Consider the following 60,948-nt stretch of genomic DNA (forward strand, 5'->3'; position numbering starts at 1 on the left):
TTATGCACTTTGGCAGGAAAAATCAGAGAGCAAGTTATTTTCTTAATGGCGAGAGACTGGAAAGTACTGCAGTACAAAGGGATCTGGGGGTCCTAGTGCAAGAAAATCAAAAAGTTGGTATGCAGGTGCAGCAGGTGATCAAGAAAGCCAACGGAATGTTGGCTTTTATTGCTAGGGGGATAGAATATAAAAACAAGGAGGTATTGCTGCAGTTATATAAGGTATTGGTGAGACCGCACCTGGAATACTGCATACAGTTTTGGTCTCCATACTTAAGAAAAGACATACTTGCTCTCGAGGCAGTACAAAGAAGGTTCACTCGGTTAATCCCGGGGATGAGGGGGCGGACATATGAGGAGAGGTTGAGTAGATTGGGACTCTACTCATTGGAGTTTAGAAGAATGAGAGGCGATCTTATTGAAACATATAAGATTGTGAAGGGTCTTGATCGGGTGGATGCAGTAAGGATGTTCCCAAAGATGGGTGAAACTAGAACTAGGGGGCATAATCTTAGAATAAGGGGCTGCTCTTTCAAAACTGAGATGAGGAGAAACTTCTTCACTCAGAGGGTGGTAGGTCTGTGGAATTTGCTGCCCCAGGAAGCTGTGGAAGCTACATCATTAGATAAATTTAAAACAGAAATAGACAGTTTCCTAGAAGTAAAGGGAATTAGGGGTTATGGGGAGCGGGCAGGAAATTGGACATGAAGCTGAGTTCGGATCGGTCAATGCCCTGTGGGTGGCGGAGAGGGCCCAGGGGCTGTGTGGCCGGGTCCTGCTCTGACTTCTTGTGTTCTTTAGATTTGTGGTTGGGATCAGATCAGCCATGATCTTATTGGATGGCGGAGCAGGCTCGAGGGGCCGATTGGCCTACTCCTGCTCCAATTTCTTATGTTCTTATGTTCTAACACCCAAAGTATAGGGCGAGATCAAAACCCAAAATACAGGCCTAGATCAACACCCAAAGTATAGGGCGAGATCAAAACCCAAAATACAGGCCTAGATCAACACCCAAAGTATAGGGCGAGATCAACACCCAAAGTATCGGGCGAGATCAAAACCCAAAGTATAGGGCGAGATCAACACCCAAAGTATAGGGCGAGATCAAAACCCGAAGTATAGGGCGAGATCAACACCCAAAATACAGGCCTAGATCAACACCCAAAGTATAGGGCGAGATCAACACCCAAAGTATCGGGCGAGATCAACACCCAAAATACAGGCCTAAATCAAAACCCAAATTACAGGCCTAGATCAACACCAAAAGTAGAGGCCTGGGTCAACAAACAAAATACAGGCTGAGATCAAAACCCAAATTACAGGCATAGATCAACACCCAAAGTACCGGCCTAGATCAACACCCAAAGCACAGGTTTAGATCAACACCCAAAATACAGGCCGAGATCATCACCCAAAATACAGGCCGAGATCAACAAACAAAGTACAGGCTCAGATCAACACCCAAAATACAGGCTTAGATCATCATTCAAAGTTCATGCCTAGAATCACATCCAAAGGGCAGGCTTAGATCAACAAACAAAGTACAGGCCTAGATCCACACCCAAAATACATCCCTGGGTCCACACCCAAAATGCAGTATGCTGCGTACTGTGTATCGTGGCACTGTGTATAGTGATGCAGTGTGCTGCGTACTGTGTATCGTGGCACTGTGTATAGTGGTGCAGTTTGGTGTGAACAGTGTATAGTTGTGCAGTGTGCTGCGTACTGTGTATAGTGGTACAGTGTATAGTGGTGCAGTTTGGTGGGAACAGTGTATAGTTGTGCAGTGTGCTGCGTACTGTGTATAGTGGTACTGTGTATAGTGGTGCAGTTTGGTGGGAACAGTGTATAGTTGTGCAGTGTGCTGCGTACTGTGTGTAATGGTACTGTGTATAGTGGTGCAGTGTATAGTGGTGCAGTTTGGTGGGAACAATGTATAGTTGTGCAGTGTGCTGCGTACTGTGTATAGTGGTACTGTGTGTAGTGGTACTGTGTGTAGTGGTGCAGTGTGCTGCGTACTGTGTATAGTGGTACTGTGTGTAGTGGTGCAGTGTGCTGCGTACTGTGTATAGTGGTACTGTGTATAGTGGTGCAGTGTATAGTGGTGCAGTTTGGTGGGAACAATGTATAGTTGTGCAGTGTGCTGCGTACTGTGTATAGTGGTACTGTGTGTAGTGGTGCAGTGTGCTGCGTACTGTGTATAGTGGTACTGTGTGTAGTGGTGCAGTGTGCTGCGTACTGTGTATAGTGGTACTGTGTGTAGTGGTGCAGTGTGCTGCGTACTGTGTATAGTGGTACTGTGTGTAGTGGTGCAGTGTGCTGCGTACTGTGTATAGTGGTACTGTGTGCAGTGGTGCAGTGTGCTGCGTACTGTGTATAGTGGTACTGTGTGTAGTGGTGCAGTGTGCTGCGTACTGTGTATAGTGGTACTGTGTGTAGTGGTGCAGTGTGCTGCGTACTGTGTATAGTGGTACTGTGTGTAGTGGTGCAGTGTGCTGCGTACTGTGTATAGTGGTACTGTGTGTAGTGGTGCAGTGTGCTGCGTACTGTGTATAGTGGTACTGTGTATAGTGGTACTGTGTATAGTGGTACTGTGTATGGTGGTGCTGTGTATTGTTTTGCAGAATGATTTGAGAATACATTTCTCGGAAAGGCTGAAGTTGTCCTTTAGTTGATGATCTCGGTTATTTCAGTAAGAACGGAATCAGGAAACCAGAAAACCTTTTCTCTGACCTTTACCTGTGGGTGAAGATGATTATCAGATTTACATTTAAAATGTAATTTTGCTGTAATTTTTTCTGTCTTTCTGTCTTTCTAGTTTGCATCTGCTGCGCGCTGTTGGTTTTATTGTGTCAGATTCTGTCTATATTAATACTGAGACTAAAAGGGTGACTTTTAACCTTTTCCATCAGCAGAAGAGTTTGTCTTTGATATTGGGGGAAGCTACTCGTCTGCTTTCAAATACAAACCACCACTTTTGGGGATTTAATGTTTGGTCATTTCTAAAACATGGGCAGAATTCACACGATCGACGCTTTTTAAAAATAAAAGTTCATTTTCTTTCCTACAACTGCCTGAGTTGGAACCAAGGCGGGTAAATGGGGTCGAGGTACAGATCAGCCATGATCTAATTGAATGGTGGAACAGGTTCAAGGGGCTGAATGGCCTCCTGTTGTTGCTGATATCACTGTGCTGCTTGTTGTGGTGGTGCTAATCACTGAGGTTGCTAAGGTTTTTGATGAAATTTCATCATTTAACAGGCCGTATGTCAGAACTTAATCCATGGCCACCCTCCTCTGCAAATGACTCCCCTCCCTTATCGAGGGTGGAACTTGCAATTTGTGGCACCTGCTTTAATTGCATGTTCAGTGATGATCATCAAGGAGAGGTGTTATAGATGAGAACATTGGAGATAAACACTGACATTATACAATGTATTTGATGCTATTTAAATGCACAATTCTGAATCAGATAAAATTGAGTGGGTGAGTCCTTGAAGTAATAAACCCTGGGTATGCCTTTCTATACCTAGAATATCCCAGATTGATCAGCGAGGTGAGTATACAAGGGCAGGAAACCAGTTCCCTGGCGCCTAATTCTATTCTTTGGGTAGAACCCCACATATAGCACCTGCTACCTTTCCCATCAAATGTTCCTGTTCAATTCACACAAAGCAATCAATGACAATGAAACAACAGACTCCTCAGGACATTAAAAGGGCCAGCACCTCTTCCAGTGTCAAGGACAGGTCACAGGACAAGAGAATTGCTGAGCACAGTCATGGTGAGATTGGTGATGCTAAAAATTGTAATCACTGCTCAATAATCACAGGATAAACAGCACTGATTAATGAATAATCACAGGATAAACAACACTGATTAATGAATAATCACAGGATAAACATCACTGATTAATGAATAATCACAGGATAAACATCACTGATTAATGAATAATCACAGGATAAACATCACTGATTAATGAATAATCACAGGATAAACATCACTGATTAATGAATAATCACAGGATAAACAACACTGATTAATGAATAATCACAGGATAAACATCACTGATTAATGAATAATCACAGGACAAACATCACTGATTAATGAATAATCACAGGATAAACATCACTGATTAATGAATAATCACAGGATAAACATCAGTGATTGATGAATAATCACAGGATAAACATCACTGATTAATGAATAATCACAGGATAAACATCAGTGATTGATGAATAATCACAGGATAAACATCACTGATTAATGAATAATCACAGGATAAACAGCACTGATTAATGAATAATCACAGGATAAACATCACTGATTAATGAATAATCACAGGATAAACATCACTGATTGATGAATAATCACAGGATAAACATCACTGATTAATGAATAATCACAGGATAAACATCACTGATTGATGAATAATCACAGGATAAACAGCACTGATTAATGAATAATCACAGGATAAACATCACTGATTAATGAATAATCACAGGATAAACAGCACTGATTAATGAATAATCACAGGATAAACATCACTGATTAATGAATAATCACAGGATAAACATCACTGATTGATGAATAATCACAGGATAAACATCACTGATTGATGAATAATCACAGGATAAACAGCACTGATTAATGAATAATCACAGGATAAACATCACTGATTAATGAATAATCACAGGATAAACATCACTGATTAATGAATAATCACAGGATAAACATCACTGATTAATGAATAATCACAGGATAAACATCACTGATTGATGAATAATCACAGGATAAACATCACTGATTAATGAATAATCACAGGATAAACATCACTGATTAATGAATAATCACAGGATAAACATCACTGATTAATGAATAATCACAGGATAAACAGCACTGATTGATGAATAATCACAGGATAAACAGCACTGATTAATGAATAATCACAGGATAAACATCACTGATTAATGAATAATCACAGGATAAACATCACTGATTGATGAATAATCACAGGATAAACAGCACTGATTAATGAATAATCACAGGATAAACATCACTGATTAATGAATAATCACAGGATAAACAGCACTGATTAATGAATAATCACAGGATAAACATCAGTGATTGATGAATAATCACAGGACAAACATCACTGATTAATGAATAATCACAGGATAAACATCACTGATTAATGAATAATCACAGGACAAACATCACTGATTAATGAATAATCACAGGATAAACATCACTGATTAATGAATAATCACAGGATAAACATCAGTGATTGATGAATAATCACAGGATAAACATCACTGATTAATGAATAATCACAGGACAAACATCACTGATTAATGAATAATCACAGGATAAACATCACTGATTAATGAATAATCACAGGATAAACATCAGTGATTGATGAATAATCACAGGATAAACAGCACTGATTAATGAATAATCACAGGATAAACATCACTGATTAATGAATAATCACAGGATAAACATCAGTGATTGATGAATAATCACAGGATAAACATCACTGATTGATGAATAATCACAGGATAAACATCACTGATTAATGAATAATCACAGGATAAACATCACTGATTGATGAATAATCACAGGATAAACAGCACTGATTAATGAATAATCACAGGATAAACATCACTGATTAATGAATAATCACAGGATAAACAGCACTGATTAATGAATAATCACAGGATAAACATCACTGATTAATGAATAATCACAGGATAAACATCACTGATTGATGAATAATCACAGGATAAACATCACTGATTGATGAATAATCACAGGATAAACAGCACTGATTAATGAATAATCACAGGATAAACATCACTGATTAATGAATAATCACAGGATAAACATCACTGATTAATGAATAATCACAGGATAAACATCACTGATTAATGAATAATCACAGGATAAACATCACTGATTGATGAATAATCACAGGATAAACATCACTGATTAATGAATAATCACAGGACAAACATCACTGATTAATGAATAATCACAGGATAAACATCACTGATTAATGAATAATCACAGGATAAACAGCACTGATTAATGAATAATCACAGGATAAACATCACTGATTAATGAATAATCACAGGATAAACATCACTGATTGATGAATAATCACAGGATAAACATCACTGATTAATGAATAATCACAGGATAAACATCACTGATTAATGAATAATCACAGGATAAACATCACTGATTGATGAATAATCACAGGATAAACAGCACTGATTAATGAATAATCACAGGATAAACATCACTGATTAATGAATAATCACAGGATAAACATCACTGATTAATGAATAATCACAGGATAAACAGCACTGATTAATGAATAATCACAGGATAATCAACACTTATTAATGAATAATCACAGGATAAACATCACTGATTAATGAATAATCACAGGATAAACAGCACCGATTAATGAATAATCACAGGATAAACATCACTGATTGATGAATAATCACAGGATAAACATCACTGATTAATGAATAATCACAGGATAATCAACACTTATTAATGAATAATCACAGGAAAAACATCACTGATTAATGAATAATCACAGGATAAACAGCACTGATTAATGAATAATCACAGGATAAACAGCACTGATTAATGATTAATCACAGGATAATCAACACTTATTAATGAATAATCACAGGATAAACAGCACTGATTAATGAATAATCACAGGTTAAACATCACTGATTAATGAATAATCACAGGATAAACATCACTGATTAATGAATAATCACAGGATAAACATCACTGATTAATGAATAATCACAGGATAATCATCACTGATTAATGAATAATCACAGGATAAACATCACTGATTAATGAATAATCACAGGATAAACATCACTGATTAATGAATAATCACAGGATAAACAGCACTGATTAATGAATAATCACAGGATAAACAGCAATGATTAATGAATAATCACAGGATAAACAGCACTGATTAATGAATAATCACAGGATAAACATCACTGATTGATGAATAATCACAGGATAAACATCACTGATTAATGAATAATCACAGGATAAACAGCACTGATTAATGATTAATCACAGGATAATCAACACTTATTAATGAATAATCACAGGATAAACAGCACTGATTAATGAATAATCACAGGATAAACATCACTGATTGATGAATAATCACAGGATAAACATCACTGATTAATGAATAATCACAGGATAAACAGCACTGATTAATGATTAATCACAGGATAATCAACACTTATTAATGAATAATCACAGGATAAACAGCACTGATTAATGAATAATCACAGGATAAACAGCAATGATTAATGAATAATCACAGGATAAACATCACTGATTAATGAATAATCACAGGATAAACAGCACTGATTAATGAATAATCACAGGATAAACAGCACTGATTAATGAATAATCACAGGATAAACATCACTGATTAATGAATAATCACAGGATAAACATCACTGATTAATGAATAATCACAGGATAAACATCACTGATTAATGAATAATCACAGGATAATCATCACTGATTAATGAATAATCACAGGATAAACATCACTGATTAATGAATAATCACAGGATTAACATCACTGATTAATGAATAATCACAGGATAAACAGCACTGATTAATGAATAATCACAGGATAAACAGCAATGATTAATGAATAATCACAGGATAAACAGCACTGATTAATGAATAATCACAGGATAAACATCACTGATTAATGAATAATCACAGGATAAACATCACTGATTGATGAATAATCACAGGATAAACAGCACTGATTAATGAATAATCACAGGATAAACATCACTGATTAATGAATAATCACAGGATAAACATCACTGATTAATGAATAATCACAGGATAAACAGCACTGATTGATGAATAATCACAGGATAAACATCACTGATTAATGAATAATCACAGGATAAACAGCACTGATTAATGAATAATCACAGGATAAACATCACTGATTGATGAATAATCACAGGATAAACAGCACTGATTGATGAATAATCACAGGATAAACATCACTGATTAATGAATAATCACAGGATAATCATCACTGATTAATGAATAATCACAGGATAAACAGCACTGATTGATGAATAATCACAGGATAAACATCACTGATTAATGAATAATCACAGGATAAACATCACTGATTAATGAATAATCACAGGATAAACATCACTGATTAATGAATAATCACAGGATAAACAGCACTGATTAATGAATAATCACAGGATAAACAGCACTGATTAATGAATAATCACAGGATAATCAACACTTATTAATGAATAATCACAGGATAAACAGCACTGATTAATGAATAATCACAGGATAAACATCACTGATTAATGAATAATCACAGGATAAACAGCACTGATTAATGAATAATCACAGGATAAACATCACTGATTAATGAATAATCACAGGATAAACAGCACTGATTAATGAATAATCACAGGATAAACAGCACTGATTAATGAATAATCACAGGATAAACAGCACTGATTAATGAATAATCACAGGATAAACATCACTGATTAATGAATAATCACAGGATAAACAGCACTGATTAATGAATAATCACAGGATAAACAACACTGATTAATGAATAATCACAGGATAAACATCACTGATTAATGAATAATCACAGGATAAACATCACTGATTAATGAATAATCACAGGATAAACAGCACTGATTAATGAATAATCACAGGATAAACATCACTGATTGATGAATAATCACAGGATAAACATCACTGATTGATGAATAATCACAGGATAAACAACACTGATTGATGAATAATCACAGGATAAACATCACTGATTGATGAATAATCACAGGATAAACATCACTGATTGATGAATAATCACAGGATAAACATCACTGATTAATGAATAATCACAGGATAAACATCACTGATTAATGAATAATCACAGGATAAACATCACTGATTAATGAATAATCACAGGATAAACATCACTGATTGATGAATAATCACAGGATAAACATCACTGATTAATGAATATTCACAGGATAAACATCACTGATTAATGAATATTCACAGGATAAACAGCACTGATTAATGAATAATCACAGGATAAACAACACTGATTAATGAATAATCACAGGATAAACAGCACTGATTAATGAATAATCACAGGATAAACAGCACTGATTCATGAATAATCACAGGATAAACAGCACTGATTGATGAATAATCACAGGATAATCAACACTTATTAATGAATAATCACAGGATAAACAGAACTGATTAATGAATGATCACAGGATAAACATCACTGATTAATGAATATTCACAGGATAAACATCACTGATTAATGAATATTCACAGGATAAACAGCACTGATTAATGAATAATCACAGGATAAACAACACTGATTAATGAATAATCACAGGATAAACAGCACTGATTAATGAATAATCACAGGATAAACAGCACTGATTCATGAATAATCACAGGATAAACAGCACTGATTGATGAATAATCACAGGATAATCAACACTTATTAATGAATAATCACAGGATAAACAGCACTGATTAATGAATAATCACAGGATAAACATCACTGATTAATGAATAATCACAGGATAAACAGCACTGATTAATGAATAATCACAGGATAAACATCACTGATTAATGAATAATCACAGGATAAACATCACTGATTAATGAATAATCACAGGATAAACAGCACTGATTAATGAATAATCACAGGATAAACATCACTGATTAATGAATAATCACAGGATAAACATCACTGATTAATGAATAATCACAGGATGAACATCACTGATTAATGAATAATCACAGGATAAACATCACTGATTAATGAATAATCACAGGATAAACATCACTGATTGATGAATAATCACAGGATAAACAGCACTGATTGATGAATAATCACAGGATAAACAGCACTGATTAATGAATAATCACAGGATAAACATCACTGATTAATGAATAATCACAGGATGAACATCACTGATTAATGAATAATCACAGGATAAACATCACTGATTAATGAATAATCACAGGATAAACATCACTGATTGATGAATAATCACAGGATAAACAGCACTGATTAATGAATAATCACAGGATAAACATCACTGATTAATGAATAATCACAGGATAAACATCACTGATTAATGAATAATCACAGGATAATCAACACTTATTAATGAATAATCACAGGATAAACAGCACTGATTAATGAATAATCACAGGATAAACAGCACTGATTAATGAATAATCACAGGATAAACAGCACTGATTAATGAATAATCACAGGATAAACATCACTGATTAATGAATAATCACAGGATAATCATCACTTATTAATGAATAATCACAGGATAAACATCACTGATTGATGAATAATCACAGGATAAACAGCACTGATTAATGAATAATCACAGGATAAACATCACTGATTGATGAATAATCCCAGGATAAACAGCACTGATTAATGAATAATCACAGGATAAACATCACTGATTAATGAATAATCACAGGATAAACATCACTGATTAATGAATATTCACAGGATAAACATCACTGATTAATGAATAATCACAGGATAAACATCACTGATTAATGAATAATCACAGGATAAACATCATTATTAATGAATAATCACAGGATAAACAGCACTGATTAATGAATAATCACAGGATAAACATCACTGATTAATGAATAATCACAGGATAAACATCACTGATTAATGAATAATCACAGGATAAACATCACTGATTAATGAATAATCACAGGATAAACATCACTGATTAATGAATAATCACAGGACAAACATCACTGATTAATGAATAATCACAGGATAAACATCACTGATTAATGAATATTCACAGGATAAACAGCACTGATTGATGAATAATCACAGGATAAACATCACTGATTAATGAATATTCACAGGATAAACAGCACTGATTGATGAATAATCACAGGACAAACATCACTGATTAATGAATAATCACAGGATAAACATCACTGATTAATGAATATTCACAGGATAAACATCACTGATTAATGAATAATCACAGGATAAACATCACTGATTAATGAATAATCACAGGACAAACATCACTGATTAATGAATAATCACAGGATAAACATCACTGATTAATGAATAATCACAGGATAAACATCACTGATTGATGAATAATCACAGGATAAACATCACTGATTAATGAATAATCACAGGATAAACAGCACTGATTAATGAATAATCACAGGATAAACATCACTGATTAATGAATAATCACAGGATAATCATCACTTATTAATGAATAATCACAGGATAAACAGCACTGATTAATGAATAATCACAGGATAAACATCACTGATTGATGAATAATCACAGGATAAACATCACTGATTAATGAATAATCACAGGATAAACATCACTGATTGATGAATAATCACAGGATAAACAGCACTGATTAATGAATAATCACAGGATAAACATCACTGATTGATGAATAATCACAGGATAAACATCACTGATTAATGAATATTCACAGGATAAACATCACTGATTAATGAATAATCACAGGATAAACATCACTGATTAATGAATAATCACAGGATAAACATCAGTGATTGATGAATAATCACAGGATAAACATCACTGATTAATGAATAATCACAGGATAAACAACACTGATTAATGAATAATCTCAGGATAAACATCACTGATTAATGAATAATCACAGGATAAACATCACTGATTAATGAATAATCACAGGATAAACAGCACTGATTAATGAATAATCACAGGATAAACATCACTGATTAATGAATAATCACAGGATAAACATCACTGATTGATGAATAATCACAGGATAAACATCACTGATTGATGAATAATCACAGGATAAACATCACTGATTAATGAATAATCACAGGATAAACATCACTGATTAATGAATAATCACAGGATAAACAGCACTGATTGATGAATAATCACAGGATAAACATCACTGATTAATGAATAATCACAGGATAAACATCACTGATTAATGAATATTCACAGGATAAACATCACTGATTAATGAATAATCTCAGGATAAACAGCACTGATTAATGAATAATCACAGGATAAACAACACTGATTAATGAATAATCACAGGATAAACATCACTGATTAATGAATAATCACAGGATAAACAGCACTGATTGATGAATAATCACAGGATAAACATCACTGATTAATGAATAATCACAGGATAAACAGCACTGATTAATGAATAATCACAGGATAAACAGCACTGATTGATGAATAATCACAGGATAAACATCACTGATTAATGAATATTCACAGGATAAACAGCACTGATTAATGAATAATCACAGGATAAACATCACTGATTAATGAATAATCACAGGATAATCATCACTGATTAATGAATAATCACAGGATAAACAGCACTGATTAATGAATAATCACAGGATAAACATCACTGATTAATGAATAATCACAGGATAAACATCACTGATTAATGAATAATCACAGGATAAACAGCACTGATTAATGAATAATCACAGGATAAACAGCACTGATTGATGAATAATCACAGGATAAACATCACTGATTAATGAATAATCACAGGATAAACAGCACTGATTAATGAATAATCACAGGATAAACAGCACTGATTGATGAATAATCACAGGATAAACATCACTGATTAATGAATATTCACAGGATAAACAGCACTGATTAATGAATAATCACAGGATAAACATCACTGATTGATGAATAATCACAGGATAAACATCACTGATTAATGAATGATCACAGGATAAACATCACTGATTAATGAATAATCACAGGATAAACATCACTGATTAATGAATAATCACAGGATAAACATCACTGATTAATGAATAATCACAGGATAAACATCACTGATTAATGAATGATCACAGGATAAACATCACTGATTAATGAATAATCACAGGATAAACATCACTGATTAATGAATAATCACAGGATAAACATCACTGATTAATGAATATTCACAGGATAATCATCACTGATTGATGAATAATCACAGGATAAACATCACTGATTAATGAATAATCACAGGATAAACAGCACTGATTAATGAATAATCACAGGATAAACAGCACTGATTAATGAATAATCACAGGATAAACAGCACTGATTAATGAATAATCACAGGATAAACATCACTGATTAATGAATAATCACAGGATAAACATCACTGATTAATGAATAATCACAGGATAAACATCACTGATTAATGAATAATCACAGGATAAACAGCACTGATTAATGAATAATCACAGGATAAACAGCACTGATTAATGAATAATCACAGGATAAACATCACTGATTAATGAATAATCACAGGATAAACAGCACTGATTAATGAATAATCACAGGATAAACATCACTGATTGATGAATAATCACAGGATAAACAGCACTGATTGATGAATAATCACAGGATAAACATCACTGATTAATGAATAATCACAGGATAAACATCACTGATTGATGAATAATCACAGGATAAACAGCACTGATTAATGAATAATCACAGGATAATCATCACTGATTAATGAATAATCACAGGATAAACAGCACTGATTGATGAATAATCACAGGATAAACATCACTGATTGATGAATAATCACAGGATAAACATCACTGATTGATGAATAATCACAGGATAAACAGCACTGATTGATGAATAATCACAGGATAAACATCACTGATTAATGAATAATCACAGGATAAACATCACTGATTGATGAATAATCACAGGATAAACAGCACTGATTAATGAATAATCACAAGATAAACATCACTGATTAATGAATAATCACAGGATAAACATCACTGATTAATGAATAATCACAGGATAAACATCACTGATTAATGAATAATCACAGGATAAACATCACTGATTAATGAATAATCACAGGATAAACATCACTGATTAATGAATAATCACAGGATAATCAACACTGATTAATGAATAATCACAGGATAAACATCACTGATTAATGAATGATCACAGGATAAACAGCACTGATTGATGAATAATCACAGGATAAACATCACTGATTAATGAATAATCACAGGATAAACAGCACTGATTGATGAATAATCACAGGATAAACATCACTGATTAATGAATAATCACAGGATAAACATCACTGATTAATGAATAATCACAGGATAAACATCACTGATTAATGAATAATCGCAGGATAATCAACACTGATTAATGAATAATCACAGGATAAACATCACTGATTAATGAATAATCACAGGATAAACAGCACTGATTAATGAATAATCACAGGATAAACAGCACTGATTGATGAATAATCACAGGATAAACATCACTGATTAATGAATAATCACAGGATAAACAGCACTGATTGATGATTAATCACAGGATAAACATCACTGATTAATGAATATTCACAGGATAAACAGCACTGATTAATGAATAATCACAGGATAAACAGCACTGATTGATGATTAATCACAGGATAAACATCACTGATTAATGAATATTCACAGGATAAACAGCACTGATTAATGAATAATCACAGGATAAACATCACTGATTAATGAATAATCACAGGATAAACATCACTGATTGATGAATAATCACAGGATAATCATCACTTATTAATGAATAATCACAGGATAAACATCACTGATTGATGAATAATCACAGGATAAACAGCACTGATTAATGAATAATCACAGGATAAACATCACTGATTAATGAATAATCACAGGATAAACATCACTGATTGATGAATAATCACAGGATAATCATCACTGATTAATGAATAATCACAGGATAAACATCACTGATTAATGAATAATCACAGGATAAACATCACTGATTGATGAATAATCACAGGATAAACAGCACTGATTAATGAATAATCACAGGATAAACATCACTGATTAATGAATAATCACAGGATAAACATCACTGATTAATGAATAATCACAGGATAAACATCACTGATTAATGAATAATCACAGGATAAACATCACTGATTAATGATTAATCACAGGATAAACATCACTGATTAATGAATATTCACAGGATAAACAGCACTGATTAATGAATAATCACAGGATAAACATCACTGATTAATGAATAATCACAGGATAAACATCACTGATTAATGAATAATCACAGGATAAACATCACTGATTAATGAATAATCACAGGATAATCATCACTGATTAATGAATAATCACAGGATAAACATCACTGATTAATGAATAATCACAGGATAAACATCACTGATTAATGAATAATCACAGGATAAACATCACTGATTAATGAATAATCACAGGATAAACAGCACTGATTAATGAATAATCACAGGATAAACAGCACTGATTGATGAATAATCACAGGATAAACATCACTGATTAATGAATAATCACAGGATAAACATCACTGATTAATGAATAATCACAGGATAATCATCACTGATTGATGAATAATCACAGGATAAACAGCACTGATTAATGAATAATCACAGGATAAACAGCACTGATTAATGAATAATCACAGGATAAACATCACTGATTAATGAATAATCACAGGATAAACATCACTGATTAATGAATAATCACAGGATAATCATCACTGATTGATGAATAATCACAGGATAAACAGCACTGATTAATGAATAATCACAGGATAATCATCACTGATTAATGAATAATCACAGGATAAACATCACTGATTAATGAATAATCACAGGATAAACATCACTGATTGATGAATATTCACAGGATAAACATCACTGATTGATGAATATTCACAGGATAAACATCACTGATTAATGAATATTCACAGGATAAACATCACTGATTGATGAATATTCACAGGATAAACATCACTGATTGATGAATATTCACAGGATAAACAGCACTGATGAATGAATAATCACAGGATAATCATCACTGATTAATGAATATTCACAGGATAAACATCACTGATTGATGAATATTCACAGGATAAACATCACTGATTGATGAATATTCACAGGATAAACAGCACTGATTAATGAATAATCACAGGATAATCATCACTGATTAATGAATATTCACAGGATAAACATCACTGATTGATGAATATTCACAGGATAAACAGCACTGATTAATGAATAATCACAGGATAAACATCACTGATTGATGAATAATCACAGGATAAACATCACTGATTAATGAATAATCACAGGATAATCATCACTGATTAATGAATAATCACAGGATAACCAGCACTGATTAATGAATATTCACAGGATAACCAGCACTGATTAATGAATAATCACAGGATAATCATCACTGATTAATGAATAATCACAGGATAAACAGCACTGATTAATGAATAATCACAGGATAAACATCACTGATTGATGAATAATCACAGGATAAACATCACTGATTAATGAATAATCACAGGATAAACAACACTGATTAATGAATAATCACAGGATATACAGCACTGATTGATGAATAATGTGTGAGTGACTATCTTTTTGTGAGTGTGACTGTATGTCTATATGTCAGTTTGTGTGTTTCTGTATGTAAGTGTGTGTCTATATGTGAGTGTTTGTTTGTCTGTGTGTGTGTCTGCATGTCAGCGTGTGTCTGTATGAGTGTGTGTGTGTGAGTGTGTGTGTATGTGAGTGTGTGTGTGTGTGTGTATGTGAGTGTGTGTGTGAGTGTGTGTGTATGTGAGTGTGTGTGTGAGTGTGTGTGTATGTGAGTGTGTATGTAAGTGTGTGTGTGAGTGTGTGTTTGAGTGTGTGTGTATGTGAGTGTGTGTGTGAGTGTGTATGTGTATGTGAGTGTATGTGAGTGTGTGTGTGTATGTGAGTGTGTGTTTGAGTGTGTATGTGAGTGTGTATGTGAGTGTGTATGTGCATGTGAGTGTGTGTGTGTGAGTGTGTGTGTTTGAGTGTGTGTGAGTGTGTGTATGTGAGTGTGTGTGTGAGTGTGTATGTGAGTGTGTGTTTGAGTGTGTGTGAGTGTGTGTATGTGAGTGTGTGTGTGAGTGTGAGTGTGTGTGTGTGAGTGTGTATGTGAGTGTGTGTGTGTATGTGAGTGTGTGTGTGTATGTGAGTTTGTATGTGAGTGTGTGTGTGTATGTGAGTGTGTGTGTATGTGAGTGTGTATGTGAGTGTGTATGTGAGTGTGTGTGTGTATGTGAGTGTGTGTGTATGTGAGTGTGTGTGTGAGTGTGTATGAGTGTGTGTGTGAGTGTGTGTGTGTATGTGAGTGTGTCTGCGTGTGTGTGTATGTGAGTGTGCATGTGTCTGTGTGTGTGTATCTGCGTGTATGTGCCTGCATGTGTGTGTGTCTGCGTGTGTGTGTCTGCGTGTGTCTGTATGTCTGTGTGTCTGTATGTGTGTGTGTCTGCATGTGTGTGTCTGCGGTGTGTGTCTGCGTGTGTGTGTGTATCTGAGTGTGTAGTGTATGTGAGTGTGTGTGTGTCTGCATGTGTGTGTCTGCATGTTTGTGTCTGTGTGTGCGTGTCTGCGTCTGTGTGTGTCTGTGTATGTGTGTGTGCATGTTTGTGTCTGTGTGTGTGTCTGCGTGTGTGTCTGTGTGTGTCTGCGTGTGTGTATCTGCGTGTGTGTGTGTCTGCATGTGTGTGTGTGACTGTGTGTGTGTCTGTGTGTGTGTCTGTGTGTCAGTGCGTGTGTGTCTGCGTGTGAGTGTATCTGAGTGTGTGTGCCTATGTGTGTGTCTATGTGTATATTCCCAAGAATATACTGTCACACATATCTATGTGTTTGCGTGTGTGCATGTCTGCTTGTGTGTGTGTCTGTGTGTGTGTTTGCATCTGTGTGTCTGTGTGTGTGTGTCTGCGTGTGTGTGTGTCTGTGGTGTGTGTGTCTGCGTGTGTGTGTCTGCGTGTGTGTGTCTGCGTGTGTGTGTGTCTGCGTGTGTGTGTGTCTGCGTGTGTGCGTCTGCGTGTGTGTGTCTGCGTGTGTGTGTGTCTGCGTGTGTGTGTGTCTGTGGTGTGTGTGTCTGCGTGTGTGTGTCTGTGTGTGTGTCTGTGTGTCTGTGTGTGTGTGTCTGCATGTGTGTGTATCTGAGTGTGTGTGTCTATGTGTATGTCTACGTGTATATTCCCAAGAATATACTGTCACACATATCTACGTGTCTGCGTGTGTGTGTGTGTGTGTCTGCGTGTGTGCGTCTGCGTGTGTGTGTCTGCGTGTGTGTGTGTCTGCGTGTGTGTGTGTCTGTGGTGTGTGTGTCTGCGTGTGTGTGTCTGTGTGTGTGTCTGTGTGTCTGTGTCTATGTGTATGTCTACGTGTATATTCCCAAGAATATACTGTCACACATATCTACGTGTCTGCGTGTGTGTGTGTGTGTGTCTGTGTGTGTGTGTCTGTGTGTGTGTGTATCTGAGTGTGTGTGTCTATGTGTATGTCTACGTGTATATTCCCAAGAATATACTGTCACACATATCTACGTGTCTGCGTGTGTGTGTGTGTGTCTGTGTGTGTGTGTCTGTGTGTGTGTGTCTGAGTGTGTGTCTGCGTGTGTGTCTGAGTGTGTGTGTCTGTGTGTGTGTGCCTGTGTGTGTGTGTCTGAGTGTGTGTCTGCGTGTGTATCTGAGTGTGTGTGCATGTGAGTGTGTGTGTGTCTTCATGTGTGTGTCTGCGTGTGTATTCCCAAGAATATACTGTCACACGTATCTACACGTCTGCGTGTGTGTGTCTGCGTCTGCATGTCTGCGTGTGTGTCTGTGTGTGTGTCTGTGTGTGTGTCTGTGTGTCTGCACGTGTATGTGTCTGTGTATGTGTGTGTGCGTGTTTGTGTCTGTGTGTGTGTATTTGAGTGTGTGTGTCTATGTGTGTGTCTACGTGTATATTCCCAAGAATATACTATCACACATATCTACGTGTCCACGTTTGTGTCTGCGTGTCTGTGTCTGCGTCTGTGTGTCTGCAGTGTGTGTCTCCGTGTGTGTGTCTACATGTGTGTGTCTACGTGTGTGTGTCTGCATGTCTGTGTCTGTGTCTGCGTCTGTGTGTCTGCGTCAGTGTGTCTGCATGTGTGTGTATCTGAGTGTGTGTGCATGTGAGTGTGTGTGTATGTGTGTGTATCTGCGTGTGTCTATCTGCGTGTGTGTGTCTGCGTGTGTCTGTATGTGTGTGTGTGTCTGCGGTGTGTGTCTGAGTGCGTGTATGTCTGCATGTGTATCTGCGTGTGTGTATCTGCGGTGTGTGTCTGCGTGTGTGTGTGTTTGCATGTGTGTGTCAGAGTGTGTGTTTACGTATGTGTGTGTGTCTGTATGTGTGTCTGTGTGTGTGTCTGTGTGTGTGTGTGTCTGTGTGTGTGTGTGTGAGTGTCTGTGTGTGTGTGAGTGTGTGTGTGTCTGTGTGTGTGTGAGTGTATGTGTGTCTGTGTGTGTGTGAGTGTGTGTGTGTCTGTGTGTGTGTGAGTGTGTGTGTGTCTGTGTGTGTGTGAGTGTGTGTGTGTGTGTCTGTATATGTGTGTGTCTGTGTGTGTGTGTGTCTGTGTGTGTGTGTGTCTGTGTGTGTGTGTCTGTGTGTGTGTGTGTCTGTGTGTGTGTGTGTCTGTGTGTGTGTGAGTGTGTGTGTGTCTGTGTGTGTGTGAGTGTCTGTGTGTGTGTGTGTGTCTGTGTGTGTGTGTCTGTGTGTGTGTGAGTGTCTGTGTGTGTCTGTGTCTGTGTGTGTGTGTGAGTGTGTGTGTGTCAGTGTGTGTGTGTGTGAGTGTCTGTATGAGTGTGTGTGTGAGTGTGTGTGTGTCTGTGTGTGTGTGTGTGTGTGTGTCTGTGTGTGTCTGTGTGTGTGAGTGTCTGTGTGTGAGTGTCTGTGTGTGTGTGAGTGTGTGTGTGTCTGTGTGTGTGTGTCTGTGTGTGTGTGTCTGTGTGTGTCTGTGTGTATGTGTGTGTGTGAGTGTCTGTGTGAGTGTGTGTGTGAGTGTGTGTGTCTGTGTGTGTGTGTCTGTGTGTGTGTGTGTCAGTGTGTGTGTTTGTGTGTGTGTGTGTCTGTGTGTGTGTGTCTGTGTGTGTCTGTGTGTATGTGTGTGTGTGAGTGTCTGTGTGAGTGTGTGTGTGAGTGTGTGTGTCTGTGTGTGTGTGTCTGTGTGTGTGTGTGTCAGTGTGTGTGTTTGTGTGTGTGTGTGTCTGTGTGTGTGTGTCAGTGTGTGTGTTTGTGTCTGTGTGTGTGTTTGTTTGTGTGTGTGTCTGTGTGTGAGTGTCTGTGTGTGTGTGAGTGTGTGTGTGTCTGTGTGTGTGAGTGTCTGTGTGTGTGTGTCTGTGTGTGTGTGTGTCTGTGTGTGTGTGTGTCTGTGTGTGTGTGAGTGTCTGTGTGTGTGTCTGTGTGTGTGTCAGTGTGTGTGTGTGTGAGTGTCTGTGTGTGTCTGTGTGTGTGTGTGTGTGTCTGTGTGTGTGTGTGTCTGTGCGTGTGTGTGTGTCAGTGTGTGTGTTTGTGTGTGTTTGCGTGTGTGTGTGTCAGTGTGTGTGTTTGTGTGTGTGTTTGTGTGTGTGTGTGTCAGTGTGTGTGTTTGTGTGTGTGTGTGTGTGTGTCTGTGTGTGTGTGTGTGTCTGTGCGTGTGTGTGTGTCAGTGTGTGTGTTTGTGTGTGTGTGTGTGTGTGTTTGTGTGTGTTTGCGTGTGTGTGTACACGATATCCGAAGTGTTATTCACAGAGTTAGATTTTCTAAACCCAATGGTTGAAAACCCCCAGTTCTTTTTAAGATAACCTCAAAGGGCATTGACACACAGATATTATGTTTCCGCTTCCAATTCAGTCTCAAAACCATGACTGATTTTGTTTATCACATAAAGATATCAGTATGAAAGGTTATCACAGTCTCTGTGGTTTCGTTCCGTTAGTTTCTGTCTATAAATCCGGCTTGTTTTTAATAAAATTCTGGTAATATTGAAGTGAAAAGTGTTATGTTGCAGAGGTTAGTGATTTTACAGGTCCTTATGTATTTATGGTGGACAGAGTTGGGAATAGTTTGAAATATGTTTTAAGTGCAGGAATAAACAGAGTCAGGAACAAGAGAGAGTCTCGAGTGTCAGAAAGCGTTTGGGGTAATTGAATTTAGGAGAAGGATGTTGATAAATTGAGTTGGAACAGAGCAATTGATTGAATTCTGTGACCCAACTCACTGAAGGATAACGTGCAGTGAATAGGAATTAAAATAACGGGAGATATTTCAGTCTGAGCCTAATGCCGGTGAGGTGACCAGAGTCCACGGTGAGGATATACCTGGCATACCCTCCTGGTAACTCATTTATGGATCTTTGCTCATATTCAGAACCTAATATAGAAATAACTAACGGAGAGGGTCGAGGGAGTAACAGAGAGGGTCGAGGGAGTAATGGAGGGTCGAGGGAGTAATGGAGAGGGTCGAGGGAGTAACAGAGAGGGTCGAGGGAGTAATGGAGGGTCGAGGGAGTAATGGAGAGGGTCGAGGGAGTAACGGAGAGTGTTGAAGGAGTAACGGAGGGTTGAGGGAGTAACGGAGAGGGTGGAGGGAGTAACGGAGAGGGTCGAGGGAGTAACGGAGAGGGTCGAGGGAGTAACGGAGGGTGGAGGGAGTAACGGAGAGGGTCGCTGAGGGGAGTGCGGTTGATGTTGTGTATATGGACTTTGAAAAGGCATTTGATAAAGTGCCACATAATAGACTAGCAAAATTAAAGGCCATGGGATTAAAGGGACAGTGCAGATACAAAATTGGTTAAAGGACAGAAAGCAGAGAGTAGTGGTGAACGGTTGTTTTTCAGACTGGGGGAAGTTTACAGTGGTGTTCCCCAGGGGTCAGTATTAGGACCACTGCTCTTTTTGATATATATTAATGACCTGGACTTGGGTATAGAGGGTATAATTTCAAAGTTTGCAGATGACACGAAACTCTGAAATGTAGTAAACAGTGAGGAGGATAGGAACAGACTTCAGGAGGACACAGACAGACTGGTGAAATGGGCAGACACATGGCAGATGGAATTTAATGCAGAGAAGTGTGAAGTGATTCATTTTGGTAGGAAGAATGAGGAGAGGCAACACAAACTAAAGGGTACAATTTTACAGGGGGTGCAGGAACAGAGAGACCTGGGGGTGTATGTACACAAATCATTGAAGGTGGCAGGACAGGTTGAGAAGACTGTTAAAAAAGCATATGGGATCCTGGGCTTTATTAATAGAGGCATAGAGTACAAAAGTAAGGAAGTCATGATGAACCTTTATAAAACAGCTGGTTCGGCCACAACTGGAGTATTGTGTCCAGTTCTGGGCACCGCACTTTAGGAAAGATGTGAAGACCATAGAGAGGATGCAGAAGAGATTTACTAGAATGATTCCAGGGATGAGGGACTTCAGTCACATGGATAGACTGGAGAAGCTGGGGTTGTTCTCCAGAGAAGGTTAAGGGGAGATTTAATCGAGGGGTTCAAAATCAGGAAGGGTTTTGATCGAGTAAATAAGGAGAAACTGTTTCCAGTGGCAGGAGGGTCGGGAACCAGAGGACACAGATTTAAGGTGATTGGTAAAAGAACCAGAGGGGGAGATGAGGAGAATGTTTTTTACGCAGCGAGTTGTTCTGATCTGGAATTCACTGCCTGAAAGGGCGGTGGAAGCAGATTCAGTAATAAATTTCAAAAGGGAATTGGAGAAATAGTCGAAGGGGAAAAATTTCAGGGTTTTGGAGAAAGAGCAGGGGAATGGGATTAATTGGATAGTTCATTCAAAAAGCCTCCTTCTGGGCTGTGTGATTTTGTGATGAAATCACTGGGTCACCTTTACATGTTCAGTGTGTGTGTATCTGTGTATAATTGTGTAAAGTTACATTTTCTGTTCAGAATAGACATCCTGCAAGAAAAGCCATGAAATTTAATATTGTAAACCTTTATATATAGGGTCGCGACTCGTATACCCGTTACCGACCCAGTCAGGAACGGGTCTGTAACAGGACGGACTGTCCCGTTACCGACCCAGTCAGGAACGGGTCTGTAACAGGACGGACTGTCCCGTTACCGACCCAGTCAGGAACGGGTCTGTAACAGGACGGACTCTCCCGTTACCGACCCAGTCAGGAACGGGTCTGTAACAGGACGGACTCTCCCGTTACCGACCCAGTCAGGAACGGGTCTGTAACAGGACGGACTGTCCCGTTACCGACCCAGTCAGGAACGGGTCTGTAACAGGACGGACTGTCCCGTTACCGACCCAGTCAGGAACGGGTCTGTAACAGGACGGACTGTCCCGTTACCAACCCAGTCAGGAACGGGTCTGTAACAGGACGGACTGTCCCGTTACCGACCCAGTCAGGAACGGGTCTGTAACAGGACGGACTGTCCCGTTACCGACCCAGTCAGGAACGGGTCTGTAACAGGACGGACTGTCCCGTTACCGACCCAGTCAGGAACGGGTCTGTAACAGGACGGACTGTCCCGTTACCGACCCAGTCAGGAACGGGTCTGTAACAGGACGGACTGTCCCGTTACCGACCCAGTCAGGAACGGGTCTGTAACAGGACGGACTGTCCCGTTACCGACCCAGTCAGGAACGGGCCTATAACAGGACGGACTGTCCCGTTACCGACCCAGTCAGGAACGGGCCTGTAACAGGACAGACTGTGTAATTCTTTGTGATCTTGATATGAACTGTGATAAGCTGTAGATATTTGCTGATTGCTTGTCCGGAGATGTACATTGAGTGGATACGTACATAGACATAGTTTCTGTATATATTGGGCAGATTGATGGCCCCTGCAGGTAAGAATTGACTGAGCAGCTCAGAAACGCTCAATAGTTGGAGTGGTGATTGAGAGCGTTTCCAGATTAGCGTTTGCAGAAATGTTGTTTTTGATTCTGAGCCTAATACCGATGGCAGTTTTACGAATCGTACTGAGTGGCAGTTTTACTGTTGTTTGTCGAAAGACTGACAGATTTCAGTGTGCGAAGAGGCTAATTGGCCTCAGAGATTTATTTCTTCAGATATTTGCAGGTAGTTTAAAGTCCTGCCATTGGTTCACATTCTGCATTATAAACTCTCTGGCCTGTTCTGAATTTGGTTGGTGCGTTCACTAAATCCTCTACAGAATATATTAAACCAAACAGGAGGCTGCAAAGTTCTCTTGGGGTAAGGGAATTTTCATTTGAAAAGATTGTTTCAAAGTGGAGTACAACTTTCTGCTTTTTCCATGTTTGTTTCTGAAAACCCAGCCTGAGAATTTGTGTCTCTCCAAGCTGCTTCATTGGTTTAATCTCAACCACAAGCTGAAAGCCGGTTTTATAATTGATATTAGACTTTGAATTGATATTTCCAATTAAGAACGAGGCAGTCTCACCCTTTGATGTGGGATATTGTTTCGAGGTACACGCAGTATTGTGTGACGTACGATTATTGTTGACGCAGGAGCTGGACGGAAGACGGTAACAGGAGCTGAGGTGTCGGGGAGTTTTTACAGAACATTCTAGGTCCGAGCGAAACTCGCTCCATTAATCTACGTATATATACAGAGTGTCAATTCGGAAAAACGCCCAGACATCGCAACCATCGGAAGGCTGAAATTCGCTTCTACGTTTTGTCGTTGGAGATTTTCCAGCTACTGTTTAAACTGACTGTAAACAGTGAGTTCGAAAGGACTTGCCGCTGATTGTAAGTTTATAATTCGATGTCGCATCGCGTACAATATCCAAACTGTGCAATAATATACACTGGGTCAGGGAGTGCTTTGTGTGGACTGTGGACAATGAGAGATGGAAGGGAAGGATGGTCAGGGCAGAAAAGTGACATCGGCTCAAATACATGGCTCAGGGTCAGTGGGTCAGTCTAAAGGATGGGATTGGTCAGTGGGTCAGTCTAAAGGATATGATTGGTCAGTGGGTCAGTCTAAAGGATGGGATTGGTCAGTGGGTCAGTCTAAAGGATGGGATTGGTCAGTGGGTCAGTCTAAAGGATATGATTGGTCGGTGGGTCAGTCTAAAGGATGTGATTGGTCAGTGGGTCAGTCTAAAGGATGGGATTGGTCAGTGGGTCAGTCTAAAGGATATGATTGGTCAGTGGGTCAGTCTAAAGGATGGGATTGGTCAGTGGGTCAGTCTAAAGGATATGATTGGTCGGTGGGTCAGTCTAAAGGATGTGATTGGTCAGTGGGTCAGTCTAAAGGATGGGATTGGTCAGTGGGTCAGTCTAAAGGATATGATTGGTCAGTGGGTCAGTCTAAAGGATGTGATTGGTCAGTGGGTCAGTCTAAAGGATGGGATTGGTCAGTGGGTCAGTCTAAAGGATATGATTGGTCAGTGGGTCAGTTTAAAGGATGTGATTGGTCAGTGGGTCAGTCTAAAGGATATGATTGGTCAGTGGGTCAGTCTAAAGGCTGTGATTGGTCAGTGGGTCAGTCTAAAGGATGTGATTGGTCAGTGGGTCAGTCTAAAGGATGGGATTGGTCAGTGGGTCAGTCTAAAGGATGGGATTGGTCAGTGGGTCAGTTTAAAGGATGTGATTGGTCAGTGGGTCAGTTTAAAGGATGTGATTGGTCAGTGGGTCAGTCTAAAGGATGGGATTGGTCAGTGGGTCAGTCTAAAGGATGGGATTGGTCAGTGGGTCAGTTTAAAGGATGTGATTGGTGAGTGGTTCAGTTTAAAGGATGTGATTGGTCAGTGGGTCAGTTTAAAGGATGGGATTGGTCAGTGGGTCAGTTGAAAGGATGTGATTGGTCAGTGGGTCAGTGTAAAGGATGGGATTGGTCAGTGGGTCAGTGTAAAGGATGTGATTGGTCAGTGGGTCAGTTTAAAGGATGGGATTGGTCAGTGGGTCAGTTTAAAGGATGGGATTGGTCAGTGGGTCAGTTTAAAGGATGTGATTGGTCAGTGGGTCAGTTTAAAGGATGTGATTGGTCAGTGGGTCAGTTTAAAGGATGTGATTGGTGAATGGGTCAGTTTAAAGGATGTGATTGGTCCGTGGGTCAGTTTAAAGGATGTGATTGGTCAGTGGGTCAGTTTAAAGGATGTGATTGGTGAGTGGGTCAGTTTAAAGGATGTGATTGGTCCGTGGGTCAGTTTAAAGGATGTGATTGGTCAGTGGGTCAGTTTAAAGGATGTGATTGGTCAGTGGGTCAGTTTAAAGGATGTGATTGGTCAGTGGGTCAGTTTAAAGGATGTGATTGGTGAGTGGGTCAGTTTAAAGGATGTGATTGGTGAGTGGGTCAGTTTAAAGGATGTGATTGGTCAGTGGGTCAGTTTAAAGGATGTGATTGGTCAGTGGGTCAGTTTAAAGGATGTGATTGGTGAGTGGGTCAGTTTAAAGGATGTGATTGGTCAGTGGGTCAGTTTAAAGGATGTGATTGGTCAGTGGGTCAGTTTAAAGGATGTGATTGGTCAGTGGGTCAGTTTAAAGGATGTGATTGGTCAGTGGGTCAGTGTAAAGGATGTGATTGGTCAGTGGGTCAGTTTAAAGGATGTGATTGGTGAGTGGGTCAGTGTAAAGGATGGGATTGGTCAGTGGGTCAGTTTAAAGGATGTGATTGGTCCGTGGGTCAGTTTAAAGGATGTGATTGGTCAGTGGGTCAGTTTAAAGGATGTGATTGGTGAGTGGGTCAGTTTAAAGGATGTGATTGGTCCGTGGGTCAGTTTAAAGGATGTGATTGGTGAGTGGGTCAGTTTAAAGGATGTAATTGGTCAGTGGGTCAGTTTAAAGGATGTGATTGGTCAGTGGGTCAGTTTAAAGGATGTGATTGGTCAGTGGGTCAGTTTAAAGGATGTGATTGGTCAGTGGGTCAGTTTAAAGGATATGATTGGTGAGTGGGTCAGTTTAAAGGATGTGATTGGTGAGTGGGTCAGTTTAAAGGATGTGATTGGTCAGTGGGTCAGTTTAATGGCCGGTGTTTGTGTATTGGTCAGTTTAAAGGCTGATGGATTTGATAAATTTAATGGTGTGTTTTATAAATTGATTTGTTTTATAAAGTTTACATGGAATTACGTGGGTTGTTCAGCCAAGAAACAGGCCATTCGGCCCCACAGGTCTGTGCTGGTGTTTATTCTCCACACGAGCCTCCTCTCTCCCGACTCCATCTCACCCTATCAGCCTGTCCTTCTATTCCTTTCTCCCTCATGTATTTATCCAGCTTCCCCTTAAATCCATCTCTGTTATTCCCCTCAACCACTCCCTGTGGGAGCGAGTTCCACATTCTCACCACTCTCTGGGTGAAGAAGTTTCTCCTGAATTCCCGATTGGATTTATTACTGACTATCTTATATTTATGGCCCCGAGTTCTGGTCTCCCCCACAAGTGGAAACATCTTCTCTACGTCTTCTCTACATCTTAAAGACCTCTATCAGGTCACCCCTCAGTCTTTTCTTTTCTAGGGAAGAGAGCCCCAGCCTGCTCAGTCTTTCCTGATAGTTATAACATCTCAGTTCTGGTATCATCCTAGGAAATCTGTGTTTGCAACTTCTCCTGTGCCTCTAAATCCTTTTTTTAAACTGTGCACAGGACTCCAGGTGTGGTCTAACCAAGGTTCTATCCAAGTTTAACATAACTTCTCTGCTTTTCAATTCTATCCCTCTAGAAATGAACCCCAGTGCTTGGTTTGCTTTTTTTATAGCCTTATTAACCTGTTTTTTTTTGGTTGTTCATGGGATGTGGGCGTCTCTGGCGAGGCCGGCATTTATTGCCCATCCCTAATTGCCCTTGAGAAGGTGGTGGTGAGCCGCCTTCTTGAACCGCTGCAGTCCGTGTGGTGAAGGTTCTCCCACAGTGCTGTTAGGAAGGGAGTTCCAGGATTTTGACCCATTTATTTAGATTTATAAAACACACAAATGGATTGATAAAAGACAGCAAACGTAACTAAAGGATTGATTAAGAAAGGGAAGATAGATTATGAAAATAAATTAGCAAAAAATATAAAAACAGATAGCAAGAGTTTCTATAGTTATATAAAAAGAAAAAGGGTGGCTAAGGCAAACATAGGTCCCTTAGAGGATGAGACCGGGAAATTAATGGTGGGAAACATGGAGATGGCAAAAATGCTGAACAAATATTTTGTTTCAGTCTTTACGGTAGAGGACACTAAGAATATCCCAACACTGGACAAACAGGGGGCTCTATGGGGGGAGGAGCTAAATACGATTAAAATCACTAAGGAATTGGTACTCAGTAAATTAATGGGACTCAAGGCGGATAAATCCCCTGGACCTGATGGCTTACATCCTAGGGTCTTGAGGGAAGTGGCAGTAGGGATTGTGGATGCTTTGGTAATAATTTTCCAAAATTCTCTGGACTCGGCAAAGGTCCCGGCAGATTGGAAAACTGCTAATGTAACACCCTTATTTAAAAAGGGTAGTAGGCAGAAGGCTGGAAATTATAGACCAGTTAGCCTAACATCTGTGGTGGGTAAAATTTTGGAGTCTATTATTAAGGAGACAGTAGCGGAACATTTGGATAAACATAATTTAATAGGACAAAGTCAGCATGGCTTTACGAAGGGGAAGTCATGTCTGACAAATTTGCTTGCGTTCTTTGAGGACATAACGTACAGGGTGGATAAAGGGGAACCAGTGGACATAGTGTATTTGGACTTCCAGAAGGCATTCGACAAGGTGCCACATAAAAGATTATTGCTCAAGATAAAGAATCACTGGATTGGGGGTAATATTCTGGCATGGGTGGAGGATTGGTTATCTAACAGGAAGCAGGGAGTTGGGATAAACGGTTCATTCTCGGACTGGCAACCAGTAGCCAGTGGTGTTCCACAGGGGTCGGTGCTGGGTCCCCAACTCTTTACAATCTATATTAACGATTTGGAGAAGGGGACCGAGTGTAACATATCAAAGTTTGCAGATGATACAAAGATGGGAGGGAAAGTAGAGAGTGAGGAGGACATAAAAAACCTACAAGGGAATATAGACAGGCTGGGCGAGTGGGCGGAGATTTGGCAGATGCAATACAATATTGGAAAATGTGAGGTTATGCACTTTGGCAGGAAAAATCAGAGAGCAAGTTATTATCTTAATGGCGATAAACTGGAAAGTACTGCAGTACAAAGGGATCTGGGGGTCCTAGTGCAAGAAAATCAAAAAGTTGGTATGCAGGTGCAGCAGGTGATCAAGAAGGCCAACGGAATGTTGGTTTTTATTGCTAGGGGGACAGAATATAAAAACAGGGAGGTATTGCTGCAGTTATATAAGGTATTGGTGAGACCGCACCTGGAATACTGCATACAGTTTTGGTCTCCATACTTAAGAAAAGACATACTTGCTCTCGAGGCAGTACAAAGAAGGTTCACTCGGTTAATCCCGGGGATGAGGGGGCGGACATATGAGGAGAGGTTGAGTAGATTGGGACTCTACTCATTGGAGTTCAGAAGAATGAGAGGCGATCTTATTGAAACATATAAGATTGTGAAGGGGCTTGATCGGGTGGATGCGGTAAGGATGTTCCCAAGGATGGGTGAAACTAGAACTAGGGGGCATAATCTTAGAATAAGGGGCTGCTCTTTCAAAACTGAGATGAGGAGAAACTTCTTCACTCAGAGGGTGGTAGGTCTGTGGAATTTGCTGCCCCAGGAAGCTGTGGAAGCTACATCATTAAATAAATTTAAAACAGAAATAGACAGTTTCCTAGAAGTAAAGGGAATTCGGGGTTATGGGGAGCGGGCAGGAAATTGGACATGAATTTAGATTTGAGGTTAGGATCAGATCAGCCATGATCTTATTGAATGGCGGAGCAGGCTCGAGGGGCCGATTGGCCTACTCCTGCTCCTATTTCTTATGTTCTGAAATAGATTTATAAAACACACAAATAGATTTATAAAACACACAAATAGATTTATAAAACACACAAATAGATTTATAAAACACACAAATAGATTTATAAAACACACAAATAGATTTATAAAACACACAAATAGATTTATAAAACACACAAATAGATTTATAAAATGCAAAATAGATTTATAAAACACACAAATAGATTTATAAAACACACAAATAGATTTATAAAATGCAAAATAGATTTATAAAACACACAAATAGATTTATAAAACAAATAGATTTATAAAACACACAAATAGATTTATAAAACAAATAGATTTATAAAACGCACAAATAGATTTATAAAACAAATAGATTTATAAAACGAAAAATAGATTTATAAAACACACAAATAGATTTATAAAACACGCAAAATAGATTTATAAAACACACAAATAGATTTATAAAACAAATAGATTTATAAAACGCACAAATAGATTTATAAAACACGCAAAATAGATGAATAAAACACACAAATAGATTTATAAAACGCACAAATAGATTTATAAAACACACAAATAGATTTATAAAACACACAAATAGATTTATAAAACACACAAATAGATTTATAAAATACACAAATAGATTTATAAAACAAATAGATTTATAAAACACACAAATAGATTTATAAAACACACAAATAGATTTATAAAACAAATAGATTTATAAAACGCACAAATAGATTTATAAAACACACAAATAGATTTATAAAACAAATAGATTTATAAAACGCACAAATAGATTTATAAAACACACAAACAGATTTATAAAACACACAAATAGATTTATAAAACAAATAGATTTATAAAACACACAAATAGATTTATAAAACAAATAGATTTATAAAACACACAAATAGATTTATAAAACACACAAATCGATTTATAAAACACACAAATAGATTTATAAAACACACAAATAGATTTATAAAACAAATAGATTTATAAAACACACAAATAGATTTATAAAACACACAAATAGATTTATAAAACAAATAGATTTATAAAACACACAAATAGATTTATAAAACGCACAAATAGATTTATAAAACACACAAATAGATTTATAAAACACACAAATAGATTTATAAAACACACAAATAGATTTATAAAACACACAAATAGATTTATAAAACACACAAATAGATTTATAAAACACACAAATAGATTTATAAAACACACAAATAGATTTATAAAACAAATAGATTTATAAAACGCACAAATAGATTTATAAAACACGCAAAATAGATTTATAAAACAAATAGATTTATAAAACACACAAATAGATTTATAAAACACACAAATAGATTTATAAAACAAATAGATTTATAAAACGCACAAATAGATTTATAAAACACACAAATAGATTTATAAAACAAATAGATTTATAAAACACACAAATAGATTTATAAAATGCAAAATAGATTTATAAAACACACAAATAGATTTATAAAACACACAAACAGATTTATAAAACACACAAATAGATTTATAAAACAAATAGATTTATAAAACACACAAATAGATTTATAAAACACACAAATAGATTTATAAAACAAATAGATTTATAAAACGCACAAATAGATTTATAAAACACACAAATAGATTTATAAAACAAATAGATTTATAAAACTCTCAAATAGATTTATAAAACACACAAATAGATTTATAAAACACACAAATAGATTTATAAAACACACAAATAGATTTATAAAACACACAAATAGATTTATAAAACAAATAGATTTATAAAACACACAAATAGATTTATAAAACACACAAATAGGTTTATAAAACACACAAATAGATTTATAAAACACACAAATAGATTTATAAAACACACAAATAGGTTTATAAAACACACAAATAGATTTATAAAACACACAAATAGATTTATAAAACACACAAATAGATTTATAAAACACACAAATAGATTTATAAAACACACAAATAGATTTATAAAACAAATAGATTTATAAAACGCACAAATAGATTTATAAAACACACAAATAGATTTATAAAACAAATAGATTTATAAAACGCACAAATAGATTTATAAAACGCACAAATAGATTTATAAAACAAATAGATTTATAAAACGCACAAATAGATTTATAAAACAAATAGATTTATAAAACGCACAAATAGATTTATAAAACAAATAGATTTATAAAACGCACAAATAGATTTATAAAACAAATAGATTTATAAAACGCACAAATAGATTTATAAAACAAATAGATTTATAAAACGCACAAATAGATTTATAAAACAAATAGATTTATAAAACGCACAAATAGATTTATAAAACGCACAAATAGATTTATAAAACACACAAACAGATTTATAAAACACACAAACAAATTTATAAAACAAATTGGTTTGTAAAACACACAAATAGATTTATAAAACAAACAGATTTATAAAACACACAAATAGATTTATAAAACACACAAACAAATTTATAAAACACAGAAAAAGATTTATAAAAAAATAGATTTATAAAACAAATAGATTTATAAAACACACAAATAGATTTATAAAACACACAAATAGATTTATAAAACACACAAATAGATTTATAAAACACACAAATAGGTTTATAAAACAAATAGATTTATAAAACACACAAATAGATTTATAAAACAAATAGATTTATAAAACACACAAATAGATTTATAAAACACGCAAATAGATTTATAAAACAAATAGATTTATAAAACACACAAATAGATTTATAAAACAAATAGATTTATAAAACACACAAATAGATTTATAAAACAAATAGATTTATAAAACACACAAATAGATTTATAAAACAAATAGATTTATAAAACACACAAATAGGTTTATAAAACAAATAGATTTATAAAACACACAAATAGGTTTATAAAACAAATAGATTTATAAAACACACAAATAGGTTTATAAAACAAATAGATTTATAAAACACACAAATAGATTTATAAAACACACAAATAGATTTATAAAACACACAAATAGGTTTATAAAACACACAAATAGATTTATAAAACACACAAATAGATTTATAAAACACACAAATAGGTTTATAAAACACACAAATAGATTTATAAAACACACAAATAGATTTATAAAACACACAAATAGATTTATAAAACACACAAATAGATTTATAAAACGCACAAATAGATTTATAAAACACACAAATAGATTTATAAAACAAATAGATTTATAAAACGCACAAATAGATTTATAAAACGCACAAATAGATTTATAAAACAAATAGATTTATAAAACACACAAATAGATTTATAAAACAAATAGATTTATAAAACGCACAAATAGATTTATAAAACGCACAAATAGATTTATAAAACAAATAGATTTATAAAACGCACAAATAGATTTATAAAACGCACAAATGGATTTATAAAACACACAAATAGATTTATAAAACACACAAACAAATTTATAAAACAAATTGGTTTGTAAAACACACAAATAGATTTATAAAACAAACAGATTTATAAAACACACAAATAGATTTATAAAACACACAAATAGATTTATAAAACGCACAAATAGATTTATAAAACGCACAAATAGATTTATAAAACGCACAAATAGATTTATAAAACGCACAAATAGATTTATAAAACACACAAACAGATTTATAAAACACACAAACAAATTTATAAAACAAATTGGTTTGTAAAACACACAAATAGATTTATAAAACAAACAGATTTATAAAACACACAAATAGATTTATAAAACACACAAATAGATTTATAAAACACACAAACAGATTTATAAAACACACAAACAAATTTATAAAACAAATTGGTTTGTAAAACACACAAATAGATTTATAAAACGCACAAATAGATTTATAAAACACACAAACAAATTTATAAAACACAGAAAAAGATTTATAAAAAAATAGATTTATAAAACACACAAATAGATTTATAAAACAAATAGATTTATAAAACACACAAATAGATTTATAAAACAAATAGATTTATAAAACACACAAATAGATTTATAAAACAAATAGATTTATAAAACACACAAATAGATTTATAAAACAAATAGATTTATAAAACACACAAATAGATTTATAAAACAAATAGATTTATAAAACGCACAAATAGATTTATAAAACACACAAATAGATTTATAAAACACACAAATAGATTTATAAAACAAATAGGTTTATAAAACACACAAATAGATTTATAAAACAAATAGGTTTATAAAACACACAAATAGATTTATAAAACAAATAGGTTTATAAAACACACAAATAGATTTATAAAACACACAAATAGATTTATAAAACACACAAATAGATTTATAAAACAAATAGGTTTATAAAACACACAAATAGATTTATAAAACAAATAGGTTTATAAAACACACAAATAGATTTATAAAACAAATAGGTTTATAAAACACACAAATAGATTTATAAAACACACAAATAGATTTATAAAACACACAAATAGATTTATAAAACACACAAATAGATTTATAAAACACACAAATAGATTTATAAAACACACAAATAGATTTATAAAACAAATAGGTTTATAAAACACACAAATAGATTTATAAAACAAATAGGTTTATAAAACACACAAATAGATTTATAAAACACACAAATAGATTTGTAAAACACACAAATAGATTTATAAAACAAATAGATTTATAAAACAAATAGATTTATACAACACACAAATAGATTTATAAAACACACAAATAGATTTATAAAACACACAAATAGATTTATAAAACACACAAATAGATTTATAAAACACGCAAATAGATTTATAAAACACGCAAATAGATTTATAAAACACACAAATAGATTTATAAAACACGCAAATAGATTTATAAAACACACAAATAGATTTATAAAACACGCAAATAGATTTATAAAACACACAAATAGATTTATAAAACTCTCAAATAGATTTATAAAGCACACAAATAGATTTATAAAACACGCAAATAGATTTATAAAACGCAAAATAGTTTTATAAAACACGCCAAGATCAGCCATGATCTTATTGAATGGCGGACCAGGCTCAAGGGGCCGATTGGCCTACTCCTGCTCCTATTTCTTATGTTCTTAAATAGATTTATAAAACACACAAATAGATTTATAAAACAAATAGATTCATAAAACACACAAATAGATTTATAAAACACACAAATAGATTTATAAAACACACAAATAGATTTATAAAATGCAAAATAGATTTATAAAACACACAAATAGATTTATAAAACAAATAGATTCATAAAACACACAAATAGATTTATATAACAAATAGATTTATAAAACACACAAATAGATTTATAAAACAAATAGATTTATAAAACACGCAAATAGATTTATAAAACACACAAATAGATTTATAAAACACACAAGTCGATTTTTGAAACATTGTTATCAAAGATTGGTGCAAGGATTGAGAAGCAGAGGACACAGATTTAATGTGATCAGCAAAAGAACCAAAGGTGACTTGAAGATAAACTTTTTTACGCAGCGAGTGGTTATGGTCCAGATTGCACTGCCTGAAATGGTGCTGGCAGCAGATTCAATCGTGGCTTTCAAAAAGGAATTGGATTCAAAAGGACTTGAAGGGAAAAGATTTGCAGGGCTTCGGGGAAAGAGCGGGGGAATGGGACTAACTGGATCGCTCTTACAAAGAGCTGGTACAGGCTTAATGGGTCGAATGGCCCCCTTCTGTGCTGTAACCATTCTATGATTCTATGAAAACAAATAGATTAATAAAACAAATAGGAAAGATAATGGAATCTTTACTCAAAGATGTAATAGAAAAACATCCAGAAACTGAAAATATAATAAAGAATAGTCAGCACGGATTTCAAAGGCTTGACCAAACTTATTGAATTCGTCGAAGAAGTAACAGAAAGAGTAGACAAGGGTAATGTAGTAGATGTAATATATTTGGGTTTTCAAAAGGCCTTCGATAAGGTACCACCTTGTAGATTCATGACTAAGGTCTGAGCATGTGGAGTCAGGGGACAGGTAGCAGAATGGATAGCAAGCTGGCTACAAAACAGAAAACAGAGAGGAGAGGTTAAAGGTAGTTACTCAGACTGGGAAAAGGTGGGAAGTGGTGTTCCCCAGGGATCGGTGCTGGGACCGCTGTTGTTCACCATTTACATCAATGACCCGGACTCAGGAAGTACAATTTCAAAATTTGCGGATGACACCAAATTGGGAGGTGTAGTTAATACCGAGGAGGTCAGCGACAAAATACAGGAAGACATTAATAAACTTGCAGAATGGGCGTGTAATTGAGAAATGAATTTCAATATAGATAAGAGTGAGGTATCACATTTTGGTGGGAAGAATAAGGAGGCCACACACTGCTTGGATAATAAGAGTCTAAATGGTGTCGAGGAGCAGAGGGATCTAGGGGTACAGATACACAAATCACTAAAAGTAGCGACGCAGGTTAATAAGGCCATAAAAAAAGCAAACCAAGCACTGGGGTTCACTTCCAGAGGGATAGAATTGAAAAGCAGAGAAGTTATGTTAAACTTGTATAGAACCTTGGTTAGACCACACCTGGAGTCCTGTGCACAGTATTATAGAAAAGATATAGAGGCACAGGAGAAGGTGCAAAAAAGATTTACTAGGATGATACCAGAACTGAGAGGTTATAACTGTCAGGAAAGACAGAACAGGCTGCGGCTCTTTTCTCTAGAAAAGAGAAAGTTGAGGGGTGACCTGATAGAGGTCTTTAAGATTATGAAAGGGTTCGATAGGGCAGACGTAGAGAAGATATTTCCACTTTGTGGGAGAGACTAGAACCAGAGGTCATAAATATAAGATAGTCAGTAATGAATCCAATAGAAAATTCAGGAGAAACTTCTTTACCCAGAGAGTGGTGAGAATGTGGAACTCACTCCCACAGGGAGTGGCTGAGGGGAATAACATAGATGGATTTAAGGGGAAGTTAGATAAGAACATCAGGGAGAAAGGTATAGAAGGATGATAGGGTGAGATGAAATAAGGAGGGAGGAGGCTCGTGTGGAGCATAAACACCAGCAGAGACCAGATGGGCTGAATGGCCTGTTTCTGTGCTGTAGGCGCAATGTAACTCAATGTTTCATGAATCTATTTGTGTGTTTTATAAATGTATTTGTGTGTTTTATAAATCTATTTGTGTGTTTTAAAAATCTGTTTGTGTGTTTTATAAATGTATTTGTGTGTTTTATAAATCTATTTGTGTGTTTTATAAATGTATTTGTGTGTTTTATAAATCTATTTGTGTGTTTTATAAATCTATTTGTGTGTTTTAAAAATCTGTTTGTGTGTTTTATAAATGTATTTGTGTGTTTTATAAATCTATTTGTGTGTTTTATAAATCTATTTGTGTGTTTTAAAAATCTGTTTGTGTGTTTTATAAATGTATTTGTGTGTTTTATAAATCTATTTGTGTGTTTTATAAATCTATTTGTGTGTTTCATGAATCTATTTGTGTGTTTTATAAATGTATTTGTGTGTTTTATAAATGTATTTGTGTGTTTTATAAATCTATTTGTGTGTTTTAAAAATCTGTTTGTGTGTTTTATAAATGTATTTGTGTGTTTTATAAATCTATTTGTGTGTTTTATAAATCTATTTGTGTGTTTTAAAAATCTGTTTGTGTGTTTTATAAATGTATTTGTGTGTTTTATAAATCTATTTGTGTGTTTTATAAATCTATTTGTGTGTTTTATAAATGTATTTGTGTGTTTTATAAATCTATTTGTGTGTTTTATAAATCTATTTGTGTGTTTTAAAAATCTGTTTGTGTGTTTTATAAATGTATTTGTGTGTTTTAAAAATCTGTTTGTGTGTTTTATAAATGTATTTGTGTGTTTTATAAATCTATTTGTGTGTTTTATAAATCTATTTGTGTGTTTTATAAATCTATTTGTGTGTTTTATAAATCTATTTGTGTGTTTCATGAATCTATTTGTGTGTTTTATAAATGTATTTGTGTGTTTTATAAATGTATTTGTGTGTTTTATAAATCTATTTGTGTGTTTTAAAAATCTGTTTGTGTGTTTTATAAATGTATTTGTGTGTTTTATAAATCTATTTGTGTGTTTTATAAATCTATTTGTGTGTTTTATAAATCTATTTGTGTGTTTTATAAATCTATTTGTGTGTTTTATAAATCTATTTGTGTGTTTTATAAATCTATTTGTGTGTTTTATAAATCTATTTGTGTGTTTCATGAATCTATTTGTGTGTTTTATAAATCTATTTGTGTGTTTTATAAATCTATTTGTGTGTTTTATAAATCTATTTGTGTGTTTCATGAATCTATTTGTGTGTTTTATAAATCTATTTGTGTGTTTTATAAATCTATTTGTTTTATAAATCTATTTGTGTGTTTTATAAATCTATTTGTGTGTTTTATAAATCTATTTGTGTGTTTTATAAATCTATTTGTGTGTTTCATGAATCTATTTGTGTGTTTTATAAATCTATTTGTGTGTTTTATAAATCTATTTGTGTGTTTTATAAATGTATTTGTGTGTTTTATAAATCTATTTGTGTGTTTTATAAATCTATTTGTGTGTTTTATAAATCTATTTGTGTGTTTTATAAATCTATTTGTGTGTTTTATAAATGTATTTGTGTGTTTTATAAATCTATTTATGTGTTTTATGAATCAATTTGTGTGTTTTATAAATCTATTTGTGTGTTTTATAAATCTATTTGTGTGTTTTATAAATGTATTTGTGTGTTTTATAAATCTATTTGTGTGTTTTATAAATCTATTTGTGTGTTTTATAAATGTATTTGTGTGTTTTATAAATCTATTTGTGTGTTTTATAAATCTATTTGTGTGTTTTATAAATCTATTTGTGTGTTTTATAAATCTATTTGTGTGTTTTATAAATCTATTTGTGTGTTTCATGAATCTATTTGTGTGTTTTATAAATCTATTTGTGTGTTTTATAAATCTATTTGTGTGTTTTATAAATGTATTTGTGTGTTTTATAAATCTATTTGTGTGTTTTATAAATCTATTTGTGTGTTTTATAAATGTATTTGTGTGTTTTATAAATCTATTTATGTGTTTTATGAATCAATTTGTGTGTTTTATAAATCTATTTGTGTGTTTTATAAATCTATTTGTGTGTTTTATAAATGTATTTGTGTGTTTTATAAATCTATTTGTGTGTTTTATAAATCTATTTGTGTGTTTTATAAATGTATTTGTGTGTTTTATAAATGTATTTGTGTGTTTTATAAATCTATTTGTGTGTTTTATGAATCAATTTGTGTGTTTTATAAATCTATTTATGTGTTTTATGAATCAATTTGTGTGTTTTATAAATCTATTTGATTTATAAATCTATTTGTGTGTTTTATAAATCTATTTGTGTGTTTTATAAATGTATTTGTGTGTTTTATAAATCTATTTATGTGTTTTATGAATCAATTTGTGTGTTTTATAAATCTATTTGTGTGTTTTATAAATCTATTTATGTGTTTTATGAATCAATTTGTGTGTTTTATAAATCTATTTGATTTATAAATCTATTTGTGTGTTTTATAAATCTATTTGTATGTTTTATAAATCTATTTGTTTTATAAATCTATTTGTGTGTTTTATAAATCTATTTGTGTGTTTTATAAATCTATTTGTGTGTTTCATGAATCTATTTGTGTGTTTTATAAATCTATTTGTGTGTTTTATAAATCTATTTGTGTGTTTTATGAATCTATTTGTGTGTTTTATAAATGTATTTGTGTGTTTTATAAATCTATTTATGTGTTTTATGAATCAATTTGTGTGTTTTATAAATCTATTTGTGTGTTTTATAAATCTATTTGTGTGTTTTATAAATGTATTTGTGTGTTTTATAAATGTATTTGTGTGTTTTATAAATCTATTTGTGTGTTTTATAAATCTATTTGATTTATAAATCTATTTGTGTGTTTTATAAATCTATTTGTGTGTTTTATAAATCTATTTGTGTGTTTCATGAATCTATTTGTGTGTTTTATAAATCTATTTGTGTGTTTTATAAATCTATTTGTGTGTTTTATAAATCTATTTGATTTATAAATCTATTTGTGTGTTTTATAAATCTATTTGTGTGTTTTATAAATGTATTTGTGTGTTTTTTAAATCTATTTGTGTGTTTTATAAATGTATTTGTGTGTTTTATAAATCTATTTGTGTGTTTTATAAATGTATTTGTGTGTTTTATAAATCTATTTGTGTGTTTTATAAATGTATTTGTGTGTTTTATAAATCTATTTGTGTGTTTTATAAATGTATTTGTGTGTTTTATAAATCTATTTGTGTGTTTTATGAATCTATTTGTGTGTTTTATGAATCAATTTGTGTGTTTTATAAATCTATTTGTGTGTTTTATAAATCTATTTGTTTTATAAATCTATTTGTGTGTTTTATAAATCTATTTGTGTGTTTTATAAATCTATTTGTGTGTTTCATAAATCTATTTGTGTGTTTTATAAATCTATTTGTGTGTTTCATAAATGTATTTGTGCGTTTTATAAATCTATTTGTTTTATAAATCTATTTGTTTTATAAATCTATTTGTGTGTTTTATAAATCTATTTGTGTGTTTCATAAATCTATTTGCGTGTTTTATAAATCTATTTGTTTTTTAAATCTATTTGTGTGTTTTATAAATCTATTTGTGTGTTTTATAAATCTATTTGTGTGTTTTATAAATCTATTTGTGTGTTTTATAAATGTATTTGTGTGTTTCATAAATCTATTTGTATGTTTTATAAATCTATTTGCGTGTTTTATAAATCTATTTGCGTGTTTTATAAATGTATTTGTGTGTTTTATAAATCTATTTGTGTGTTTTATAAATCTATTTGTGTGTTTTATAAATCTATTTGTGTGTTTCATAAATCTATTTGTGTGTTTCATAAATCTATTTGTGTGTTTTATAAATCTATTTGCGTGTTTTATAAATGTATTTGTGTGTTTTATAAATCTATTTGTTTTATAAATCTATTTGCGTGTTTTATAAATCTATTTGTGTGTTTCATAAATCTATTTGTGTGTTTATAAATCTATTTGCGTGTTTTATAAATCTGTTTGTGAGTTTTATAAATCTATTTGTGTGTTTTATAAATCTATTTGTTTTATGAATCTATTTGTGTGTTTTATAAATCTGTTTGTTTTATAAATCTATTTGTGTGTTTTATAAATCTATTTGTTTTATAAATCTGTTTGTGTGTTTTATAAATCTATTTGTTTTATAAATCTATTTGTGTGTTTTATAAATCTATTTGTTTTATAAATCTATTTGTTTTATAAATCTATTTGTGTGTTTTATGAATCTATTTGTGTATTTTATAAATCTATTTGTGTGTTTTATAAATCTATTTGTTTTATAAATCTGTTTGTGTGTTTTATAAATCTATTTGTGTGATTTATAAATCTATTTCTGTGTTTTATAAATCTATTTGTTTTATAAATCTATTTGTGTGTTTTATAAATCTGTTTGTTTGTTTTATAAATCTATTTGTTTTATAAATCTGTTTGTGTGTTTTATAAATCTATTTGTGTGATTTATAAATCTGTTTGTGTGTTTTATAAATCTATTTCTGTGTTTTATAAATCTATTTGTTTTATAAATCTATTTGTGTGTTTTATAAATCTATTTGTTTTATAAATCCATTTGTGTGTTTTACAAATCTATTTGTGTGTTTTATAAATCTATTTGTTTTATAAATCTATTTATGTGTTTTATAAAGCTATTCGTTTCATAAATCTTTTTGTGTGTTTTATAAATCTATTTGCGTGTTTTATAAATCTATTTATGTGTTTTATAAATCTATTCGTTTTATAAATCTTTTTGTGTGTTTTATAAATCTATTTGCGTGTTTTATAAATCTATTTGTGTGTTTTATAAATCTATTTGTGTGTTTTATAAATCTATCTGTTTTATAAATCTGTTTGTGTGTTTTATAAATCTATTTGTGTGTTTTGTAAATCTATTTGTGTGATTTATAAATCTCTTTGTTTTATAAATCTGTTTGTGTGTTTTATAAATCTATTTGTGTGTTTTATAAATCTTTTTGTGTGTTTTATAAATCTATTTGTGTGTTTTGTAAATCTATTTGTGTGTTTTGTAAATCTTTTTGTGTGTTTTATAAATCTATTTGTGTGTTTTGTAAATCTATTCGTGTGTTTTATAAATCTTTTTGTGTGTTTTATAAATCTATTTGTGTGTTTTGTAAATCTTTTTGTGTGTTTTATAAATCTATTTGTGTGTTTTGTAAATCTATTTGTGTGTTTTATAAATCTTTTTGTGTGTTTTATAAATCTATTTGTGTGTTTTATAAATCTATTTGCGTGTTTTGTAAATCTATTTGTGTGTTTTATAAATCTATTTGTGTGTTTTATAAATCTATTTGTGTGTTTTATAAATCTATTTGTGTGTTTTATAAATCTATTTGTGTGTTTTGTAAATCTATTTGTGTGTTTTATAAATCTATTTGTGTGTTTTATAAATCTTTTTGTGTGTTTTATAAATCTATTTGTGTGTTTCATGAATCTATTTGTGTGTTTTATAAATCTATTTGTGTGTTTTATAAATCTATTTGTGTGTTTTATAAATCTATTTCTGTGTTTTATAAATCTATTCGTTTTATAAATCTTTTTGTGTGTTTTATAAATCTATTTGTGTGTTTTGTAAATCTATTTGTGTGATTTATAAATCTGTTTGTGTGTTTTATAAATCTATTTGTGTGTTTTATAAATCTATTCGTTTTATAAATCTATTTGTGTGTTTTATAAATCTATTTGTGTGTTTTATAAATCTATTCGTTTTATAAATCTGTTTGTGTGTTTTATAAATCTATTTGTGTGTTTTATAAATCTATTCGTTTTATAAATCTATTTGTGTGTTTTATAAATCTATTTGTGTGTTTTATAAATCTATTCGTTTTATAAATCTTTTTGTGTGTTTTATAAATCTATTTGCGTGTTTTATAAATCTATTTGTGTGATTTATAAATCTGTTTGTGTGTTTTATAAATCTTTTTTGGTGTTTTATAAATCTATTTGCGTGTTTTATAAATCTATTTGTGTGATTTATAAATCTATTTGTGTGTTTTATAAATCTATTTGTGTGATTTATAAATCTGTTTGTGTGTTTTATAAATCTTTTTGTGTGTTTTATAAATCTATTTGCGTGTTTTATAAATCCATTTGTGTGTTTTATAAATCTATTTGTGTGTTTTATAAATCTATTTGTTTTATAAATCTTTTTGTGTGTTTTATAAATCTATTTGTGTGTTTTATAAATCTATTCGTTTTATAAATCTTTTTGTGTGTTTTATAAATCTATTTGCGTGTTTTATTAATCTATTTGTGTGTTTTATAAATCTATTTGTGTGTTTTATAAATCTATTTGTGTGTTTTATAAATCTATTTGTTTTATAAATCTTTTTGTGTGTTTTATAACTCTATTTGTTTTATAGATCTTTTTGTGTGTTTTATAAATCTATTCGTTTTATAAATCTTTTTGTGTGTTTTATAAATCTATTTGTGTGTTTTATAAATCTATTTGTTTTATAAATCTGTTTGTGTGTTCTATAAATCTATTTGTGTGTTTTATAAATCTATTTGTGTGTTTTATAAATCTATTTGTTTTATAAATCTATTTGTGTGTTTTATAAATCTATTTGTGTGTTTTATCAATCTATTTGTGTGTTTTGTAAATCTATTTGTGTGTTTTATAAATCTTTTTGTGTGTTTTATAAATCTATTTGTGTGTTTTGTAAATCTATTTGTGTGTTTTATCAATCTATTTGTGTGTTTTATAAATCTATTTGTGTGTTTTATCAATCTATTCGTTTTATAAATCTATTTGTATGTTTTATAAATCTATTTGTGTGTTTTATAAATCTATTTATGTGTTTTATCAATCTATTTGTGTGTTTTATAAATCTATTCCTTTTATAAATCTTTTTGTGTGTTTTATAAATCTATTTGTGTGTTTTATCAATCTATTTGTGTGTTTTATCAATCTATTTGTGTGTTTTATAAATCTATTCCTTTTATAAATCTTTTTGTGTGTTTTATAAATCTATTTGTGTGTTTTATCAATCTATTTGTGTGTTTTATCAATCTATTTGTGTGTTTTATAATTCTATTCCTTTTATAAATCTTTTTGTGTGTTTTATAAATCTATTTGTGTGTTTTATCAATCTATTTGTGTGTTTTATAAATCTATTCCTTTTATAAATCTTTTTGTGTGTTTTATAAATCTACTTGTGTGTTTTATAAATCTATTTGTGTGTTTTATAAATCTATTTGTGTGTTTTATCAATCTATTTGTGTGTTTTATAAATCTATTTGTGTGTTTTATAAATCTATTTATGTGTTTTAAAAATCTATTTGTTTTATAAATCTATTTGTGTGTTTTATAAATCTATTTGTGTGTTTTATAAATCTATTTGTGTGTTTTATCAATCTATTTGTGTGTTTTATAAATCTATTTGTGTGTTTTATAAATCTATTTATGTGTTTTAAAAATCTATTTGTTTTATAAATCTATTTGTGTGTTTTATAAATCTATTTGTGTGTTTTATAAATCTATTTGTGTGTTTTATAAATCTATTTGTTTTCTAAATTTATTTGTGTGTTTTATAAATCTATTTGTGTGATTTATAAATCTGTTTTATAAATCTATTTGTGTGTTTTATAAATCTATTTGTTATATAAATCTATTTGTGTGTTTTATAAATCTATTTGTTTTATAAATCTATTTGTGTGTTTTATAAATCTATTTGTTTAATAAATTTATTGGTGTGTTTTATAAATCTATTTGTGTGATTTATAAATCTATTTGTTTTATAAATCTATTTGTGTGTTTTATAAATCTATTTGTTTTATAAATCTATTTGTGTGATTCATAAATCTATTTGTGTGTTTTATAAATCTATTTGTGTGATTCATAAATCTATTTGTTTTATAAATCTATTTGTGTGTTTTATAAATCTATTTGTTTTATAAATCTATTTGTGTGTTTTATAAATCTATTTGTGTGTTTTATAAATCTATTTGTTTTATAAATCTATTTGTGTGTTTTATAAATCTATTTGTTTTATAAATCTATTTGTGTGATTCATAAATCTATTTGTGTGTTTTATAAATCTATTTGTGTGATTCATAAATCTATTTGTGTGTTTTATAAATCTATTTGTGTGTTTTATAAATCTATTTGTGTGTTTTTTAAATCTATTTGTGTGATTCATAAATCTATTTGTGTGTTTTATAAATGTATTTGTGTGATTCATAAATCTATTTGTGTGTTTTATAAATATATTTGTTTTATAAATCCATTCTTGTGTTTTTGAATCTATTTGTGTCTTTTTAAAATCTATTTGCGTGTTTTATAAATCAATTTTGTGTTTTGTAAATCTATTTGTCTGTTTTGTTAATGTATTTGTGTGTTTTATAAATATATTTGTTTTATAAATCCATTCTTGTGTTTTATAAATCTATTTGTGTGTTTCATAAATCTGTGTGCCTTCTAAATCTATTTGCATGTGTTTTTTTTTATTCGTTCATGGGATGTGGGCATCGCTGGCGAGGCCGGCATTTATTGCCCATCCCTAATTGCCCTTGAGAAGGTGGTGGTGAGCCGCCTTCTTGAACCGCTGCAGTCCGTGTGGTGACGGTTCTCCCACAGTGCTGTTAGGGAGGGAGTTCCAGGATTTTGACCCAGCGACGATGAAGGAACGGCGATATATTTCCAAGTCGGGATGGTGTGTGACTTGGAGGGGAACGTGCAGATGGTGTTGTTCCCATGTGCCTGCTGCCCTTGTCCTTCTCGGTTAGAGGTCCCGGTATAAATCTATTTGTGTGTTTTATAAATCTATTTGTTTTATAAATCTATTTGTGTGTTTTATAAATCTATTTGTTTTTTCAATCTATTTATGTGTTTTATCAATCTATTTGTGTGTTTTATAAATCTGTTTGTGTGTTTTATAAATCTGTTTGTGTGTTTTATAAATCTATTTGTGTGTTTTATAAACCTATTTGTGTGTTTTATAAATCTATTTGTGTGTTTTATAAACCTATTTGTGTGTTTTATAAATCTGTTTGTGTGTTTTATAAATCTATTTGTGTGTTTTATAAACCTATTTGTGTGTTTTATAAATCTATTTGTGTGTTTTATAAATCTATTTGTTTTATAAATCTATTTGCGTGTTTTATAAATCTGTTTGTGTGTTTTATAAATCTGTTTGTGTGTTTTATAAATCTGTTTGTGTGTTTTATAAATCTGTTTGTGTGTTTTATAAATCTATTTGTTTTATAAATCTATTTGTGTGTTTTATAAATCTATTTGTGTGTTTTATAAATCTGTTTGTGTGTTTTATAAATCTGTTTGTGTGTTTTATAAATCTATTTGTGTGTTTTATAAATCTATTTGTGTGTTTGTAAATCTATTTGTGTGTTTTATAAATCTATTTGTGTGTTTTATAAATCTATTTGTGTGTTTTATAAATCTATTTGTGTGTTTGTAAATCTATTTGTGTGTTTTATAAATCTATTTGTGTGTTTTATAAATCTATTTGTGTGTTTTATAAATCTATTTGTGTGTTTTATAAATCTATTTGTGTGTTTGTAAATCTATTTGTGTGTTTTATAAATCTATTTGTGTGTTTTATAAATCTATTTGTGTGTTTTATAAATCTATTTGTGTGTTTGTAAATCTATTTGTGTGTTTTATAAATCTATTTGTGTGTTTGTAAATCTGTTTGTGTATTTTATCAATCTATTTGCGTGTTTTATAAATCTATTTGCGTGTTTTATAAATCTATTTGTTTGATAAATCTATTTGCACGTTTTATAAATCTATTTGTGTGTTTTATAAATCTGTTTGTGTATTTTATCAATCTATTTGCGTGTTTTATAAATCTATTTGCGTGTTTTATAAATCTATTTGTTTGATAAATCTATTTGCACGTTTTATAAATCTATTTGTTTTATAAATCTATTTGTGTGTTTTATAAATCTATTTGTGTGTATTATAAATCTGTTTGTGTATTTTATAAATCTATTTGTGTGTTTTATAAATCTTTTTGTGTATTTTATCTAACTATTTGTGTGTTTTATGAATCTATTTGTGTGTTTCATAAATCTATTTGTTTGTTTTATAAATCTATTTGTGTGTTTTATAAATCTATTTAATGGGACAGTGTAGAGGGAGCTTTACTCTGTACCTAACCCATGCTGTACCTGCCCTGGGAGTGTTTGATGGGACAGTGTAGAGGGAGCTTTACTCTGTATCTAACCCGTGCTGGACCTGCCCTGGGAGTGTTTGATGGGACAGTGTAGAGGGAGCTTTACTCTGTATCTAACCCTGTACCTGACCCTGGGAGTGTTTGATGGGACAGTGTAGAGGTAGCTTTACTCTGTACCTAACCCATGCTGTACCTGCCGTGGGAATGTTTGATGGGACAGTGTGGAGGGAGCTTTACTCTGTATCTAACCCTGTACCTGCCCTGGGAGTGTTTGATGCGACAGTGTAGAGGGAGCTTTACTCTGTATCTAACCCTGTACCTGCCCTGGGAGTGTTTGATGGGACAGTGTAGAGGGAGCTTTACTCTGTATCTAACCCTGTACCTGCCCTGGGAGTGTTTGATGGGACAGTGTAGAGGGAGCTTTACTCTGTATCTAACCCTGTACCTGCCCTGGGAGTGTTTGATGGGACAGTGTAGAGGGAGCTTTACTCTGTATCTAACCCTGTACCTGCCCCTGGGAGTGTTTGATGGGACAGTGTAGAGGGAGCTTTACTCTGTATCTAACCCGTGCCGCACTGGACCAGGGTGTTTTCATTCTGACGTCTGTTACTGGCTCGTCATGTGTCACTGATTTCCTATTGCGGATGGTACGTCTGCACTTTAATCAGACAAACGCTGGTGATTGATGAGCACAGCTGACTTCATGTGAGGAGAAAGTTTCATTGTTCGAGTTTCATGTTTAGCTGGTTTCATGTTGCTCCTGTTCTGAGGCTGAGCGACTCAGACGGTGGTTAGTGTACGTGCCGAACGTCGACTCGAAGCAGGAAAGGAGAGCCGAGCTGGGAAAGTCCCTCCTCACTCTTGCACTTTCAGCTTTTACCAAAAGGCAACCTTTCCTTTTGTAGTTTTGGGTTGATTTTCCAGTGATGTTTGATCTTGGTTGTTTCTGATTGCTCGTTAACTGCACAGAATAACTTTCACCCAGACAGTTAGACAGTTAGCAATGCAAATAGGTCGACTCCAGACAGTGACTCCTCGGGATCCTACTGATTCGCTGATTACTGTCAATACTTACTGAAATCGCACAGAGGTTAACACAAACCCTGGATAAAGCTGAGATTTCAGTCTCATACTGTAAAGTGCAAGAGAATCTTTACACAACCCGCCCATGGGTTAAACCAACTGTCACCCACCCCTCCTTTATAGATTTCTGCTCAGCCTCTGATGTCTCGTAGACCCAGTCTGAGGGGTCAATGTGTCAGAGTCAGAGCCGGTCTCCATTATAGATTTGGACAGAGGGATTTATAAAAACAGTCGATGCAGATCAATAAAATGGCCTGTGGATCTGACGGAGATCGGGTGTAAGTTGGTTATTCGGCGGAGTTGTTCTGCCCAGGCCGGGACTCATCAAAGGTCACCCCCTAAAGGCAGTGGTTTCTGGGTGAATCGTAACTTTTGAGACCGAGATCGATAGATTTTTGTGGGGTGAGGGTATCTAGGGATATGGAACAAAGACGGGTAAATGGAGTGAGGTACAGATCATGACCTAATTGAATGGCAGAATAGGCTCGAGGGGCTAAATGGCCTCCTCCTGTTCCTATGTTGCTGGCCCTTGTGCGTGGTGTTTCAGGTAAAAGACATTGAACAGTAGGGAGGGAGAGGAGGGAGAGGTAAGATAAAGAGCTGGTTTAGTCTGTGCTTTGGTTTGCAGCATGTGTACGCAGAGTTGAATTTTTGTGTTTCGATCACTGTCACAGAAGCAATCTCCAGTCTCTACTGCCCACTGCCCCTAATGCTCCCCCCATGTCCCTTGTCCCTGGGCTACTCCACTGATACTGCCCAGTGCTTAGCTCGATTATTTGACGTGGTTACGTTCCCCTGTACCCACGACATTGCCTTTGATTCAGTTTTGCTTCTATTGGGATGAACAGTCATCAAATGAACTTGTATCAGCAGAGAGATCAGAGAAAGTGGCAGCACTGACCACTGTCACATGCTCCTTACCAGAACCATGACTGGGTTGTGAGACTGATCTCCGGCTCCACTCATCTGATCTGATCTGGAGAGAAACAATGATCAAAGTTTTCAACTCTGCAGCCAGTGTTCAATCAACGAGAACTGAGGTCTGATCTCATTTAGTTGAAAACTGGTTAAGATCAAGTTGTTGGTTGGGATCTGGTTGTTGGTTGGGAGCTGGTTGTTGGTTGGGATCTGGTTGTTGGTTGGGATCTGGTTGGGATCTGGTTGTTGGTTGGGATCTGGTTGTTGGTTGGGATCTGGTTGGGAGCTGGTTGTTGGTTGGGATCTGGTTGTTGGTTGGGATCTGGTTGTTGGTTGGGATCTGGTTGGGATCTGGTTGTTCGTTGGGAGCTGGTTGTTGGTTGGGATTTGGTTCTTGGATAAGATCTGGTTGGTTGGGATCTGGCCGCTGGTTGGGATCTGGCCGTTAGTTGGGATCTGGTTGTTGGTTGGGATCTGGTTGGTTGGGATCAGGTTGTTGGTTGGGATTTGGTTGTTCAATTGGATTATATACTCAGGTCCCACTCTCCCCACTTTATACACTCAGGTCCCCCTCTCCCCACTTTATACACTCAGGTCCCCCTCTCCCCACTTTATATACTCAGGTCCCACTCTCCCCACTTTATATACTCAGGTCCCCCTCTCCCCACTTTATACACTCAGGTCCCCCTCTCCCCACTTTATATACTCAGGTCCCACTCTCCCCACTTTATACACTCAGGTCCCCCTCTCCCCACTTTATATACTCAGGTCCCACTCTCCCCACTTTATACACTCAGGTCCCACTCTCCCCACTTTATACACTCAGGTCCCACTCTCCCCACTTTATACACTCAGGTCCCACTCCCCCCACTTTATACACTCAGGTCCCCCTCTCCCCACTTTATATACTCAGGTCCCCCTCTCCCCACTTTATACACTCAGGTCCCCCTCTCCCCACTTTATACACTCAGGTCCCACTCCCCCCACTTTATACACTCAGGTCCCACTCTCCCCACTTTATACACTCAGGTCCCCCTCTCCCCACTTTATACACTCAGGTCCCCCTCTCCCCACTTTATAAACTCAGGTCCCCCTCTCCCCACTTTATATACTCAGGTCCCCCTCTCCCCACTTTATATACTCAGGTCCCCCTCTCCCCACTTTATATACTCAGGTCCCCCTCTCCCCACTTTATACACTCAGGTCCCCCTCTCCCCACTTTATACACTCAGGTCCCACTCCCCCCACTTTATATACTCAGGTCCCCCTCTCCCCACTTTAGACACTCAGGTCCCCCTCTCCCCACTTTATACACTCAGGTCCCCCTCTCCCCACTTTATACACTCAGGTCCCACTCTCCCCACTTTATATACTCAGGTCCCCCTCTCCCCACTTTATACACTCAGGTCCCACTCTCCCCACTTCATACACTCAGGTCCCCCTCTCCCCACTTTATACACTCAGGTCCCCCTCTCCCCACTTTATATACTCAGGTCCCACTCTCCCCACTTTATACACTCAGGTCCCCCTCTCCCCACTTTATACACTCAGGTCCCCCTCTCCCCACTTTATATACTCAGGTCCCACTCTCCCCACTTTATACACTCAGGTCCCCCTCTCCCCACTTTATACACTCAGGTCCCCCTCTCCCCACTTTATACACTCAGGTCCCCCTCTCCCCACTTTATACACTCGGGTCCCCCTCTCCCCACTTTATACACTCAGGTCCCCCTCTCCCCACTTTATACACTCAGGTCCCCCTCTCCCCACTTTATATACTCAGGTCCCACTCTCCCCACTTTATACACTCAGGTCCCCCTCTCCCCACTTTATACACTCAGGTCCCCCTCTCCCCACTTTATACACTCAGGTCCCCCTCTCCCCACTTTATACACTCAGGTCCCACTCCCCCCACTTTATACACTCAGGTCCCCCTCTCCCCACTTTATATACTCAGGTCCCACTCCCCCCACTTTATACACTCAGGTCCCACTCTCCCCACTTTATACACTCAGGTCCCACTCTCCCCACTTTATACACTCAGGTCCCCCTCTCCCCACTTTATACACTCAGGTCCCCCTCTCCCCACTTTATACACTCAGGTCCCCCTCTCCCCACTTTATATACTCAGGTCCCCCTCTCCCCACTTTATACACTCAGGTCCCCCTCTCCCCACTTTATATACTCAGGTCCCCCTCTCCCCACTTTCTACACTCAGGTCCCACTCTCCCCACTTTATATACTCAGGTCCCCCTCTCCCCACTTTATACACTCAGGTCCCCCTCTCCCCACTTTCTACACTCAGGTCCCCCTCTCCCCACTTTATATACTCAGGTCCCACTCCCCCCACTTTATACACTCAGGTCCCCCTCTCCCCACTTTATACACTCAGGTCCCACTCCCCCCACTTTATACACTCAGGTCCCCCTCTCCCCACTTTATACACTCAGGTCCCCCTCCCCCCACTTTATACACTCAGGTCCCCCTCCCCCCACTTTATACACTCAGGTCCCACTCTCCCCACTTTATACACTCAGGTCCCACTCTCCCCACTTTATACACTCAGGTCCCCCTCTCCCCACTTTATATACTCAGGTCCCACTCTCCCCACTTTATACACTCAGGTCCCCCTCTCCCCACTTTATACACTCAGGTCCCCCTCTCCCCACTTTATATACTCAGGTCCCACTCCCCCCACTTTGGACACTCAGTTCCCAGGGGCAGCCCTGCACTGTGGTTTGGTCTGAGTATTTTGCTTCTTAATGTGATATCCACGACCAAACACACTGACTGGCTGCTTATCCTCGAATCATAGAAAGTTTACAGCATGGAAGGAGACCATTCGGCCCATCGAGTCCGCGCCGGCTCAATGCAAGAGCAAACCAGCTCGTCCCACTCCCCCGCCCTATCCCCGTAGCCCTGCAATTTTTTTTACTTTCAAGTACTTATCCAGTTCCCTTTTGAAGGCCATGATTGAATCTGCCTCCACCACCCCCTCGGACAGTGCATTCCAGATCCTAACCACTCGCTGTTTAAGAAAGATTTTCCTCATGTCACCTTTGGTTCTTTTGCCAATCACCTTAAATCTGTGTCCTCTGGTTCTTGACCATTCCGCCAATGGGAACAGTTTCTCTCTATCTACTTTGTCTAGACCCTTCATAGTTTTCGAATACCTCGATCAAATCTCCTCACAACCGTCTCTGTTCCAAGGAGAACAACCCCAGCTTCTCCAGTCTATCCATGTGACTGAAGTCCCTCATCCCTGGAATCATTCTAGTAAATCTCTTCTGCATCCTCTCTATGGTCTTCACATCTTTCCTAAAGTGCGGTGCCCAGAACTGGACACAATACTCCAGTTGTGGCCGAACCAGTGTTTTATAAAAGTTCATCATGACTTCCTTGCTTTTGTACTCTATGCCTCTATTTATAAAGCCCAGGATCCTGTATGCTTTTTTAACTGCTTTCTCAACCTGCCCTACCACCTTCAACGATTTGTGTACATATACCCCCAGATCTCTCTGTTCCTGTACCCCTTTTAGAATTGTGCCCTCTAGTTTATACTGCCTCTCCTCGTTCTTCCTAAGATTGTCTTATCTAAGATTGTTTGTTTGACTTCCTGATTGAGAGCCGCACTGACATTTCTGTCTGTGCCCAGATGGAACAGATTGATAATTAGGGGCTTTCATCAGATGCAGGAAGCTGTCTGCAATCCAGCCCCTGGTGTCTCACTCTTTACCTGGTAACGGGCTGTAGGTAGACAGCGTCTGTCAGGCCGATACATCACTTTACAGTGGGTGAGGTGACCAACTGGTCAACCATAAGCTTTGCAGTGATGGAGTGTAAGGCCGGCCAGTACATTAGCTGAGGACGGTGGGGTGACTGGGAGTTAACCCAGCCAGCGGGCTGGAAGATGGTTTCATTTTGAACTCCCATTATTGCTGCGGAATATTGACAGCTCGATCCAGGATTAAATCATTTAATTTCCTTCATTCTCCCAACAGGTACAAGTCCATTAGCTGAATCCCTAAGGTCAGGACGAGGGAGGAGGGTGAAGGCTGCTGTCTGTGTTTGCTCACACCCCTCAGATTCAGACTATTGGCCACTCACAGTCCTGCTTTGGCCATGAGCAGGCATCAGCCTCACCTCCCTCCAGAGTTCTCCTAATGTCCAATTGGTGCACTCTCCACGAGGGCTGCTAATTCATTGGTTTCTCACACTGTCATTAAGAGAGGGTGCCAGGAAGGGTTATGGTTACAGTTAGGGTCATGGTCGTAAGTAGAGGCCAGTGCCCACTGCCAGGAGAGGCCGGTGCCCACTGTAAGGAGAGGCCAGTACCCACTGCCAGGAGAGGGCGGTGCCCACTGTAAGGAGAGGCCAGTGCCCACTGTAAGGAGAGGCCAGTGCCCACTGTAAGGAGAGGGCAGTGCCCAATGTAAGGAGAGGCCAGTACCCACTGCCAGGAGAGGGCGGTGCCCACTGTAAGGAGAGGGCGGTGCCCAATGTAAGGAGAGGCCAGTGCCCACTGTAAGGAGAGGCCAGTGCCCACTGTAAGGAGAGGGCAGTGCCCACTGTAAGGAGAGGCCAGTGCCCACTGTAAGGAGAGGCCAGTGCCCACTGTAAGGAGAGGCCAGTGCCCACTGTAAGGAGAGGGCAGTGCCCACTGTAAGGAGAGGGCGGTGCCCACTGTAAGGAGAGGCCAGTACCCACTGCCAGGAGAGGGCGGTGCCCACTGTAAGGAGAGGCCAGTGCCCACTGTAAGGAGAGGCCAGTGCCCACTGTAAGGAGAGGGCAGTGCCCAATGTAAGGAGAGGCCAGTGCCCACTGCCAGGAGAGGCCGGTGCCCACTGTAAGGAGAGGGCGGTGCCCAATGTAAGGAGAGGCCAGTGCCCACTGTAAGGAGAGGCCAGTGCCCACTGTAAGGAGAGGGCAGTGCCCAATGTAAGGAGAGGCCAGTGCCCACTGCCAGGAGAGGCCGGTGCCCACTGTAAGGAGAGGGCGGTGCCCAATGTAAGGAGAGGCCAGTGCCCACTGTAAGGAGAGGCCAGTGCCCACTGTAAGGAGAGGGCGGTGCCCAATGTAAGGAGAGGGCGGTGCCCACTGTAAGGAGAGGCCAGTGCCCACTGTAAGGAGAGGGCGGTGCCCAATGTAAGGAGAGGGCGGTGCCCACTGTAAGGAGAGGGCGGTGCCCACTGTAAGGAGAGGGCGGTGCCCACTGTGAGGAGAGGCCAGTGCCCACTGTAGGGAGAGGCCGGTGCCCACTGTAAGGAGAGGGCGGTGCCCACTGTAAGGAGAGCGCGGTGCCCAATGTAAGGAGAGGCCAGTGCCCACTGTAAGGAGAGGGCGGTGCCCACTGTAAGGAGAGGGCGGTGCCCACTGTAAGGAGAGGCCAGTGCCCACTGTAAGGAGAGGGCGGTGCCCACTGTAAGGAGAGGGCGGTGCCCACTGTGAGGAGAGGCCGGTGCCCACTGTAAGGAGAGGGCGGTGCCCACTGTAAGGAGAGGGCAGTGCCCACTGTAGGGAGAGGGCGGTGCCCACTGTAAGGAGAGGGCGGTGCCCACTGTAGGGAGAGGCCGGTGCCCACTGTAAGGAGAGGGCGGTGCCCACTGTAAGGAGAGGGCGGTGCCCACTGTAAGGAGAGGGCGGTGCCCACTGTAAGGAGAGGGCGGTGCCCACTGTAGGGAGAGGCCGGTGCCCACTGTAAGGAGAGGGCGGTGCCCACTGTAAGGAGAGGCCAGTGCCCACTGTGAGGAGAGGGCGGTGCCCACTGTGAGGAGAGGGCGGTGCCCACTGTAAGGAGAGGCCAGTGCCCACTGTGAGGAGAGGGCGGTGCCCACTGTAAGGAGAGGCCAGTGCCCACTGTAAGGAGAGGCCAGTACCCACTGTAAGGAGAGGGCGGTGCCCACTGTAAGGAGAGGCCAGTGCCCACTGTAAGGAGAGGCCGGTGCCCACTGTAAGGAGAGGGCGGTGCCCACTGTAAGGAGAGGGTGGTGCCCACTGTAAGGAGAGGCCAGTGCCCACTGTAAGGAGAGGCCAGTACCCACTGTAAGGAGAGGGCGGTGCCCACTGTAAGGAGAGGCCAGTGCCCACTGTAAGGAGAGGCCGGTGCCCACTGTAAGGAGAGGGCGGTGCCCACTGTAAGGAGAGGGTGGTGCCCACTGTAAGGAGAGGCCAGTGCCCACTGTAAGGAGAGGGCGGTGCCCACTGTGAGGAGAGGCCGGTGCCCACTGTAAGGAGAGGGCGGTGCCCACTGTGAGGAGAGGGTGGTGCCCACTGTAAGGAGAGGGCGGTGCCCACTGTAAGGAGAGGCCGGTGCCCACTGTGGGGAGAGGGCGGTGCCCACTGTAAGGAGAGGGTGGTGCCCACTGTGGGGAGAGGGCGGTGCCCACTGTAAGGAGAGGGCGGTGCCCACTGTGAGGAGAGGGTGGTGCCCACTGTAAGGAGAGGGCGGTGCCCACTGTAAGGAGAGGGCGGTGCCCACTGTAAGGAGAGGGCGGTGCCCACTGCAAGGAGAGGGCGGTGCCCACTGTAGGGAGAGGCCGGTGCCCACTGTAAGGAGAGGGCAGTGCCCACTGTAAGGAGCGGGCGCTGCCCACTGTGGGGAGAGGTTGGTGCCCACTGTAAGGAGAGGGCGGTGCCCACTGTGAGGAGAGGGCGGTGCCCACTGTAAGGAGCGGGCGGTGCCCACTGTGAGGAGAGGGCGGTGCCCACTGTAAGGAGCGGGTGGTGCCCACTGTAAGGAGCGGGCGGTGCCCACTGTGAGGAGCGGGCGGTGCCCACTGTAAGGAGAGGGCGGTGCCCACTGTAAGGAGAGGGCGGTGCCCACTGTAAGGAGCGGGCGGTGCCCACTGTGAGGAGCGGGCGGTGCCCACTGTGAGGAGAGGGTGGTGAAGTGCATTTAACATCTATCCGAGCTCGGACCGGACGTTTCCCTCTCACTCAACTGGTGCCCTCGAGTCAGAATCTTTATCAAGTGTTTCTCTGGTTACAGAGTTTGAAAAGGGAGCATGACGGGTACCAGTGAACAAAGCAAATCGAGGGGCAGCGGTAAGATGGAGACCAGGGTGATGGATAACGCAGTGACGAGTCTTCCCCAGAGCCAATCGCAGGTAATCAGCATCCCCCTGGAACAGAACTCGATCACTCACACATCTGGGTCAGGGTCCCCCATTCGAAATCCCTCAGTCCCAGAAATATCCTGGACACGGCCTCGGTCGACTCTCCACCAGGGCTGCTCGAATCACTCAGCTCCTCCGGCCAGACTGGACACAACCTCTGTGACCCAATAATCTCACTCCCCCTCCCCCTCACTCCCCCTCCCCCTCACCCCTCCCCCCTCACCCCCCCCCCTCACTCCCCCTCCCCCCTCACTCCCCCTCACCCCTCACTCCCCCTCCCCCTCACTCCCCCCCTCCCCTCACTCCCCCTCCCCCCCCTCCTCCCCCTCCCCCCCCTCACCCCTCACTCCCCCTCCCCCTCACTCCCCCCTCACTCCCCCTCCCCTCACTCCCCCTCCCCCCTCCCTCCCCCTCCCCCCTCACTCCCCCTCCCCCCTCACTCCACCCCCCTCCCCCTCACTCCCCCCACCCCCCTCACTCCCCCCTCCCCCTCACTCCCACCCTCCCCCCTCACTCCCCCTCCCCCTCACTCCCCCCTCCCCCTCACTCCCCCTCCCCCCTCACTCCCCCTCCCCCATCCACTCCCCTCCCTCCCCCCCCCCACCTCCCCCTCCCCCTCACTCCCCCTCCCCCCTCACTCCCCCTCCCCCCCCACTCCCCCTCCCCCCCACCCCCCTCACTCACCCTCCCCCCTCACTCCCCTCCCCCCTCCTCCCCCCTCCCCCCCTCACTCCCCCTCCCCCTCACTCCCCCTCCCCACTCACTCCCCCTCCCCCCCTCACTCCCCCTCCCCCTCACCCCCTCCCCCTCCCTCCCCCCCCTCCTCCCCTCCCTCACTCCCCCCCCCCACTCACTCCCCCTCCCCCCCTCACTCCACCCCTCCCCCTCACTCCCCCTCCCCCCTCACTCCCCCCTCGCCCCTCACTCCCCCTTCCCCCTCACTCCCCCTCCCCCCTCACCCCCTCCCCCTCACCCCCTTCACTCCCCCACCCCCTCACTCCCCCTCCCCCCTCACATCCCCTTCCCCCCTCACTCCCCCTCCCCCCTCACTCCCCTCCCCCTCACTCCCCTCCCCTCACTCCCCCTCCCCCTCACCTCCCCCTCGCCCTCACACCCCCCTCACCCTCACTCCCCTCGCCCCTCACTCCCCCTCCCCCTCACTCCCCCTCGCCCCTCACTCCCCCTCGCCCCTCCCCCTCCCCCTCACTCCCCCTCGCCCCTCACTCCCCCTCGCCCCTCACTCCCCCTCGCCCTCACTCCCCCTCGCCCCTCACCTCCCCCACTCCCCACTCACTACCCCCCCTCCTCCCCACTCACTCCCCCACTCCTCCACCTCACCTCCCCCTCACTCCCCACACTCCACCCCCTCCCCCCTCACCCCCTCCTCACCCCCTCCCCCCCTCACTCCCCCCTCGCCCCTCACTCCCCCTCCACCTCACTCCCCCTCCCCTCACTCCCCCTCCCCCATCACTCACCTCTCGCCCCTCACTCCCCTCCATCCTCACTCCCCATCATCCAATCAACTCTCCCCCTCACTCCCCCTCTCCTCACTCCCCATCAATCCAATCAACTCTCCCCCACACTCACTCCCCCTCATCAACAACTACTCCCCCTCACTCACACCCTCCCTCACTCCCCATCATCCATCACTCTCCCCCTCACTCCCCTCACCTCACTCCCCGTCATCCAACTCACCCCCTCTCCCCCTCCTCACTCCCCATCATCAATCAAACTCTCCCCGCCCTCACTCCCCATCATCCAATCAACTCTCCCCTCACTCCCCCTCCCCCTCACTCCCCATCATCTAATCAACTCTCCCCCTCACTCCCCCTCCCCCCTCACTCCCCATCATCCAATCAACTCTCCCCTCACTCCCCCTCCCTCACTCCCCCGTCATCCAATCAACTCTCCTCCCCCTCTCTCCCCCTCCTCCCTCACTCCCCATCATCCAATCAACTCTCCCCTCACTCCCCCTCCTCCCTCACTCCCCATCATCCAATCAACTCTCCCCCTCACTCCCCATCATCCAATCAACTCTCCGTCTCTCTCCCCCTCCCCCCTCACTCCCCATCATCCAATCAACTCTCCCCCTCACTCCCCCTCCCTCACTCCCCATCATCCAATCAACTCTCCCCCTCACTCCCCTCCCTCACTCCCCATCATCCAATCAACTCTCCCCCTCACTCCCCCTCCTCCCTCACTCCCCGTCATCCAATCAACTCTCCCCCTCACTCCCCCTCCCTCACTCCCCATCATCCAATCAACTCTCCCCTCACTCCCCCTCCCCCCTCACTCCCCATCATCCAATCAACTCGCCCCCTCACTCCCCCTCCCCCTCACTCCCCATCATCCAATCAACTCGCCCCCTCACTCCCCCTCCCCCTCACTCCCCATCATCCAATCAACTCTCCCCCTCACTCCCCTCCCCCCTCACTCCCCATCATCCAATCAACTCGCCCCCTCACTCCCCCTCCCCTCACTCCCCATCATCCAATCAACTCGCCCCCTCACTCCCCCCTCCCCCCCTCCCCCTCACTCCCCATCATCCAATCAACTCTCCATCTCTCTCCCCCTCCCCCCTCACTCCCCATCATCCAATCAACTCGCCCCCTCACTCCCCCTCCCCCTCACTCCCCATCATCCAATCAACTCGCCCCCTCACTCCCCCTCCCCCTCACTCCCCATCATCCAATCAACTCTCCATCTCTCTCCCCCTCCCCCTCACTCCCCATCATCCAATCAACTCTCCCCTCACTCCCCCTCCCCCTCACTCCCCATCATCCAATCAACTCGCCCCCTCACCTCCCCCCTCCCCCTCACTCCCCATCATCCAATCAACTCGCCCCTCACTCCCCCTCCCCCTCACTCCCCATCATCCAATCAACTCTCCATCTCTCTCCCCCTCCCCCCTCACTCCCCATCATCCAATCAACTCTCCCCCTCACTCCCCCTCCCCCCTCACTCCCCGTCATCCAATCAACTATCCGTCTCTCTCCCCCTCCCCCTCACTCCCCATACTCCCATTCCTCACCCTACCCTGCCCTTCCTCACTCTACCCTGCCCTTCCTCACCCTACCCTGCCCTTCCTTATTCTACCCTGCCCTTCCTTATTCTACCCTGCCCTTCCTCACCCTACCCTGCCCTTCCTCACCCTACCCTGCCCTTCCTCACCCTACCCTGCCCTTCCTCACCCTACCCTGCCCTTCCTTATTCTACCCTGCCCTTCCTCACTCTACCCTGCCCTTCCTCACTCTACCCTGCCCCTTCCTCACCCTACCCTGCCCTTCCTCACCCTACCCTGCCCTTCCTATTCTACCCTGCCCTTCCTCACCCTACCCTGCCCTTCCTCACCCTACCTGCCCTTCCTCACCTCTACCCTGCCCTTCCTCACCCTACCCTGCCCTTCCTCACTCTACCCTGCCCTTCCTCACCCTACCCTGCCCTTCCTCACTCTACCCTGCCCTTCCTCACTCTACCCTGCCCTTCCTCACTCTACCCTGCCCTTCCTCACCCTACCCTGCCCTTCCTCACCCTACCCTGCCCTTCCTCACCCTACCCTGCCCTTCCTCACTCTACCCTGCCCTTCCTCACTCTACCCTGCCCTTCCTCACTCTACCCTGCCCTTCCTCACCCTACCCTGCCCTTCCTCACCCTACCCTGCCCTTCCTCACTCTACCCTGCCCTTCCTCACTCTACCCTGCCCTTCCTCACTCTACCCTGCCCTTCCTCACCCTACCCTGCCCTTCCTCACCCTACCCTGCCCTTCCTTATTCTACCCTGCCCTTCCTCACTCTACCCTGCCCTTCCTCACCCTACCCTGCCCTTCCTCACCCTACCCTGCCCTTCCTCACCCTACCCTGCCCTTCCTCACTCTACCCTGCCCTTCCTCACCCTACCCTGCCCTTCCTTACCAGTTTTGGTCCTGGTTTTTTGTGGGTTCAGTTGATGAGATGTGGCCCCTCTGATGTTATGTGATCACCTCCTGTCAATCTCTTACGCCCTCTCCCACACTCTGACCCCCCCTACTTTACCCTCTTCAGGCAAGGTGCAGAATGTAGGCAGAGGAGCTCCACCCAAAGGGGATGTCGGATTCTGCAATCGAGCCTGTTGTGAGGGTGAATGTTCAATTGGTAGTTTGATGTTTTCTTTCCCCTTTCTCCACAGCAACCGTCCGACACCAACTGCCAGCAACTCCTCCAACTGAGTCCACAGCTTTATCATCATCTGCTTCACCAGGGAGTGTTGAGGCTGAAACCCGGCCAGCTCGCTCTGACTCACCATCCCATTCCCCAAGGTCAGACCGGCCAGCTCGCTCTGACTCACCATCCCATTCCCCAAGGTAAGACCGGCCAGCTCGCTCTGACTCATCATCCAGTTCCCCAAGGTAAGACCGGCCAGCTCGCTCTGACTCACCATCCCATTCCCCAAGGTCAGACCGGCCAGCTCGCTCTGACTCACCATCCCATTCCCCAAGGTAAGACCGGCCAGCTCACTCTGACTCACCATCCCATTCCCCAAGGTCAGACCGGCCAGCTCGCTCTGACTCACCATCCCATTCCCCAAGGTCAGACCGGCCAGCTCGCTCTGACTCATCATCCAGTTCCCCAAGGT

General features: G+C 38.4%; 1 long non-coding RNA gene across 2 annotated transcripts; it reads left to right on the top strand.

The window, feature by feature from the left end:
• The first annotated feature begins 21,009 nt into the window (after nt 1-21,009).
• On the top strand, nt 21,010-60,671 carry LOC137311393 (uncharacterized). 2 transcript variants are annotated; one of them, XR_010960340.1, is made up of 4 exons: nt 21,010-21,090; nt 24,546-24,788; nt 56,211-56,328; nt 60,502-60,671. It is a non-coding gene; the product is annotated as an uncharacterized lncRNA (long non-coding RNA). The 2 variants fall into 2 exon arrangements; XR_010960341.1 differs by lacking the exon at nt 21,010-21,090 and adding an exon at nt 24,182-24,269.
• The last annotated feature ends 277 nt before the right edge of the window (nt 60,672-60,948 follow it).

Source organism: Heptranchias perlo, unplaced genomic scaffold (assembly GCF_035084215.1).
Source record: "Heptranchias perlo isolate sHepPer1 unplaced genomic scaffold, sHepPer1.hap1 HAP1_SCAFFOLD_333, whole genome shotgun sequence".
NCBI classification, from domain to species: domain Eukaryota; kingdom Metazoa; phylum Chordata; class Chondrichthyes; order Hexanchiformes; family Hexanchidae; genus Heptranchias; species Heptranchias perlo.